Source organism: Globicephala melas, chromosome 20, assembly GCF_963455315.2.
Source record: "Globicephala melas chromosome 20, mGloMel1.2, whole genome shotgun sequence".
NCBI lineage: Eukaryota > Metazoa > Chordata > Mammalia > Artiodactyla > Delphinidae > Globicephala > Globicephala melas.
In genome coordinates, this window is record NC_083333.1 from 19805768 (window position 1) to 19873152 (window position 67385).

A 67385-nucleotide genomic window follows, 5' to 3' on the forward strand; every position below is an offset into this window, starting at 1 on the left:
GCCACTCAATAAGCAAATGTTAATTTTAGTAATAAAAGCTGCTTTTGGTGATTGCTGGGAGCCAGGCAGTCAGATCCAGGGCCACTGGGGGAGGGAGGACGGCAAAGAAATGGCTGTTAGCTTTGATCCCCTCCCAGCAAAGGTCAAACTCCTGGCCAGAGAGGTCATCTGGAGATGTTTGTCCTGGAGCTGCCTGGGAGACACTCATGATAAATGGCTCCCATATCTGAAGAGCTATCAAGGGGCAAAGAGAGATAACCCTGAGGGTAGAAAGGGGCTGTTTGCTAAAGCTGCAGCAAGAGGGACTTTGGGTCAGTATCTGGAGCAAACATCCTGTCCGACAGAGCAGCACGCTGCCTCAGAAGTGACTTCTCTGTTTGCCAGGGTTGCCGGAAAAGGCATATTCCCCGGAGAGAGGTCGGCCTGGGGACACCCCTGCAAGCTCACACCTGGGAGTTTTCAAAGGGCCAGGCAAGACTTCTGCCCCCAGATTTCTTCAGCAGGAGGGTTTTGATCTGAACAGTCCCGATCAATCACACTGGAAGCTGAGTTTGGCTTCTGCACGTCTGGGTGTGTTCCTTTCATGGAGCCAGAGTGGTGGGGGTGGGTTAGCGGTGGAGGAGTGGATTCCTCTAGTTGCATCAGCTATGGTGTGACCTCTGACATTTACCTTTCTTTGTTCCCAGATAAACCAAACACACAAAAACTAATATTCCTGGCTTAATAAAAGAATGGGGGGTGGGGGGGAGGAGAGTGGCCTGGTAGGTGGGGAGAAAACTGGGGCTTGGGTGAAACAGACTGTAGTTGGGGGGGGGAGTGCTCCCTGGGGGCCCTCCCCCTTGGTGGGCTCTCCAGAATTGGCTCTGGTTCCGGAAGGCCCTGCCTGGACACCCTGACAGGGTGGTCAGTGGGCAAACCAGCCCTGCAGCACCTGCTGTGCACCCAGCCCATTCGTGGCCAGTGGTTCTCAAGCACTTCCCACGGGTCAGGTCCTGTGCAGTGGGTTTTACCAGCAGCTATCTCCCTTTTACTTTTGAGAAAACGAAAGCTGCCTGCAACCACAGAGCTAGTGCACCTAGCTAGCTAGGTGCCAGCATCCTTCCTGTCTCTTGGTGGGCCTGCCCCATCCTAGGGAGGCTGTGGTCAGCACAGGGGTGGGCACACGGTGGCAGCTCACAAATGCTCTGGGCTGGTAGGGGCTGAGGGCCAAGGGGGAGAGAAGTGGGCCGGAATCAGGAAGCAGAGGGACTGCCAGGGCTCCCAGGTATGTGACACCTAGCTACCAAAGGGGCTCTCTTGGGACCCAACCAGCTAAAATCCCACCTACTTTTCTAAACCCCTTCCCTCCCGCTGTCCCCCCTCCACCACTACTCCAGCCTTTTCCGGATTACTGAGGACTCCTCTGGTCTCCAGGCACCTGCACAGGTGGTCCCTCTTCCCACCCCCGCAATTTGCATGTCTGCCACCTTCTCCGGCGCACAGGCCTCCATCGGGCCCTTCCCTGAGCATTCCAGGGCAGTGTCCCCCGCTTTGCCATCCCAGCCCGCATCAAGCTATAATCCTTTATTGTGCTGCTCGGCTCTCATCTCCCAGGGGACAGTGAGGGCAGCCCCGGTGAGTGCTCGAGGGCCAGTGGAGGAGGGGTCGCAACCGGGTGGGGGGGCGGGAGCTGCGGGGTGTGCCCGCCCCCCCGCCACAGGCAGCCTGAGGAGGGGCGGGGGGCCGAGCCGGCCAAAGTCCAGGTCCGCGGGGCTGCGCAGCGCGCTACTTAAACCTATGACCCGCCGCAGCCGGCCAAGGACAGGGACACTAGGTCAGTTGGCGGACCGAGTGGGGAGCCGGGGTCCGGGGTCCGGCGGGTGGGGGCCCAGCAGCCGCGTGGCCTACTCGGGACTGGCAGGCGCCGCAACGGGCGGCCCTGGGACTTGTAGTTCTCGGCTCCGCGAGAGGCTGGTGCGAGCCCGGGAGCGCGGCGCTGCGCGGGGACGGGGACTACATTTCCCAGAAGGCCGGGGAAGCGCGGTCACCGGGAAAGCGCCGCGTCCGGCGGCGCTTCCCGGGCGTGATGGGGCCGGTCTTGGCGGTTGGGGGCTGCCGCGAGGCCCGCGCTTGGTCCCTGCAAGGCGGCCCGCGGCCGATGGGGCCAGGCCGGGCGGGGCCCATGCGCAGCTCGGTGGCGGCGCCCGACTGCTGCGGGGGCCTCGGCAACTTGGACTTCAGGAAGGTACCGACCGCGCCGGCAGCCGGGCCAGGAGGGGGGTCGCTAGGGCTGCTGGGTCCGCGGCGGGCGGTGCCACCGCCTACGCCCGCGGGCGGTGCCGCCGTTACCAGGCAACGGGGGCGGGGCGGGGCCGCTGGTGCGTGCGTGTGAGTGCCGAGTGCGCGTGTGCGCACCCGTAACCGCGCGTGGGAGTGCGTACACGTGTGCACCTACGGGATCGCTAGGCTCCGGGGAGGAGGTGCCCCGAGCTGAGGCCGGAGGACAGGCCTCCTCCCGGGTGGACTGGCGGGGAGTTCGCGGCCTGCGGAGCCCCGCACGGGCCGGGCCGGGATGGGCCAGGCGGGACCTGGTTCTGAAGACCAGCCGGGCCCCTGGCCCCGGCCCTTAGAGTCTCCTCTGAGACAAGACATTAACCTTTTCGGCGTCAGCCACTCCCCGTGGAGCTCCCAAGAGGTCCCTGCCCGAGGCCGCCTTTTGTGGTCCATTCATTGGTACAGCCGGTACCGATCGAGAGCAGGTGTCCACTGAAGAAAAACGCACAACCTAATGGTTGCGAGTTGTGTTCTGTTGGGGACCTTACTGAGGACTCTAGCCCAGGAAAGAGCCTCTCAGTAGCTCTGAGGGGGAGCCAGGATATATAGGAGTTTTTGCTGGAAGAAAACCCACATCGAACATCAAAAGACTACTGCTAAACACAAAAAAGCAGACATCTTGTACATGATTTTAGCACTTTTCTATTTGTGGGAAGATGCAAGAGTCTGGGCTCCTTGAAATTATTCCTCAGAACTGCATCTTAACTGCCTGGGGCCTGTCTCCTGTTTTTCTCCATCCTGAATCCCCCCTCAGGGTGCACTGTGGGGTTGGCAGCAGCAGCCGATGGCTTGATGGGGGGCGACTTCCCTTGTTTACCGGAATGGCAGGCGGCATTCTTTGTCGGCTCTCACTGACCATTCACTCCACTGAGGCTGGAAATTGAAAATTCTCTGCCGGAGATAAAACTGGTCAATGTTTTAGAAACTGGCTTGTGGGGAGGTGGGTTGAGATCCTGAGATAGCCGGTCCCTATCTGAGGAGGTGACCTCTGATCTGAGCCCTGAGTGATACGCCCTGGGGGGGTGGGGGCCCAGGTGCTCTGGTGGGGGGCTGGCAGACCAAGGCCTTGAGGAGGAGTATCTGTTCAAGAACAAAGAGAAGCCTAGCCCAAGGGGACCCTCGGCATTGCCTGGCTTGGGGTGGATGTTTCATGGGTGAGACCTACGGGGGAAGGATGGGGCACCATTAACTGGAGGTGGGGAAGCCTTCGGGGCTTCTGGTGGAAATCAAGGGGGCAGTGGGCCCCGCTGCAGGGTTAGGGTCCTGCCCTCAGGTCTAGGCAAGGCCTGTGTTCTAGACCTAGCAGCGGGGGAGGGGGAGATTTCCTGGGTGTTGGGGGGAAGGTCTTTTCTGCCCTTCTTCCCTTCCCTGTGGGGCTGTGCAGTTGGAGCGATCTGGGAACCTTTCAGGGGACAGGTCAGGGTGACCCTCGTTGGCTAACATTCCGTTTTTTCCACTGCAGCCCTATTGGTACAGTTAAGCTTCCTGTTGCCAACAACGCTGAACGTTGTGTATTTGTCCTACTTGGCAGCCCTCCTCCCTCAGTGAAAACCTCTGGTTTTGAGAGATGTCATCCTCGGGATGGTTTCTCTGCAGCTGGGCGTCTGAGCTGCATGATGGCAGCGGGTTGGCCCCGCGCCGTCCCTTGGCGGTAATATGTCACGCTGAGAATCTAAACTCCTCTAGTAGCCACAGTTGAAAGAGTAAAGAATCAGTGAATCACTTTTGACAATATATTTGACCTAATACGTAAAATATGTCATTTCATCACGTGGCACCGCACGTCCTCAGCAGCCACACGTATGCTGACGTGCAAGCATGGGCACGGTGCCCTTGACCACTAGCTCCTGGGCCTGCTCCAGCTGGTGCGGAATTTGGGCTTTGTTTTGAGCTTAGAAAGTCCCCCCTTGGGCTGAGGCGCGTCCCCGCTGCAGCCTCGTTGACCGAGGCTCTCCCTGCCCGGGACTCAGCCAGGCTCCTCAGCTGGGCAGCTGAGGGAAGCCCGCTGGCTGGTGGGCGATGGAGCCGGACTGAAGGGCTCCAGTGGGGCCTCGGGGTGCTGGCTTCTTTGGGAGCACAGGCTGCCAGGGCACAGTCGGGGGGCCCCTTTCATGCCCATATCCAGATGGTTCTCCAGCCCTTGTGGTGTAGGTGTCAAGAGGGGCCCTTCAGTTACCTGCTCTGTGAGATGGGACCTTTGTCAGCTGTAAAGTGCAGCCCACCTGAGGGTGGGTGCTCTTCAGAAGGCAAGGCCGCTGTGTTCAGGCAGCGTCGAGACCATGCTGGGCGACAGGCCCCTTGGGCTGCGCGGTCCCTGTTTGTGACTCATCTGTGACCATTTGGGAGGCAAATCCCAGGGGCAGGTAGGAGCTGCCTTCCGGGGCGAGATGTTTGCCTGCTGCACTGAGTTGTTTTTCAAACTCTTTTGGCGTTATCACATTAGTTAGAATAAACAGCAGGCTGTTTCTCTGGACGACTTACTGTGTGAAGTTCTCAAGGACATAATTTTTGTCTTCAGTGTTTTTGAGTCAGAGTCCAGACCTTGGGCAAGTCACGTAAGCGGGCAGAACCTCGGTTTCTTCTCCTCTGTTGAGGTGATCGTGGGGCTTTACTCATCCGTCTGTCAGTATGGATGTTCTTTTCTTTTTAAAAACAAATATTATGTGTTTTGGCTGCGTTGGGTCTTAGTTGTGGCACGCGGGATCTTCGTTGAGGTATGTGGGATCTTTTGTTGTGGCACACGGGCTTCTCTCTAGTAGTGGCGTGCGGGCTTCTCTCTCTAATAGTGGTGTGTGGGCTCCAGAGCGCGTGGGCTCTGTAGTTTGCGGCACGCGGATTCTCTAGTTGAGACACGCAAACTCAGTAATTGTTGCGCGGGCTTTAGGTGCCCTGCAGCATGTGGGATCTTAGCTCCCTGGCCAGGGATCGAACCTGCATCCCCTGCATTGGAAGGCGGATTCTTTACCACCGGACCACCAGGGAAGTCCCTATTTGTGTTCTTTATTTTATTTTAATTTTTATCGTATTGTATTTATTTATTTATTTTGGCTGCATTGGGTCTTCGTTGCTGCGCGTGGGCTTTCTCTAGTTGCGGCGAGCGGGGGGGGTACTTTTTGTTGCAGTGCGCGGGCTTCTCATGGCAGTGCCTTCTCTTGTTGTGGAGCATGGGCTCTAGGCGCGCGGGCTTCAGTAGTTGTGGTTGGCAGGCTCAGTAGTTGCGGCTCACGGGCTGTAGAGCGCAGGCTTGGTAGTTGTGGCGCAAGGGCTTAGTTGCTCCGTGGCATGTGGGATCTTCCTGGACCAGGGCTCGAACCCGTGTCCCCTGCATTGGCAGGCAGATTCTCAAGCGCTGCGCCACCAGGGAAGCCCCCTACTTGTGGTCTTTAACAGGGACCTTTCTGGTACTGATCTCTAGTTTGATTCTGCTTTGGTTCAAGAACGTACACACTTTTACTGTTTCTTTCTTTTTCTTTTATGAGCACTTGCGAGGGATGAGCCTCCTGCTGTTATGGGGGCTGGTGCTCTGGCCCACCTTGTCCTCACCGATTTTCTGCCTACCCGTTTTGGCTTCATGTGTTAGCCTCAGTGTTTTAGTCTGAAAAATGGGCAAAAACAGGGTTGTGGGCGGACTCAGTCACAGAGTAATAAGTGAGCTTCCTGTATCATCTCACTTAATCCTCCTGATGGTCCCAGGAAGGAGGGGCCACCCCCGTCAAAGTTTACCCAGGTTCCCACAGGGCATCGGACCCTGTCTCAGGACAGGCTCTGTCGCCTCTGCAAAGCCCTGGCCCAGGGCTCGGTCAGCTGGCTTCCTGTCACCACTGCCTTGGACACAGAACTGCGTCCTTAGGTAAATAGCCTTAGGCACCAGCGTTGGGGGGGGGGCCTGTCCGGGGCCCCTGAGGGCGAATGTAGAGAGAGGTCTGCGGCTTACGGCCCCCGCAGAGGAGAGGAGGCCCCAGACCCACTCCCAGGAAGGGCCCACTTTGCCCCATGGACGCGGGACCCCACGGGCCCTCAGAGCCTCGCGGCGCATGGCCCAGGACAGGCTCATCGCAGGAAGAGTGTGAATAATCAGCTTCCTGGAAGGAGACATGGATTCGGAACACCGGGGCAGTCGCTGGCCGCTGTCTGTACCGTAGGAAAGCAGAGCCTTCAGGTGGTCTCCAGTGCTGTCTCGCCCCCCCGTCCCAGCGTGTGGGCCGCACCCCTCGCTGGCTGTTCCTTAAGAAGGGAGCATTCCCCGAGGGCCCCTCCAGAGAGCATGTCTGAGCGCTGGCATCAGGCGCACAGGGAGCACCCTCTGCCCCTTGTATCCTGGCACCTGTTTTCCCCTCTCATCCCCCGGGGTGGAGGTGGGTCATGGAGCTTCCTGTGGTCCGTCCTGGAGGGTGAGGGGGAGCCCCCAGCCCAGCCTGGATTATCCGCTGCCCAGAGACCTTCTGCGCCTGGTGCCCCCGCCATGGGGTCGTGGCCGCTCCTTCTTGTATGCGCCAGGCTCGGGGCTTGCAGCAGAAGTTTCCCAGTAAATGTCTCCTGAATCACCGAGAAGGCCCGGAGACGGAGGGTCCAGCTGGAGGCCCGCCCCGCTGCCCCCACCCCGTCCCCTTCCCCCGGCAGTGAGCGGTACGTGGGTCCCAGCTGCAGTCGATGTGACTTTGATTCCCTGGGCCCCTGCTGTTTGTTTGGATGTCACAATGTGACCCTGGGTGCTGTTGACCCTCGCACGGTGAGCGGCATGGGCTCTAGCCGCTGAGCCCCTCGCGGGAGTGCTGCCCGGGCAGCGGTAGGTAGCCCATCTCCTCTCTGTTCCAGCGCCAGGACTCCGCGGCCTTGGAGCCAGAGGGGGGCTCCGTTGTTAGGGTTACTGGGAGCAGAAGGCCAGGACTTCCGCTGCTTTAATCAGGTTGGGCAGAGGGTGGGTGGGCCCCGGTGGGCCCCTCCCCTTAGTCGAGGTGGCCCACAGGGGTACAGGGTGACGGGACGGGGGTCTGGGACCCTCCTGCTCTGCTCTTGCCTGACCCGGGAGGGCACCCTTTCCAGCGGGTTTTGGGGGTGACAGCAACCAGGACGGGACCTGCAGGCCTCTGGAGCGGGAAGCCAGGAGGGGGCCCTCTGCTGCCACCTGACTTGTCCGTCATTCTTTCCTGCTCGGTGGGCCCTTCTCTGGGCAACGCAAATCCCCCCTCAAGGTGACCGGATACTTCCTGGATGAGAGGTTGACCGAGGGCCCTGGGACCTGGGCGGGGGCTGAGGTTCCAGTTTTGACCAGTTCAGCCCTAACAGGGAGCCCGGGCCGGATGTCTGCTGCTGGCCACCTCAGCCAGTGTCACTGCTTAACCGCTCTGCCTCAGTTTCCCCTCCGCCTCTGCTCTCCTAAAGGCGAAGAAGCAGTCTCTCTCCCGCTCACTTGCCCGGCCTCCTTGGGAGCGTTCGGGACTCATCCTCACTCCAGTGCCTGAACCCGGAATCTGGAATCTGGAATCCGGAAGCGCTGGCCTGGCCTGGCCCCCGGGAGCCTCTGGCTCTCTGAGCTGGCACGACAGCGGCGCTCGTCTTGCTGGGTGGTGGCCCAAGGTGAGGTGTGAGAACTTATATAGGTGCGCACTGGCCTTGTTTCAGGGGCTTAGCTCGCAGACCCCCAGAGTGGAGCCTCCCGGGGTGCTCAGCGTCTGCTGAATGACGAGCAGTGGAATTCTTAAAAATATCTGGAGCTTGGGGCTTCCCTGGTGGCGTAGTGGTTGAGAGCCCGCCTGCGAGGCTGCCGATGCAGGGGACGCGGGTTCGTGCCCTGGTCCGGGAGGATCCCACATGCCGCGGAGCGGCTGGGCCCGTGAGCCATGGCCGCTGAGCCTGCGCGTCCGGAGCCTGTGCTCTGCAACGGGAGAGGCCACAGCAGTGAGAGGCCCGCGTGCCGCAAAAAAAAAAAAAAAGAAAAAGAAAAAAAGGGAGTCTGGCTGACAATGACACCCTTGTCTGCAGAAATGCCATATCAACTCCCGTGGGAGTTGTTGCTGTCATCAGAGTCCGTAACTGGTGAGAAGCATGTTTTGTGGGCGGCCCTAAGCTGGATGTGGTGATTCAGTTGCCAGGCGGGGGCTGGGGGCCGTTGGCAGGAAGCATGGTTTATGTACCCGGCTGGCCCCCAGCTCTGCACCCTGGGCACGGCTGGCCCGCCTGGAGTGGATTCCACACCCCCCCACCCCAGGCCAAGGCTTGTGACTTACCTTCCAGTTGAGGCTTATTGTTATTCTGAATTGCATGTGGAGAGTTGCCATGAATTTCTAAAAAGAAAAAGAAAAATACAAAGAGTAATGCAGGGACTCAGTGAACACTGACCACGCAGAACGTCAGCAGTGTCTCACGGTTTTTAAAGGGAGAACTTGGCATTGGAGGCATCCAGCTGTTTCCTCCTCTTGTCCCTAGAGGCAGGGTCTTAGTTCTGTCCCCGGGGACATCTGGGCCACGTCTGGAGCCATTTTCGGTTGTCACAGCTGGGGAGGACGGCCGGCATGGAGTGGGTGGGGGCCACAAAGAGTGACCGGCCTGAGGGTCGACAGCGCAGAGGTGGGGAGACCCGCCCCGGTCACAGGGGGCAATGAATCTGGGGCTCAAAGCTGGCCCTCAAAGCTGGCCCTGGCACATACGGGAGGGGCACTCAGCGCTGTGTGGTGGGTACAGGGTGCTCTGGGCTTCTGCAGCGTCCTTGTCCATTTGACATGTGTTTGAGAACATGGCAGTTTGACACAGACCTGGTCTGTTTCAGTTCGCTGGTTTAGCTGCTTTGGGGACGGCGCATCTGGTTTACCCGAGCCCCCGGAGTGCACACCTGTTCCACGCATGCCGATAGGAACAGCTGTGCACTGTGTGTGAGCTCTCGGGGCAGGTGCCGGGGTTTGGAGCCCCCATACCCAGGAGCGCCGGTCCAGGGGCTGCTGATAGGAACAGCTGTGCACTGTGTGTGAGCTCTCGGGGCAGGTGCCGGGGTTTGGAGCCCCCATACCCAGGAGCGCCGGTCCAGGGGCTGCCGATAGGAACAGCTGTGCACTGTGTGTGAGCTCTCGGGGCAGGGGCCGTGGTTTGGAGCCCCCATACCCAGGAGCGCCGGTCCAGGGGCTGCCGATAGGAACAGCTGTGCACTGTGTGAGCTCTCGGCCAGGTGCCGGGGTTGGGAGCCCCCATACCCAGGAGCGCCGGTCCAGGGGCTGCCGATAGGAGCAGCTGTGCACTGTGTGTGAGCTCTCGGGGCAGGTGCCGGGGTTGGGAGCCCCATACCCAGGAGCGCCGGTCCAGGGGCTGCCGATAGGAGCAGCTGTGCACTGTGTGTGAGCTCTCGGGGCAGGTGCTGGGGTTGGGAGCCCCATACCCAGGAGCGCCGGTCCAGGGGCTGCCGATAGGAACAGCTGTGCACTGTGTGTGAGCTCTCGGGGCAGGGGCCGGGGTTGGGAGCCCCATACCCAGGAGCGCCGGTCCAGGGGCTGCCGATAGGAGCAGCTGTGCACTGTGTGTGAGCTCTCGGGGCAGGGGCCGGGGTTGGGAGCCCCCATGCCCAGGAGCGCCGGTCCAGGGGCTGCCGATAGGAGCAGCTGTGCACTGTGTGTGAGCTCTCGGGGCAGGGGCCAGGGTTGGGAGCCCCCATGCCCAGGAGCGCCGGTCCAGGGGCTGCCGATAGGAACAGCTGTGCACTGTGTGAGCTCTCGGGGCAGGGGCCAGGGTTGGGAGCCCCCATACCCAGGTCCAGGGCTGGGAAGAGCTCATCTGCATTTTCCTGGGTCTCGGAGGCTGAGCATCTTCACACGGATGTTGGCCCCTCGGGTTGGCTCTGGGGCCTCTGAACACCTCTGTTGGGTCCTGGTCACCCTGGTGATGCAGACACGGGTCCCGGCGGGGTCACTGCCCCGCCAGCATGCTGGACACTCATCCTCAGAGCTGCTGGTTTCCTCTCTGTGCTTCCGCTGCTGGCCCGGCCGCTCTCCAACAGGAACGACACGGCTGGTTGGGTTTCGGCTTTTATCTTCCGTTTTATGAGATTACATTGTAGTAACCTTTGCTGGACTTGGACGTGCCCAAGCCTCCTGACCTGTTCCTGGAGGGTAACTTTGTTTCCAAGTTCTGGGGCTTGTCACTCGCTCCCGTGTCTGTCCAGGTGGGGCGGGGCAGGGCAGGCAGGTCTCCCGCTGACGCCGGCTCTGTCCCTGCAGGCAGACCTCTGCGTTATGACCCGGCTGCTGGGCTACGTGGACCCCTCAGAACCCCACTTTGTGGCTGCAGTCCTCACCATCGCTTTCAATCCGCTTTTCTGGAACGTGGTAAGTGCCGCAGGACAGGCTGTGCAGAGGGATGGGTGGACGGACGGGTGGCTCTTCCCTCTGCTCGTCTGTCTCTGGCCAGCATGGGAGCATCGTCCTGCTTCCCCATCGAGGTCGGCACCCAGGGAGGACATGGACCGGGGAAGCCCCTCACCGCGGGGTCCCACGACATCTTGGCCTCAGCGGACAGCAGGTCCCTGCGGGGCTTTGCTCCCCTCCTGCCACACACACAGGGCAGCTGCCTTCTTAGGAGCCCCCCGCAGCAGGTGTGCTCCATAAACATCATCACTTTTCCTAATCGAGGCTTCCTGCAGGGTCATCTGCAGCCCTCGGGCTGAGGGGTGCTGGGGGCAGGAAGGAGCTGACAGCAAGTGAAACGGGAGGCAGGTCTGCGCCCAGGTCTTCTGTGGGTGCGGGGCTGCACGGAGGCTGGGGGCCTGGGGGGCTGGCCGGGTGGGAGGTAGGGGGGAGTGGGCTCTGAGCAGTCCCTCCTGCCAGCCCTTCTCGGAGACATCCCTCCCCTGTCAGGATGTGGGGGAAGCCCTTGGGGTTTCTGGTCTGCTGTCCAGCATCTCTGGTGGGCTGGAAGGGGCGGTAGACGTGCTCCCCGGGCTGCCCCCGAGGCGTCTGCCGATGCAGAGCGTGGACGTTCTGTGCTCACCTCGAGGGCGGCCTGCTGAACGCGGGCGTCAGCACACGCCGTTCCGAGCTGTCTTCCTCTCAGGTGGCCGCTCGGTCCCTGGGGCAGAACGGACCTGTTTGCATCTGGTTGACGAGTTAGGCCTTTTCTTCATCTGGGGAGAGCAGGGTGGGGGCAGGCTGCTCATCTCAAAGAGGCTGCAGTCAACACGCCGTCCCTCCCGACAGACTGACTGGTCTTTCCGGGATGGACACACGGCCTTTTTCATACGCCCTGCTGGTTTCCTGTGCCGCTGTAACAAATGACCACAGACTGGGGACTTTAGAACAGCAGGAATATATTTTCCCCTGGCTCTGGGGGCCAGAAACCTGAAACCAGTACTGGTCAAGATCCAGGTGTGGGCAGGGCTGTCCGCTCCCCAGCTCCAGGGGAGGGTCCCCTCCAGGAGAGCCGGCTCCAGTCCTCAAGGCCAGCATCTTCCCCCCACCTGCCTCCCTCCTATAAGGAAACGGCGGGGGGGGGGGACAGCAGTCAGGGCCCCGCCGACCCAGGACAACTCCCACCTCAAGACCCTGAACGCAAGCTAAGCCCCCTCTTTGCTGGGCAGGCAACCTCCACCAGTTCTGAGGTCAGGACGTGGACATCATTTAAGCCTGATTTTCAGCTGCCACACCCTTTACCCTTCATTGTCTGGTGCTGCGGGAGGGGAAGGTGCACTGGTGGGACGCGGGGAGGGTGGGGGGAGAGCAGAATCACCGTGGGGCGGGCGAGGCGCGGGCCACCCCAGCTCTGGCCGGGGCCGGTGTCAGGTCAGGGCCACTCAGGCAGGAGGGGCCAAAGCTCCCCAGGAGGCCTGAAGATGTTTCCCCACAAAGCGAGCTCCGGTCCCCCGCCCCCCAGAGCTGCTCCGTCCCCTCAGGCCCCCTCCCGCTGAGGCCTCTCCCCTGGCTGTGGTTCTGAATGCTGTAGCTTCCTGCCTAACACACCTGTCATCTAGTGGGTGAGCTGGTCTCCAGAGGCCTGCGCGCCAGGTGGAGAGTGTTGGAATTGAGCTGAATTGTAGCACACCCGGCTGATGTCAGCATTGTCCGGACGTGTGGGGAAGACCCTCCCGTGGAAATTGGTGCAGAAGCGGGGTGGAGGCGAGGGCTGTGGGGAGCTCAGACCTGCCCCAGGGCCTCCAGGTGGAGCCAGGTTTGGGGAGTGGCTGCCCGGGGCTGGGCCGCAGCTCTTGGGCCATCTCTGGACGCGCTGCCCTGCCTGCCCACCTGGCGCCAGCACCCCTGTTGCTGTGCCTGCAGGGGGCCTCCCGCCCTCTCTCGTGGGGTGTCCCTGACCCCGTCTCTGCCATGACCTCCTCTTCTTCACTCACTCACCCCACAAGTGCTCTTGGGGAGCCCGCTGTTGGGGTGCTGAGTGGCCCGCGGGGGCGGGGGTATGAGCCCACGAGGTGTACGGATGGGTTAATGTTGGGAAGAATAAGTGCTGCAGAGGGACCAGCTGGGGCGTTTCCTTTGTCACCTGTGTCTCTGTCTGGCCCAGAATCTCCTCAGTGCCAGGACCTTGCGTCCGGGTGCTCGGCCGCGCCTGGGCACGTCCAGACCCCGCAGAGAGCTCGCTCTTTGGCCCTGGCCCACACCTCCCCGACATGCTCCCTCCCCCACCTGCAGGAGAAGGCCGCCCTGTGCCAGGGTCTGGACCGGCCTGCCCTCCTTGCTCACGGTTGCCCACGCCCCGCCCCCGTCCCCCTGCTCAGCGTGGCCCCACCAGCCGCTCCTCTCCACCTTCCGCTCGTGCTCTCACCCCGCAAACACAGGGCCAGGGATCGCCTCGCACCCCGCCTTCTAGGACAAAGTGTGAGCGGTATGGCTGACCCACTTTATCCCTGGGTGTCCCGCGTGCCCAGAGCCTTTCGTCCTGCTAGGTCACCTGGTCTGCAGGGAGACGCACCTCCCCAGAAAGGGGGGCGCTCCCCATGCGCCTTGGGGGTCCCTGGCACAGGGGCGTTCTGCCGGCTGAGTCCTGGCGGCCGCGGGCTCTCGAGGGAGCGGGGTGGGGGGGGCAGCAGGACGGTAGGTGGCGCTGTGGGCAAGGCCAGGGCGAGGGGGGTCCCTGCAACCTTGTGGGCGTTTGCTGTGCGGCTTCCATGTCTGCCTCGGTGTCAGCCACTGTGGGGTGGGCTCGGCTGCCCCGGGGACCCCCACAGGGGCCGGGAAGCTGATGCTGCGGATGCTGAAGCAAGGGCAGAGGCTGGGGTCCCAGCCCCTGTGTTCACGCCCCCTCTGGGCCTTGGTTTCTCCATCTGTGAATGGAGGCCCATTGGGCTCTGAAGCACCGCAGCCACTCGGCTTACCCTGCCCCCCTGGGGTGACCCCGCGCAGGCCCCCTGGGAGAGGGTGGCCTGCCTTCCTGGAGTTGGCAGCGAGGTAAGACTGGGCATCAGACCTGTAATCCAAACGTCGGAGCTGGTTACAAGGAAGCTGGTGTCTGGAGCTTGTCCAGCAGGCAGGGCGAGGGGTTGGGCGGCTCCTTGGCTTGGGGGCTGCGAGGGGATGAGCCGGAGGCTGGGCTGCTGGAGGAGCTGGGATGCGGTGCAGGTGGAGAAGGGGACAGGCCGGCCGGTCCCCTGCGGGAGGGCCCTGAGTGCTGGCCTGCAACCGAGTTGTGTGCTGGAGCCGGCGGCGACGGGCGTGCGCGAGGTGTACACGCGTGTGCCCGTGTGAGTGCGGCGGAGTTGGGCCGGGCGTGGACAGGCTGTGTGACACCGTTGCTCCCGTCTGGCTCAGAAGTTCGGCTCCGAGGGCACGGCCACGTACCCACTGGCTCTGTGCCGAGTTTCTAGACGAGGCGCGTCCTGCGTTTGCAGGGATGCTGAGTGGGGCTTCCTGGTAGGGCCCGTGGCCCAGCAAGGGCTTTCCTCTGAGCAGAGCCGGCTGGCCGGCCGGGCCTCACTGAGACTTCGGCTCTGGGAGCACAGGGCTCTGGCCGGCCGGCCGCCGTCCGTTCCGACCAATGTCGCCCAGGACGCCATGGAACAGCAGCTCCCCTGTCCGCCCGAGCTGTGCTCAGAGCTGGATTCCTGCAGAGCTGATGGGTGTCTGGCCTTGGCTCTGCAGTGGGGACAGTCAGCCCCTTGTCACTAGGACCCATGCTGGCTCCTCTGGCCGCGACGTCGGCTCGAGCGCAGGATGTCCTGTGGCGTGTGCGTGGGTGTGCTTTTCGAGGAGTAGGCGTGTGTCCTCTGGTGCAGGCAGCCCTGCCCACCCCTCGGCCCCATCCCTCTGAAGGGAGAGCCGTGCCAGGCAGCAGCGTCGTCTGTGGGCAACGGGCTGCAGCTGCGCTAACTTCAGGTGTCCGAGGATCGTGGCGGTAAAGCGTACGTGGCGGCTGGAATGCGGCTAGCTTGCCTTCTGCTGAGACCGTGCGGAGGCTGAGGGGGTGAGGCGGGAGGCTCTCCCACCCGGAGCCCCGGTGAGACCCCACCTGAGCTGGGCTTCCTCTCCTTCCCGGATCCTGACGCTCCAGGGATGCAGCCTGAGTTTCCTCACGAGTCCTGCTGGGGGCCGTGTGGGTAGAGGATGCGCCTCCTGCTGGGGGCCGTGTGGGTAGAGGACGCGCTTCCTGCGACGCTTCACTTGGACACGACCGGCCTCTGCGCAGCAGCTTGGGTGGGACAAGGTGGCTGCAGCGGCGGGAGGGCTCCTGGTGGGTCATCTCTCGGGCCCCTCCCGCACGAGGGGCAGTTTGATGACCTGGCCTCCCCTTGGGGTTCCCAACAGATCAGCCCTCCTGCTTCGACCTTCCTGTAGGCCCTGCAGCCTCGAGGGCCTGTCCACACCTCCGTAGGGTGTCTGCTATGACCTTCCCTGGAGCTCTGGTGTCTGCCCTCTGCCATCAGCAGGCTTGGTCTCCTCGTGCCCCCATGCCTTTGCACGGCCTGCTCCCTCCTAGAAGGGCTCCGCCACACCAACCTGCCTCCTGTTTCCCTCCCAGGCCTTCACTGGCCTTCCCTGTGCCCTGGCCCCGAGCAGACGTGGCCCAGCTCCCTTCCAGCCTCCCTGACCCGCAGATCTGTGGTCGCTGTTGCTCGCGAATTTACGTTTCACCTCCTACCTTAGACCGAGGGCTCCTGCCTTGGAGTTAAGGGCAGGCCCAGTGTGATCGCAGGTGAGCCCAGAGTGGCCCGGGGTGCCGTGGGCCAGGCAGTCCCTCCACTTGGTGGGTCCTCTCGCTGGCCGCACGGTGCCCACCTGGCTGTGTCGTTGGCTTTGCCCCATTCCCTGGTCTTCCTCTGAGGCCAGCTGACGTTCCGGGGAAGATGTCCAAGGCTTGGGTTTTTGTCTCATTTCACTGCTGACTTGCTCTGCCCTGGGCCTCAGCTGCCTCATCTTAGTTCTGGAGGAACTTTTCTCAAGGGGGACTGCCAGGCTGTGGGGGGAGGGCAGTGGGTGTGAAAGGGTCTGGAAGCACCGGGCATACTTGGCCCAGAGGAGAAGCAGCCATGGGAGCCGCCTGGGTGCAGGTGCGTCCCGGGTGCAGGTGCGTCTGGAAGGGCTCTTGCATCAGCGCAAACTCCCAGAGCTGCTGCCTGAGCTGAAGGCCCGGTGCTCTCACTTGTCCCAGAGTCTTATGCCCAGAAATGCTCCACGGCCTAGGGATACATCTTGGAGAGTGTTTTGTAGCTGGTGACCCTTTCCTCGCCTCCAGGAATCAGGAATTGGCCTGGGAGAGGCTCTGAGATGCAGGGGCAATGGGTGTGCTTGTCACTGGCCGACGCCGGGCCGCGTAGCGCCTGGAAGTGCCGTGGGCTCCCCGTGGTGTCCGGCCGCTGCCCGCTTTGGGGCCTGCCACCTTTCCTCTGATCCCGCCTCCTGGTCCCCTGCCCTGGCACCCTGAGCCTCAGGAGGGCTAGGAAGCGAGGTGGTCAAGTGCCGGCCCAAAGACCCTGGCGATGGATGCCCACAGCACCTCAGGGAAGGCCCCTGGCCTCGCCGTGTTGCCGGATCTGAGATTCTTGTAGTTTCTGCAAAGAGGCGTCAGCCTGGAGTGTGGGCTCCGGGGAGGCAGAGATCACGAGAGTCGGGGGGCCGGAACACAGGGGTCCTGGGCAAAGAGGGACGGAGAACCAGGCCACCTGATGCAGCAGGGAATCAGGAGAGGGCGGGGCGGAGCCTGCACAGCTCCCCCGACGGTACTTCCGGCTCCGGTGCCTATTGTCTGAGGCCCTGGCCAGCCTCAGAGGGCAGCCCCTGTACTTGGGTACCAGCCTCTGCAGGGAGCGAGGGTCGCCCCGCCTGTACACACCTCTGCTACCTTTCGCTCTGTCCAGCCGCCCCTGCTGCGGAGGGTCCCAGGTGGCCCAGGGGCTGGTGGCTCTGCAGCACAGTGAGGGCCACTGCAGCTCAACATCGGACTGACCCCAACTGGCCACCAGACGGCGCACGAGGGATGCGAGGTCCTCCTGCCTTCCAGGGCTGTGCTTGTGGGCAGAGGGGACCGCAGTGAGGATGGTGAGGGCCCCTCAGCCCCCTGGCTGGACAGGGTTATCCTCCTTCAGGGTCATCCTGCGGCTTAGGTAGAAAAATAGCCTGGGAAGCATACACTTTCCACGGGTGTGTATACAGGGGCCTGCTCCTGGCACATAACGGGCACCTGTTCGCCTGGCGCCCCACTTGTCCACCCACAGGGCTCCAGGTGAATAACGGGTGGGAAGGGGGTTCTGTGAATTACAGTAAGAAGAGTCCAGCCCTTGTCCTGCAGGTCATGAGCGAGGTGGCTGGGCGTGGGCGCCGGCGAGGGTCAGTCAGCTGTTGGGCGTGGTGCCTTGCTCTGTATCTCCCCACCAGCCCTGGGGAGGGGAGGGGACTGAGGGATTGCACCGCAGTGACGGGCAGGACAGCCTTGGGACTGGGGGCTCTGGGGGTGGGGCACACTCGGTGATGGCCGTCCTGGGAGTGAGAATTACTGTCACCACCCCCCAACAGATTTGATGTGTAGACCCGGGGTGGGGGCGGGTCAACCCCAGGATTTTCAGAAGCAGCAGCTGAGGACCAGAGAGGTGGCTTGACCTGCCCGGGTCACACAGCTGTAAGGGCAGCTGCGGCTTCCGCTCCTGTGTATCATGCCCGCTTCCGTCCCACCCCCCGGAGGGCCTGCCTGGCGCAGACACAGCCCTGTGTGTCGGCCTGGCCTGGCCCAGATTGGGCAGGACCTAGGGCCCTGACGGCCGAAGAGGCCCTCACGACCCTGCAGCCTGGGGTGCACGAGCGTGCCCCGCGCCAGCTTCCTGGCTGGTGTGCACCCCGCCCCACCTGTGTCAGTGTTATGACGGCACGTGGACTTTCTGTGGGCAGGGCCGCGTGTGGGGCGCCCACGAGGGGCAGCCACCTGGAAGGGGCGGCTGCACGTCCTTGGTCCCGTCCTTGGCCTGCTTGGCCCTAGGAGCCCGGTGCAGCCGTGCCCCCCGCCCGCCCCCGAGTCCTCCCTGCCTGTCTCGCGGCCCGGGGAGGGGCGTGGGCCTCTGAGCACACCAGCCTGTCCTGCTGCTGTTGCCTCCTGGCCGGGACCTGGGCAGGATTTTTCGCTTTTCTGAGCCTTGGTTTTCTCATCTGTAAAAAGGCACAGAACCTCGCTTGGAGCCGGCCGGCAGCTGCCGCCCCTCCTTCCTCTCCGGCCACCTGGTGCCCTTTGTCGGCCTCGCCCTGGCCGTTCCTCGTGGCTGGGCTGCCTGGGCAGTGATGCCGTCTTGCAGTGACAGGGCTACACTTGCCGGCCCAGCCTGGGGCAGGCCCCCATCCTGCTGGCCTCACCATACCTGCCGGGACAGGTGCTCCACGTTAGCCGTGCCCAGGTGCCGCATCAGTGCCCCTGTGCCCGTGGCAGGTGGCCCGGGAGCAGGGTGGGGAGCATGTAAGTTTCGGCCCCATCGACCGTCAGGCTGCTCGCTAAAGGACAGAGGTCAGATCTCACACCTCGGCTGGTGGTGGAGGTGAAGGGAGCCGATCCCCTAATGCTGTCTCCCTGTCCTGACGGCCAAATACCTGCACAAACTGCTTCCCGAGAAACAGACAAGGGGAGAGGAAGGGGTGTGGTTGAAAGCACCGGGATTGCCTGGCTGGCAGGACCGTGGTCCTCCCGGAGGTGGCCACACGGATGCCATGAGCAGGGGCAGGGCCCTTCCCGGGAGCACTGTGGGCTTAACGGGTGCAGAATTCGGGTCCCTCCGAAACAAACCCTGATGGCGTGGGAAGGCGTTCCGGCGTGGGGGCGGTCCTCAGGAAACGGGGAGTCGCAGGGACCTTCACGGGCAAGGAAGGGAAAAGGGCAGGTGCTTCCTGCCTTCCCGCAGCGGAGCGCAGACGGCGACCCCGTGGCCAGGTGACAGGTGGAGGACACTGGCCGGGTCTCCCCGTCTGGGGGCAGTTGGAGCCCTGATCCTGGTTCTCTGGCCCACGTCTGAGTGTGGCCTGCACGGAGGGTCTCAGCACTCGGCCCCGAGGACACGGTGGGGATGGTGGGGACCTCATAGCCTTTCTAACCCCGCCGCCTGCCAGGCGCCTTCAGGCCTGAATTTGTGGAAGTGGTGAGCGGCCGGGGGTGGTGGGGGGCGCTGGAACCCTGCGGGCCGTGGTGCACAGGCGGGCAGCCCTCCAGCAGGCGGGGCTGGGACAGCGTGTTGAGAAGACACTGTTCCCCCACACGGATCTGACACCTTCCCGGGTCAGTGCTGACCCCCACCCCCCCAACAGGGAGCTTGGAAAGTCAGGTGCGAGATCCAGTGGCCTAATTTTAGACCTTGGGTGTGCATGGCAAAACAGCAGGATGATTAAAGAGAGAGAGAGAACGAGGACAGCCCGGCTTCAACACTTAACTCTGAAGCCAGCACGTTCCCTGGGGGAGCATCACCTGCCACCTGACAGGGCTGCCCGTGGCCTCGGGGGGGCGGGTAGGAGCCCCCCCTCCCCGGGCGGAGCTCAACGGAGATGCGGGCCAGACCAGCAGGTGGGCGGAGGCCTCCACGCCGCAGAGCAGGTCATGGGGTGGAAGAGGTGCGTTTGTCCAGCACCGTGGGAGGAACCTGCTTTGGGCAATAAACCTGCTGGTGCGCAGGGAAGCTTTCAGCTCACACAGGTCCCCGGCCTGCTCAGGGGTCAGACGGCTCGTTGGCCCCGGGGCTGGGAGGCAGGTCCTGGGCTGTCCAGTGGTTCTGACCCCTCGCCGGCTGTCACATCCCCTGCCCACGTCTCCCTCCTGACCTGCCACTTACCTGCTGTTCGGGGCTTGTTAGGGTCATGCGTGAAGGGAGAGCGTGTCCCCCTGAGGCGGGAGTTACCGTTCCCCACGGGGGGGCACCTGGGAAGAGCGGCGTGACCCTCCTCCCCTTGGTCGGCCTCGAAGATGCAGGATCGATCGCTCCAGCCCCCCCGCCACCCAACCCCAGGGTCCCTGCCGTCTGCCCCTCCCCCTGGGCGCGGCCACTTGCTTTAGTCTCTCTGCAGTTTAGGACGTTGAAGGTTTAAATGTTGGCCACGCACGTGCACCGTCCATCGTCTGCGGAAGGCGGATGGTGAGAGCGGCCGTCTGAGCCCTGCCCCGGGCCCCGGACGTGCCCTGAGATGCCCACCTGCCCACCTGCCCCCACTGCAGCCCCTGCAGGTCCCTCATCCCTTCGTTCGGGAAAGCAGAGCATGCTGGTCTTAGAGCAGTGGTGGGAACTGGCCTTTGTTAGGGTCTCCTAAGCGCTGGGCCCTGTCCTCACAGCCCCTCTGAGTGGATTTCGGAGGCCATTCACTTTCACACCCAGAGGCCTCTGCACTCTTTCAGCCCCTTGTGGGGATGTCCTGTCATTCGCTCAGCAGGCCCCACCAGTGGACGAGCAGCTGATGTCACCCTTTGCCCCATAAACAGCCCTAAAGTAAACGTCTTCATCCTGCTTATCTGCACACGTCCAGGATCTGCTTCTGGACCCCGGAACCTCCGGTCACCGGACCATGTGGCTGTGACTGGTGGAGCTGGCAGGGAGGCCCAGGGCCCCACATCCCGAAGCCGACTGGCTGGTGGCTTGAGCGCGACCCTTGACCCCTGGGTGCTGCAGGAGTCCCTGAGCCACCCCAGCCGTGCATCCACGAGGCCCCTGGGGCTCCTGCTTCAGCCGGGCTGAGCAGCGGCTCGGGAGGCTGTGCGGGGTCTTCCGGAGGGAGCATGCTGTCATGCTGTTGTGCTGCGGGCAGGGGCCGTCCTGTTCTGTGTTCTGTCTGCCGCGTCCTCGGGGGACACAGAGCCACAAGCCCCCCCTCAGGGCCCCAGAATGTTCCCGCGGTGGGGGGAGCGTGGCGATTAGCACAGAACACGGTATTTTGACCCAGGCTGTACTCGGTGAGGAGAGACTGTCCCCAGGCGCAGGGCTCTGCGAGGGGATTGGGTTTCCATCAGGGCGCAGCCTTTTTGTGTTTCTCAGCTGCCGGGCGGGGTGGGGGGCGGTGAGGACGTCACAGCCTCTGGGAGCTGTGTGGCCGTGAGCAGGACGCGCACCTCCCAGCCCTGAGACCCGGCAGAACAGCATGGCCTCTGCCCGGGGAAGGGGTGGGTTGCCTCGGCTGTGGCTCCAACGAGTGCGCAGTGGGTCTGGGAGGCGGCGGGCGGCCGGAGGACACGGGGACCGCCGCGCTGTCTCGGCAGCTGTCGTGGGAACCCGCTAGATTCCAGAGTAAAAGGCCAGGCTGCCGTCACTGCGGAGGGCTGGGCCCGGTGCTGGGTCCGGGAGGCTCTGGACGGATGTCCCAGATCGGGCGTGTGCGCGGCCTGTGGCACCTGTGCGTCCCGCCCATCTTCAAGGCCTGCATCCACACATTTGGCCGCTGGCCGCGGGTATCCGGGCCGCTGGGGGCCGCGGGCGAGATGACCCCCCAGCCCTCTCCACGCCGCTCTGCTCCTCCGCTGTGGGGCGCCCCTCCGCGCGGCCCCCGGCCTCGTACCTGCTCCCTGCCGGTGCAGCAGCCCTCGAGCCTGGTCTGCGGGCGGCGGGTCCTGATCAGCCGGGGTTCCTGCGAGGAGCAGGTGGTGCCGGTGGGCCCTGGCCGCCGGGGGTTCCTTGTTCGACCCCAGTGATCCCACAGGCATCTGGGGTTTCGGATTTCCTCTCTCTCTGGCTCCTTCGTTCCGCCGGCTCCTCCCCCATTCGCTTTGTCACCTGCAGTGTCCCTCCCTGCGTCTCTGGCGCTTTCTGGTGAACCCTGGCCCACTCCGCCCCCCACCCCCCACCCCCCAGGCCGGCACGTGGCCTGGCCGGCTGGACAGGACTCCGCTGGTCTGGTCTGGACAGCACCCTGGGGCGTTGCAGGCCACGTGTTCCTGCTGGAGGACCCATCTCTCTGTGCTCTGTGTGGGTCTCCTTTTCAGTCCTCAGGCCTCGAGTGAGGGTCACCTGCCAGAGAGGCCTCCCACGGCCCTACCCCAACTTATTCTTCCTCCCAGCACCCTTCTCTGGCGATCACATCCCCAGTACATCTGCCCCGCCCTGGAGGCCCCGAGGGCAGAGGCCACGCTGGCCTGGTCTCCTCGGTACCCATTGGCTGCCGGGGTCGGGGGGGGCAGGCCTGCAGCGCGGGGAGACTGGCCTGGCCTGGCCACGGCTGCTCTGTAAATACCTCCCCCGGGTGCCCCTCGGTGCTGGATTAATTGTCCTGAACCTCTGCCCCAGGAGGCCGTGCCTGGCCCCCAGCACCTGGAGCAGGGGGGTGCTCAGCTCCAGTCCTGGAGAAACCACGGCCCCCCAGCCTCAGCGGGCCGCCGGGCTCAGTCCTGAAGGTCATGTAGACTTGTGCAGAGGCCCAGCCCCTGGCCACCTCGTTTCTGTCCTTTAAAAGGAGAGGAAACCAAATGGAGCCCAGGGGACAGGGCCCAGGTCGGCGTGCAGCAAAGTGAATGATCCCAGCTCAGCGCTGAGTTCAGCGGCTGTGAGGACACCAAGCATGTTTGTCGGCACAGAAGCTCAGCAATTATCAGGAGCTCGCTGGGACTTGGTGGTGGCCTCCAGGTCATAAGCCGTGGGCCACAGGCTGGGTCAGCCCTCCCCTGGAATGGCAGCCCCTCTTCCCCTCTTACTAGCTGAGACCCTGGAGTGACAAGCATGCCTGTTGATTCCCACCCCGCCTGGGGTGAACGGTGGGGTCGCCCCCTCCCTGGGCTGCACTGGCCTCCCAGCATCTTTGTGCTGGTCCCTGGGCGAGAGGCGGTGGCCGGCGGGGTTGTGTGTGGGACGGGCCGCTCCAGGCTGCTACTCGCAGCCCCGCAGGCTCGCGTCCTCGGCAGACTCAGCAGGAGCCTGGCCGCGTGTGCACGGCCCCATCTGCTTCTGCACAGAAAGCCCCGCTGCTCCCGTGAGGCACCCAGGCCATCTGAATGTGCGTCCAGTGGGTTCTGGGCTGCCGGGCTGGGGCAGGATGGCGCCCTGCAGGTTCCTGCCGCACCTTGGCTGCGGGACGCGCTCTCCCCGACGCTGTTGCTCCCCTCTTTCCCCATGAGCAACGGCTTTGCCTGCCCCCGCCCACCACCCACACGGAGGCGGCTGTGGACGTGGGCACTTAGCAGGTCGGGGATTTGGCCAGTGTCCGCGAGCGCAGGACGCCTGGGAGGCTTGGAGAGGAAGAGGCCCCCCCCTGGGGTTCCCAGGCTGCTTGAGGAGGGGGGAGCCCCCAGAAAAGACTCCGGGACTTGGAAGATGGCATGTGGCCCAGGGGATGGAGGGGACAGAGTGGAGACCCCCGAGGACGGGAGGCTCCTGGGCAGAGGGAACTGTTTATTTAATTTGCAAATTTTAAGTATGTGGAACAGTGGCGAGAACGGGCCTGCTGTCACCTGGATCCCAGGACATCCTGCACGGTTGCTGCCCCTGCATCGTTGCATCCCCAAAGCTAAGGACGTTTCCTGCCTCAGCACAACCTCATTATCATGAGAGAGAACATTGTGAGCAAACTTTGGAAGCAAGAGCAGGGTTTGTTCTGTGTTCTGGAACGAGCGGGTGAGTCATGGCATTGGCCGCCCGCCCCCGGCCCCAGGGACAGGGGAGGCCGTCAAGGCCCTGGGGTCCAGGGTCTGGACGAGGTGAGGCCTGGACCCAGGATGCAGGACAAGGTGGGAGGGACAGCCAGAGGAGGGTCTTCAGCATGACCAGCAGCAGGCAAAGGGCGGCGGGCAGCCCCTCCGGATGGCCGGGACGTGCAGGAAGCTGTGGCGTCCAGGCAGATGGACGTGAGGGGACGCGGGGCCTGTGACCGCTGGGTGGCCTGGGACACCGGCACGGAGCAGGGCTGCCTGGGGGTGGCCCGTAGGGCTGGGCTCCATGTCGGTGGTCCCGGCCGGCCCGCCTGACCTGCCCAGGAGAGGTCAGGCTCTGAGGGGTGGGGCCTGGTCGGGGATCCGGCAACGTGCCGCCCGGGGGCAGCTGGGGACACCGGTGGCCCTCAGAACTGGGAGACGCCGGGTGAGGCCAAGGGCCTGGGGCCATGGCGGCTCTGGAAGGGGCACCGGAGCGTCACCTCCGTCACCAGCGCGGCCTCCCCTCCCTCCCACGCATGTTTCTGGCTCCACTGACAGAAACACTGAAGGTTGGGGGGGGTGGGGGGCCGTAAACTGCCCGCGTCGCCGCCCAGGCTTCACGTGGCAGAAGCTCCTGGTGCGGTGGGAAAGGGCTCTTGGGCCCCGAGCCATCGTGCCCAGCCCTGCAGGGCGTCGGGGCTGGCGGGGCTGTTGGAGTCCAGCCTGTCTGGAGATCGGTGCCAGCAGATCGGGGTGGGGGGCAGGGGGAACAGCCCGGAGGCCCAGGGGCTTAGTGGCTAGAGACAGGCTCTGGGTTCAAGGCTGGGCTTTCCCACTTCCCAGCTGTGTGGCTTTGAGTGAGTCACTTAACCTCTCTGTGCCTGTGTTCCCTTGTGTGTAAACTGAAGTGCTTTCCTCGAGGGTGGCGGCGAGGACTGAGAAGGTCCCCGGGCGGGCGCTGCACACAGTAGCTGCTGTGCTCTGATCCCATCCAGCCATCATGAGAGGTGCTGACTTCTCCTGGGAAGGCCGTTCCCGAGGTTCGCCAAAGCAGGAGCTCCATCTGCGAGCTCTCTCCTCCGAGGCGCAAAGCCTGTTGTTACAGGGACCTGACGGCCACCAGGGTCCCCAGAGAGTCGCGTGCCCCGTCAAGCTGAGAGGTCAAGGAAGGCAGGAGCTTGGTTTTGCCGTCTGCCTGCAGCTGTACTCTGAGCCCCAGACGGCCCAAGGGGTGTGTGTGTGATGCCTTCTGTGGCTGCTTCTAGGACAGCACCTTCCAGGGGTCATCCCGTGGGTGGGGAGACGGGAAAGAGGCTCACACACCAGCACGCCCGAGGAGTCGAGTGTGCAGCAGGGTCGTGGGTGTGCACAGAGGAGCCCGAAGCGAACTTTGGGGGAGCTGCGTCGGGAGCAAGCGGCTGCAGGGTCCCCACCGTGTCCTGGAGCAGCACAGCTGCCTCGCCATCCCAGGGTGTCTGGTTAAAGCGCAGATTCTGACTCGGCAGGTCTGGGGCAGGTCCTGAGAGCCTTCCAAACTGCCGGTCTGCGGACCACTCTGGGTTTGAGGAACAGGTTTAGAGGCAGCGAGGAGGCCAGCCTGTGAGGGAAGGCAGCTGGAGAGAGCAGCACCGTGCCCCCAAGCCCTCCTGGTGTCAGGTCCCCCAGACGGGGCAGCATCCTCAAGGGACGGCATCGTGGCCCCGGTGGCCTCAGACCTAGTGACTGCACAGCAGGGAGGGCCCCCAGGCCCGTCTCAGCCCCGCTCACACCTGGATGCCACACAGGTTCAGGAGTGGGTGCTGTCCTGTTGGAAAGGTTCAGACCACACTCGCGACTTTCTTCCACGAAAGACAGTCTCACCAAAGCGCGATGCCCTGCCCTGGCCAGGTCGTGTCCCTGCTGTGGCCCAGCTCGCTCCGGGAGGCTGGTGATGGCCGAGATGGGCCCCTCCCAGCTCCGGACGCCTGACCAGGAGGTGAGCTGGGGTCTGGGCCACAGCGAGGTGAGCACCCTTGGACGGAGCTGGTGATCTCCGTCCCGAGCCGGGGGGCCCGCGGGCCGTGTCACGCCAGTCCATGCAGACGGGGCCTCTTTTTCTGGATTAACTGTGAGGGAGCACAATTAGGCAAAGCACTTTCCTCAGCGCAGTTCCTGCCCTGGAGGATAAGAGGATTAGCTGCACCCTCGGGCTCCGGCACCAGTGTTGTGACATTGGCTGGTGGAGCTTCACTAGCCCTCCGGCACATGCCCATCCGCTCTGGGCAGGGGGCTCACAAGGAGAGCCCCCGGACAAGTCCCGGTCCTGACTTTGTGCATCGCGGCAGGTTACCTTCCCTCTCTGAACTGCAATTTTCACCTGGAATGTGGTTGTAGAAATATTGATCTGCCTTCTCCCCCGCCACGCAGCCCAGGTCTGGGGCTGACCTTTCAAGCCCAGCGAGTGGGTGGCCTCCTGACAGATGCCACCACTGTCTGCTCTCTGGACCTGGGGACCAGGCGCCACACCCCACTGCTGCCGCCCCCTGGGGGTCCCAGGGCCGAGAGGGGGCAGACGTCTCGTCTTCACCCACCCGGCTCAGCGGGTGACGGGGAGGCTACAGGGGGGCTCCGCACTGCTCCCTGCTTCCCAGATGAAAGCGGTCTGGGGCAGAGGGGCTCAGGCCCCCCCTCCTGCAGAGGCCCCCCCCACCCCCAGCCCTCCCGCCCTCCCTGCCCGGGACTCCTCCCCCTTCCTTCTTGTGTCTCGTGACCCCTCCCCCTTCCTTCCTGTGTCTCTTGACTCCTCCCCCTTCCTTCCTGTGTCTTGTGACTCCTCCCCCTTTCCTTCCTGTGTCTCGTGACTCCTCCCGGGTTCCTTCCTGTGTCTCGTGACTCCTCCCCGTTTCCTTCCTGTGTCTCGTGACTCCTCCCCGTTTCCTTCCTGTGTCTCGTGACTCCTCCCCGCTTCCTTCCTGTGTCTCGTGATTCCTCCTCCTTCTTTCCTGTGACTTTGTCCAGGCTCAGGAAGGGATCTCTGTGCCCCAGGCCTTGGCTCCTCGCTCCCGCTGTCGGCTCCACGTCCTGCCCCCACCTGGGCCTCGGGCTGTGCACTGTGGGAGGTGCCCCCCGAGGGTCCCCTGCCATTGCCCGGTCAGTCTTCCCAGCCCACCCTCCTGGGGTCGCACAACACGGGCTGGGTGGGCACAGGTGTCCAGACCACTGAAGGCTCGCTTCCCTCAGCCCAGCAGACGTGAGTGCACACAATCCTGGGAGCAGCTCTGCTGACACCAGCAGAGCTCGTGACGCAGGGCTCCCAGCTGGGGTGCGTGAGCCAGCCATGGTCCATCCACGCACAGCTCCCTGGACGGTCTGGTGGCCACACGCGCTGGAGAAAGCTGGACGGGGCAGAAACCAGGTCAGGGGCCGTGGGGCGGGGGCTCGGGGGCGCGGGGAGCTTTTCAGGGCGACGGGAAGTGTCCTGTGTCTCACAGAATTTTACTTTTACCTCTAAAGCTGACCGAAAATAGTCTCCCCTTCTAAAATAAACTACTCTTAGCTCAGGAAAAAAAAGAGAAACAGCCGTCTGGCCGCAGGTGCGGATGCTGTGCCGACACTGGTGTTGGCACTGGTCTTGGTGGCGTGTCCCGCCCGCCCGCCTGTGATGCCAGAGGGGGCCCAGCTGCCTATCGAACCCGCGTATCTAGACAGCTCCCCAGCTGAGCGCCAGCACGGCCCAGTTTTCTTTCCGAGGCTGAAGTCCGTGTAAATATTGACCAAATAAGGCAGACCAGGTTTTGTACTGTATTTGGTTAGTAGTTGAAGAGCCACTCACTCCACGGCTATTTTCCCAGTGGCTTCCTACAGGTGGGCCTTGTTTCATTTAAAATTTTAAAAAGACCCTGAAGAGCTGTGCGTAAGTCAAACATTGTAAGTGTAGGGGGAAAACCAGCACATTTAGATGAATCCCCGAGCGAGCGGGTCTTTCAATAAAGAATCAACTTTCGGGCTTCCCTGGTGGCGCAGTGGTTGAGAGTTCGCCTGCCGATGCAGGGGACACTGGTTCGTGCCCCGGTCCGGGAAGATCCCGCATGCCGCGGAGCGGCTGGGCCCGGGAGCCATGGCCGCTGAGCCTGCGCGTCCGGAGCCTGTGCTCCGCAACGGGAGAGGCCACAGCAGTGAGAGGCCCGCGTACCACAAAAAAAGAAAAAAGAGTCAACTCTCCCAGCCCCGTTAGTGTATTATGTAAAACTGAAAAGACAGGTATTTGGTCTGCTTAAGGACTGTGTCGCTGGGTCCACGGGTGCCCCCTGCCCCAGCCTGGGGCTCTCGGGCCACGTGGCCGCCGCATGGCCTATTGAGGGGGTGATGGGCTTTCTTGTGGGGGGGCTGGGCAGCTTCCCTTCTTTCTCCAGATGTGCATGGGTGGGGTCCCTCCGGCGTCCTCCTGCACTGCCCCGTCGCAGGCACAGGGAAAGCAGCTCAGACAGGATGGGCTGCCCGGGGGTGGGGTGGGTGGGGAGCGGTCCTCACAGCCGAGCCGTCCCCCCTGATGGATTTGCTGGCTGAGAGCTCCCAGGCCTCTTTCCCGGACTACCTGCATTGGCAGGTTGGACCCCAAGACGAGGTCCCACCCGAGTCACAGCTGTGATCACCTTCCGAGTCAACAAAGGCGCCCAGAGCCGCCCAGAGGCCGGGTGGCGGCAGGGACCCTCGCCAGCCCCGCCACGTCCTGAGTAGTGCCTGGCCCGAGGCCCCGCTGCAGAGCCAGGATCTGGACCAGCCGTCTGTCCCCCGCCTGCCCGGTCCAGGGCTGGCCCGTCCGAGGCTGGCGGGCTCCACGGGGGCAGAGCCTCCGGGTCCCTTTCCTTCCCGCAGAGGCAAACATCAGGGATGGGGGAGGTGGCCACGGGGCAGAGTGTGAGTAATCGACATCACAACAGTGATACTTTGGGGGGCCGGCGCAGCGGGGCAGTTGTGTCCTGCCCTGATGAGGTGACCTTGGTCGCCCTGGGCAGAAGGGGCCTGGGGACCTGCCCGGACGGGATCTGCCCTCGGGGGTGTCAGCAGGGGCGAGGAGACGCAGGGGACCCAGGGCCCAGGAGCAGGAGGGGGTCTTGTGACTCGGTCTCGTGGGTGAAGGGAGGCCGAGGAGGTGGCAGGGGATGCCGCAGGCCGCGCCGGAGGGCTGAGGGGGCCTGGCGGGCATTTGTGCAGGTGGAAGGCAGCTGGTGTGGGCGCTGGGGGCTGCTCCCCGCCCCCCGGGGAGAGCGACAACAGCCCAGCCCTCCAGCCGTCAGCCGGAACCCGACCATTCATCACATCTCCGCGTCTACGAATTGTGCTTTTCGCGGTGTATCTAAGAAATCACTGCGTGTCTCGAGGTCATACAGATTTTCTAGTTTGTTTTCCTCTAAAAATTTTGTAGCTTCAGTTTTTATGTTTAGATTTATAACCCACTTGTGTTAATTTTTGTACGTGGTCTGATCTCTGCGCACGACACCCAGTGCCGTTGTCCCCTGCCCCCTGAATTAATGACCTCTATACTTCATCACAGATCGGTGGACCTTACACACGTGGGTCTATTTCTGGACTCCCTGTCCTGTTCCGATGGTCTGTTTGTCCACTTTGGCACCAGCACCCCAGTCCTGGTCACAGTGGCTTTATGATACGGTTCAAAACCTGTCGACTTAGCCTCCCTTTGTCCTTTTTCAGTTGTTTTGCCTATTCCAAGTCCTTTGCATTTTCGTGAGAATTTTAGATTCAGGTTGTCGATTTGCAGCAAAAAGCCTGTTGGGGTTTTGATTGGGTCTGCGTTGAATCTGTAGACCAAGCAAGGAGAATTGGTATCTTCATGGTACTGAGTTTCCGGACACTCTGTATCTCTCCGTTTATTGAGGTCTTTTCTTAAATTCTCGGCGAAGCTTAACAGGTTTCGGGGTGCCAGTCCGGCGTTATTTGTCAGGTTCATCAGCGTTTATGTAGGTGACCATGTGCCACAGTTTACTTCACATGATGCCTTCTTTCTGGTCTAAGGGAGCATCTGGGGTGATGTCAGCTGTAGGGTTTTCACAGATGCCTTTTGTTAGGACGAGGGCGTTTCCCGCTACTCCTCATGTGCTGAGTTTCTGTCAGGAGTGTAGGTTGGATTCTTGTCAAATGTTCATGTCTATTAAGGCGATCGAAGTGTTTTTTCTTACTTACTTTGTTTATGTGGTGAACTACATTGAATGGTTTTCAAACGTTAAACCAACTTTTTGTTCCTGGTATAAATCTCACTCGGTTATGATGTATTATCCTTTTAGTATGTTGTTGGATTCTGTTTGCTAATTTGCTAACATTTTGTCTAGAATTTTTGCATTTTGTTCAGGAGGGGTATTTTTCTCTAGTTTTCTTGCAGTGTTTTGGTATCAGCTAATGCTGGCCTCATTGAATGAATTGGAGAGAGTTCCTTCCTCTTCAGTTTTTGGGAAGAGTTTGTACATAATTGGTATTATTCCTTCCTTTAATGTGTGGTAGCATTCACCAGTGAAGCCGTCTGGACCTGGAACGTTTTCTCGTGAAGGTTTTTGACTATATGTTAAAATATGTTGATGGGTATAGTGCGTGCTGGTCAGACTCTCTGCTTCTTTTCCTGAGTGAGCTTTGATCCAGTTCATTGGTATAAGTTGTTCACGTATTCCTTTTTTTGCCTTTGTGTCTTTTTCCCTTGATCTCTATTCATATCAGTCTGAATAGAGGTTTTATTCATCTTTTCAGAGAACCATCTCATGGTTTCATTGATTTTTCTCTAGTGTTTTTCTATTTTCTATCATTGATTCCCACTTCAGACTTTCCTCTACTTACATGGGTTTCATTTTCTCTTCTTTCTCTAGTTTCTTGTGGGAGTTGAGACCAGTGATGGGAGACCTTCCTTCTTTCTCTCCTGTGGGTGTTCAGTGCCATAAACCCTGTCAAGCAGCAGCATCCCACAGACGCTGGTATGTTGTGCTTTCATTTTTGTTCAAGTCAAAATCCTTCTAGTTGCCCTTTCCGTTTCTTCTTTTTCCCGTGAGTTGCTTTTTTTTTAGAAATGTGTTACTTAGTCTCTAGATGTTTGGGGATTTTGTTCAGCGATCTTGCTGTTACTAATTTCTAATTAACTCCATTGTGGTCAGAGAACACACGTTGTGTGATGTATAATTCTTTTGAACTTACTGGGATTATTTCCCGGCACGTGGTCTATCTTGGTAAATGTCCTGTGCGCACTTGAAACTAATTTCTACCGGGTTTTTTTTTTAAATTAATTATTTTTTGGCTGCGTTGGGTCTTCATTGCTGCGCGCGGGCTTTCTCTAGTTGCGGCGAGCAGGGGCTACTCTTCGTTGTGGTGCGCGGGCTTCTCACTGCGGTGGCTTCTCTTGCTGCGGAGCACGGGCTCTAGGCGTGTGGGCTTCAGTAGTTGCGGAACGCAGGCTCAGTAGTTGTGGCTCGCGGGCTCTAGAGCGCAGGCTCAGTGGTTGTGGCGCACGGGCTTAGCTGCTCCACGGCATGTGGGATCTTCCCAGACCAGGGCTCGAACCCGTGTCCCCTGCATTGGCAGGCGGATTCTTAACCACTGCGCCACCAGGGAAGTCCCTCTCCTGTTGTTGAGTGAAGTCTTCTATAAACGTCAGTAGACCAAGTTGGTTGATAGTATTCAAATCTATATCCTTACTTGTTCTATCAGTGTGGAGAGAGGGGCATTGAAATAACTATTTCTGTTGTGCAGATTTATCAGTTTTACTTCATGGACCACACGCTCAGGCATCGGGTGCATGGATGTTTCGGGTTGTTATGTCCTCTTGGATAATCATGAAACGATCTTCTTTATCCCAGGAATAATGTTTGCTCTGATTTCTGTGTGAAATCAACGTAACCACTCACTCTCCTTTTGACCAGTGTTAGCAGGATGTCTCTTGTGCCAGCCTGTTACTTTGATCTGGTTTGTATCTTTATAAGCAAAGTGTATTTTGTGGAGCCGGCATGCAGTTGGACCTTGCTTTTTTATCCAATCTGACAATCTCTGCTTTTTCTTTTTCTTTCTTTTTTTTTTCCTGTCTGAACCCCATGGCATGTGGAACTTCCCCGACAGGGATCAGCCCCGAGCCCCCTGAAGTGGAAGTGCAGAGCCTTAACCACTGGACCGCCAGGGAAGTCCTGACAATCTCTGCCTTTAAATTGAGATGTTTGGCCATTAGCATTTAATGTTATTGATGGGGTAGGTTTAAATCAGCGTCCTCCATTCCTTCATGTCTGGTGTCTGGAAAGCCCTTGTATATTTGTCTGTTTTGGGTGGTTTCGGGTGAGAGGCTAAGCTTCATCCATCTTAGCTGGAAGTAGAAAGGACAGCAGTAATGGCTTAATACCATTCAGTACTCAGCCCATGTTCAGTTTTCCCCAATTGTCTCAAAAGTATCTTGCTCCAGTTGGTGTGTTTGAATCCGGATCTGAATAAGGTCTACACGTTGCATTCAGTCGATGTGATTCCCGAGCCCTTTTTGCCCAGACCAGTGTCCCACCCCTTCTTTCCATGTCATTTACTTATGGAAGAAACTGAATCACTTGTCCAGTAGAATTTTCTGAGTTTGGGCGATTATATCTTTGTGATGCTTTTTAACGTGTTCCTCTATATTTCCTGAACCTGATAGTTATAAAGAACTCTTCGTAAACGTGCTGCGTGTTCGGTTGAAGCATGTGAAATCGCCAGTATTTGACTATTTGCCCTGCCAAGTGCCGTGTCCAGACATTCCACGTCACGCTACCTGTCGCAGCCTGTCAGGAAGCGCCACTTTGCATGACACTGAGATTGACCAGTGGATTCAGGAGGTCAGCCTGACCCTCACGGCCAGGTTCTCTGCCCTGTCCCTGATGATAGAGTTTCCTGGGTCCTCATTTAGGAGTTGCAGATGGTGACGCTTCAGCTCCGTCATGCCGTGTCGGGAAGCTTTCAGGTTGTCTGGGGTGGGCAGTAGGATTTGGGGACCGTCTCCCAGGCAGTCGAGTCCAGATGGGAATTCACTGCTGGGGGAAGACTGCGTGCTGCTCAGCGTCGATGGACAAGCTGGTGGAAGGTGTCCAGTGAGCAGGTGATGGCTGAGCGAGCTCATGGACAGTGGTGAAGGGGCAGTTCGGCTGGGGGAAGCTCTTGGACGCCACCCTGTGCGACAGGGCGCAGCTTGGGACTCCCTCTCGCGGAGCCCCCCAGCTCCCACCCTTCCCAGTCCCTCCAGGCCAGGCCGTCGCCCACTTTTAGATGGAACCAGCTGGGCGGGCCCCACCGAGCCCCGCTGCAGGGAAGCCCCTCACCCAGCAGGCTGGGTGGGAGGCCGCTGAGCTGTCGTGCATCCCCGCGTCCACCCGCGCGTGGAGATCAGCGCTCGCAGGGGCCCCCTCTGTTGGCTGCATCGCGTGCGGATATGACACTGAGCACAGACAGAGGTGGGGTGTCATTTGACGGTGGAGCCAGGTGCAGGGAGCGGGAGGTTCTGACTGTGCTGGGTGGTCCAGGGCAGCTCGTGGCGTGCATCGCAGGCAGGAAGAAGAAGGCGAGAAGGCTGGAGCACCTGTGTGTCTGGTGGGAGGGGACCGCCACCCGAGCTGGAGGGGTGGTGGTGCACAGGTGGTTCGTGCTTCTGGGCTGTGGGCCCCTTTGAAAAATGCAAGGAAACGCTGGCTCCTTCTCAGCAAAAGCTACAAATGCAAAAGCACTCGGCCTTTGCTTCCGTTTGGGGATGTTTACTGAGCCCCGGAACACGCCCAGGCCCCCAGGTGGAGAGCCCGGACTAGACGGTGGCCGGCCTCCCTCCTGCCGGGTTCAGGGCCGCGGGGGCTGCAGGGAGAGGTTCTGGCAGACGGGTGCCCGCGTGGTCCCAGTTCTGCCGGCCCTCACCGCCCGGGACGCGGGCACAGCAGGCTGTCCTCACCTGTGAGCGGCACCCCGCCGCCCCCGCTTGTCCCCCCCAGAAGGAGGCAGACAGCGCCGCAGTCTCCTCCAGACACGCGTCAACTCCCGGACTCTCACAGCAGCGCTACGAGGTGCGACGTCGCTGCTTGGCTCCCTCTTCCGGGTCAGGAAACTGAGGCAGAGAGAGGGGCTGCGACTCCCCCGGGTCACACGGCTGGTAGGCAGAGGAGCTCGTGGGCGAACCCGGGACCCGGCACCCAGCCCACCTGCCGTCCTCCGGGCGCTGGTCCCCACTCAGCAGTCAGTCCTTTAAGGAGCGTGGGGACCACTGCCTCACTTCACGGACACGTGGGTCGTCTGAGAGGCTGGGGGCGGTCCAGAGCAGCCCCCCCCCGCCGCGCTGTAGAGGTGCTCGGGGCGCAGGTTCCTCCTGCTGCCCTGGCTTTTGTCCTGTGGACCCATCTGGGCTTTGAGTTATCACTGTTAAATTACATGTACCAATCAAAGCAAGCACTTACTTCCTGGGTTTTTTCCCCATTTTCTTTTCAACATCAGGCCTGTAGTAGGGCCCCCAGTAAGGGCTGGACGTATGGATACATGGGCGCTTGGTGGGTGGGTGGATGGATCGAGAGGAAGGACTTCTCATGCTTCCAGCGCTGGAGGCTCTGCTCTGTGGACCACAGGCCCTGAAAAGACCCCCCCCAAGTCCACCTCTGTCCTTGTGGCCTCACCCCCATGCCCCGTCGTTTCAGTTGCTGTCACCCACGCTCACTGTGTCCCCAGTGAGATGCTCGGACAGTGCGGGACGCTTGGCGGGTCCTGGTTCTAACAGGTGCCACTGGGCTGTCAGCCTCCCTGTGTGAGGGTGTCCCAGGGGACACACTGTTGCCTGGCCCTGGGCGAGCATGCTGTCCCTGTGACTGTCTGTGGTCAGTACCACTGGTGTTTCAGTCAGAGGACACGGCCCACGGGCACACAGTCTGCGACAACTGGCCAGGGTCCAGGCCTGCTGAGCCCACGGAGACCCCCCTGGCTCACACACAGGAGTTCCAGGTCCTGAGTCAATGACGTTACCCGTCAACACTCTGATCCCTGGGCCTCAAACCCAGCAGGCCTCCTCTGAGTGTTGGGACACAGCGCCCTGCGAAGCTGGTGGCTCCTAGCTCAAAGGCCTTGCGTGTCTTGGGAACGTGTTTTTTCTCCTTCCCTGTGGACACTGGCGAGTTGGCTTTGCGGTTAACGGGGCTGCCCATCCGGCGGGCACGCGGCTGTTGTCTCCCTGCCGCCCCCCCCGCATGAGCCTGCAGGAGCCCGACCCCACATGGGACGCCTGCTCCCACCCCGGGCGTGGCTGCGGCCGGGGTTGCCGTGCAGGGTGGAAGCCCCCATAGCCTCAGTGTCCAGATTTTTCACCTCAAATTGGATGCCTGGGTTTTTGTTTTTTAATTAATGTATTTATTTTTGGCTGCATTGGGTCTTCGTTGCTGTTTGCGGGCTTCTCATTGCAGTGGCCTCTTTTGTTGCAGAGCACGGGCTCTAGGCGCGCGGGCTCAGTAGTTGTGGCGCAGGGACTTCGTTGCTCCGCGGCATGTGGGATCTTCCCGGACCAGGGCTCGAACCCGTGTCCCCTGCACTGGCAGGCGGGTTCTTAACCACTGCGCCACCAGGGAAACCCCAGATGCCTGGGTTTTAATGTGGAAATTCTAAATGGTGTAGAACTGTTGGGTCAAATATATTTTTTTATTATTTATTTATTTATTTATTATTGGAGTATAGTTGCTTCACAATATTGTGTTAATTTATACTGTACAGCAAAGTGAATCAGCTACACGTATACATGTATCCCCTTCTTTTGGATTTCCTTCCCATTTAGGTCACCACAGAGCACTGAGTTCCCCACGTTATGCAGCAGGTTCTCACATAGCATCAATAGTGTACATGTGTCAATTCCAGTCTCCCAATTCATCCCGCCCCTCCTCCCCGCCTTGGTGTCCATACGTTTGTTCTCTACGTTTGTGTCTCTGTTTCTGCCCTGCAAATAAGATCGTCTGTACCAGTCTCTTCAGATTCCACGTATATGCGTTAATATACGATGTCTTTCTCTTCCTGACTTACTTACGTCACTCTGTATGACAGTCTCTAGGTCCATCCACGTCTCTACAAATGACCCAATTGCGTTCTTTTCCATGGCCGGGTAATATTCCATTGTATATACGTACCACATCTTCTTTATCCATTCCTCTGTTGATGGACAGGTATTTTTAAATAATGTGGGTTTGACCAAAACACCTCTGGGCTACGCCTTATGCCCTCTGAGCCCCAGGACGTGGGCCCCGGGCTGCTGGGGGGAACAGAGCCACCTCCTTTACAGGCAGACCCAGCACCATCAGTGTGGCCGAGTGGGACCCGGAGGGGACCGAGACGCAGGGGCTGCCCTTGGAATCAGGGCCCCTGGGGGAGGGGCCCTCTCCACCCGGACGAGGCCCTGGTGCTGGCGTGTGGCCATCCATCGCCCGCTGGCTCTTCCCCGCACACTGGGAGGTGGATAAGGAGTCACTGGCCCGTTTGTCGCATTTCCCTGCTGACTCGGTTGACGGAATGTACAGCTGGCGGCTGGCGGTCAGGGACAAATTCCCCCGATTTCCATCCATCCCAGTCCCCTCCTGCCCCGGCAGCCTCCTTCCTGGCCCAGATTCTGTGGGAGAGGTTTGCAAAAAAAAATCAACATTTTGGGGAAGAGGCCTACCCGTTACAGAGGTGAGCTGGTGACCCTGCCCGGGGTGCGTGCAAGGTGGCCCAAGGTGGCAAACGCAGAACCAGCCCAGTTCACTTGGATTTCAGGGAAACAACAAATGGGAGCTACATTTGGGGCAACTTGTACTGAATTATTTGTTCTTTATGTGAGATCCAGGTTCACCTGGGGGCCTGTGTTTCTCCGGCAGCCCTCGGGAGAGGGAACGTGAGTGTGGGGTAGGGCCAGGGGCTGGGCCAGGGCATCTCCATTTTGGGGTCCTGGCAACCTAGAAGCCAGGCCAAGTCAGGAGGGTGACGGCAGAGCGTCTGGTCATCCCGCTTCGCACCAGTCACTCGGCCCCCGGGGTGCTGACCCGCCTCATCTCACGGCCCAGCCCGTGGTGGCCAGTCCCCTGTGCTCAGCTCCACTGCCTGCTTCCGGGCCCCTAATCCGATGAAGTGTGCAGCTGGGCCCCGAGGAAGGCCAGGCGGGACATTAACCTCGGACCCAGCGAGGCTCCTGGCTGCTGCTTTATTGATTGCCTTGAAATAACAACCCGTCTAAGGCTGGCCAGCCTGGAGGCAGACAGCTGCTGGCGAATCGGATTCGCTGTTTCCCCTCCTCCCTCTCCCACCTTTTGTCTCTGGGTTGCTCAGAAAGTGCAGTTATGACCCCGCCGTTTCCCAGGTGAAGGAGCAGGCGTTGGGGGGCCATCTGGGAGGCCAAGGCTGGCAGAGCGGTCCCCAAAGGGCCTTTGGTGGAAAGACGCTCCACCGTCCGCGAAGCAGCGGGGGGCCCAGCCCGGAGTCCGGAGGTCTCGGCGCCCGGTTCGATCGGCTGAAGCTCGGCCCCCTCCGCTGCCCAGGGCTCTGGGCTGGGGTGCAGCCGGTCACGGCCCCCTTGGGTACAGGGGAGAGGCCCCTCCTTCAGGGGCCGGACCCGGCGTGTTGTGAGCAGAAGAGTCTGCCCGGGTGGGTGACGTGTGTGGCCGTTCTCATCTGTCCCTAGAGCTCAGATTCGACAGGGACGGGATGTTCAGGAATCAGCTCTATTGAGCTAGAGTGTGTATACAATACAGTAAACACATTCTAATGTAGTTTGAGTCTTGACAAATGTATGCGCCTGTGCCACCACCACCCTGATCAAGACCCTAACCCTTCCTTCCCCAGACGTGCTCTCCCGCCCCTTCCTAGTCAGACCCCCAGCCCAGCCGCCGCGGCTCTGCCTCGTCACCGTGGTGGGCTCTGCCCTCCAGGCCTTTGCGAGGATGGAGGCTCCTCCTGCGCTGCATGAAGCCGATGACAGCCGTCCTCTGGATGGACCACACTTCGTCCACGTGCCCCGTTCGGTGGGTGGCCGGTTCGGGGTGGGGGGAGAGCGCGGAACATGCCTGCACCGACAAACGCGGGGGACTCTGGGTCTGGCCCCCGGGGCTTGTGCTCCCGCACCGGGCCTGCAGGAGGGGTGAGGACGTGGTACTACGCGGTTTCCCACCCATTTCAGTGTCCTTTTGAAAGCGTTAGCTCGTCAGCTGGGAGGAAAAATCAATGGCCTTTAAAGCTGCATCTTGAAATCCCATACCAGGAACAAGGTTTTGTGACAAAGACAGCATGTTTGAAGGACAACTGGGCCCCTTCAGATAGAAGGGACCCTGGGCCCGGAGTCTCGGGGTCGCTTGGGTGCTCCTCTTTGTGGCTGAGTGACCCCCCCCACCCCAGTCACTTCTGAGGGGCCCCGTCTTCCCGACGTGTAAACGGACCTCATCCCACCCACCCCAGGCTTGTTTCTTTTTTTTTTCTTAACATCTTTATTGGAATATAATTGCTTTACAACGGTGTGTTAGTTTTTTTTTTTTAATATAAATTTATTTATTTATTTATGTTTGGCTGCGTTGGGTCTTTGCTGCTGCGCGCGGACTTTCTCTAGTTGCGGCGGGCAGGGGCTGCTCTTAATTGCGGTGTGCGGGCTTCTCATCGCGTTGGCTTCTCTCGTCGCGGAGCATGGGCTCTAGGCCCGCGGGCTTCGGTAGTTGTGGCTCGCAGGCTCTAGGGCGCACGGGCTCAGTTGCTCCACGGCATGTGGGATCTTCCCGGACCAGGGCTCGAACCTGTGTCCCCTGCATTGGCAGGTGGATTCTCAACCACTGCGCCACCAGGGAAGTCCCAGTGTGTTCGTTTCTGCTTTATAACAAAGTGAATCAGCTATTCAGTTTTTCACCATTGAGAACGATGTTGGCTGTGGGTTGGTGATATACGGCCTTTATTATGTGGAGGTAGGTTCCCTCTATGCCTACTTTCTGGAGGGTGTTGCATTTTGTCGAAAGCTTTTTCTGCATCTGTTGAGGTGATCATACGGTTTTTTCCTTCAGTCTGTTAATATGGTGTATCACATTGATTGATTTGCATATATTGAAGAATCCTTCCATCCCTGGGATAAACCCCACTTGATCCTGGTGTATGATCCTTATAATGTGCTGCTGGATTCTGTCTGTTAGTATTTTGTTGAGGATTTTTACATCCATGTTCATCAGTGCTATCGGCCCAGGCTTGTTTTGAGTGTTAAGCGAGCGCAGGTAAAAGCACTTAAATCGTCAGGTGCTGAATCGATGGTTGTGATTTTTATTGTTGGCGTTGGCATCCCTCGCTTCTTGGGACATCAGCGCCCCTCCTAGCTCACTCTGCCTGGACGTCCCGTGCACCCTTGTGGCTTGAGTCTCGGGCCCATGTGTGAAAGCAGGCTGCTTCCTCCGGCCAAGGACACTTTGCGTCCACTTTCCCGACGGACAGTCACCCTGCAAGGACCTCCCTTCACCCCTCGGTGGGTTCCCTTTGGTCCAGCTGCTTTGGAGGGGACTGTCCCCCAGGGGCCCCAGAAGGAAACGTGTGCAGGTTCCTGTCCTGAAGGCCGACCACCCAGACGCCCCCGCGACTTTGAGCAAGTTGGCCCGGCTGGCTTTCATGCCACAGGGACAGGCAGGCAGCCGTGGAGACGGCAGAGGTGGGAGGGAGCTGAGGGGCCGCCCTCAACTTGGCTCCGCTGTCGGCTGCCGAAGGTCGAGATTTCAGGCGTGACGAGCTTGAAAAAATAAAGGCAGGCTTCTGTGGCTAAAAGTTAAAAGCTGGAAAGTCTGTTTTTGGCGGCGCACTGGGGTGTAGGGCTGAGGGCCCCGGACCCGGTGGGAGCGCCCCGCGGATGGTGGCGCTGGGCCACGTCCGCAGGCTCCCTGCCCTCCGCGGTCCCCTGTGTCATGCAGTGGGCGACCCGAGTGTGTGCCAGACCGTGGGCAGAGGAAGCCAGGGCGGCAGCGGGCCGCGCGGGCTCAGGGCCGCCCCTGCCCCCGTGTTTGTCGTGTTTGCCGGGAGAGGCTGCTTCCGGGAGCACCTTGTGGTCCGTCCGTACAGGACTCGCAGGGTGGATGCCCCACGGGGCTGGGCTGAGAACCCCCGGCTGCCAGCCGCATCCCCCCATCCCCCCGCCTCCTGACCCCTCCACCCCGCTCCCGCCCTGCACCGTGACCCTCCGCGCAGGCCTCACACGCAGGCTGCTTCTCTCTCCGCTGCGTAGGTCGCGAGATGGGAACATAAGACTCGAAAGCTGAGCGGGGCCTTCGGGTCCCCCCACCTGGCCTGCTGCACCCTGGGCGGCGCCATCCTGCTTCTCAACGTGCTGCGCTCCCACTGGTAAGACCCCCGCCCCCCGCCCTGCGCGCCTGCGGGAGGGGCAGCCCGACCGCACGGAACCCCGTCCCCTCCACGAGAGTCCCAGCCGCCCGGGAAGGCTCGTGCGGGGGTCAGGCGGCACCCGGGACGTGGAAGGAAAACGGGAGCCGCGAGCTGTTGGGGGGTGGGGGGCGCAAACGGATGACGACCAGGGAGCGAACGGATGGACTGTTGACTTTCACTGTGCAGGGGCTGCTCTGAGCTGGGCTAACCTCGCTCGCCTGGCTCTGCTGGCTGAGAGGTGCCCGCACAGGGCAGCGAGCAGTGACCTCGGGGGGTGGGGGAGAGGACAGCCCTGCGGGCTCTGTGTCGGCTCCTGAAACCCTCCCGCGGGCTTGGCTGCTGGTGCGTTTGTGCTGCACTCCGGCCTTCCTCCCCCAGTTACTCTCTAGAAACTCAGCCTGGGGGGAGAGGAGACCCAAACGGCCCCACCTGGGCTGCAGGCCAGCCCAGGTGCTACCTTTCGGCTCGATTGAATTTTTTTTTTTTCCTGTTTTCTTCCCTAACGAGCCTTTGCAGATACTCTGGCCCTTCTGAATGAGTGAATGAATGAATGAACGGGTGAGCGAACGCGTGAGTGCCCGAGTGGGCACATTCCATCCCCGCCGGCCGCTTTCTTCCCGGCAGTCACCGAGGAGGCATCTAGAGCTCCCGAAACATCAGTCTGTTTAGGATGCAGGACCTGCCTTTCCCCGAACAGAATGTGCTGTTTCCGGTTCTAGACTTCTGCGTTCTTGGCTTCCTGAGTCCAAGATGTAAAGAGAAAACCCCAATCGGGCTCTCCTCAGCCTGGTACCTGCTGGCCCAGAACCCTGGGCCAGCCCCAGCTGCTGTTTCTGGGGGGTGGAGGCTGACAGTCCCTCCCGCCCTGCAGGTGGGCTGCGCCCAGGTGGGCAGCCAGGCGGGGGCCGGGGCAGCAGAGGGGCGGAGGGTGAGGTGATGGAGAGCCCGGCGGCCCAAGGGCTGAAGGGGGCCCCCTGGGGCCTCGACCCAAGCCCCCCCCTTTGCCAGCGCTCCGTAGAGGCAGGTGGCTTTAGACGAGCCCCTCTCCCTGTCCGTCCTGCTTCTGTACCCTGAGGGCCAAGCCCTGAGGGCCGACGGCCTCTTCCTGTCCCTCCTGTTTCTTCTTGTGTCCTGGGCCCTTAGGAGGCCTGGGAGGAAGTGACCCCAGGTCCAGCGCCCTCCCCACCGTCCAGGCCCCTGTGTCAGTGCCGGCCAGGCCTGGTGTCTGGCTGAGCTGGCCACCCAGGGAATCTGGGGGGAGAGAAAGGACGCCCCCCCCCCGCCCCCCGCAGGCCTGTTTCCTCTTCTCCCCTCTCGGGTCCTCCTCCCGGTTGCCCCCTGCTGACAGGTCTGGGTGGTCTGGCTGGGGCTCTGCGGAGGGGCTCTGTGGGAGTCCCGCCCCCTTCCCTAGCACCCTTCACCTGTCGCTTTATGTGGTTCCTGCAGAGGTGGGGGGGGTGTGTGTGTGTGTGTGTGTGTGTGTGTGTGTGTGTCCGTTTCAGCCATCTTAAGGTGTAGTTTTGTGGTGCTCAGGACCTCACCATGTGAATGGGTGTCCGTCAGTCACGGGCTGAGGCGCAGCGGACAGGAGCCGGGCTGTGCTGGGGGGAGCAAGCCTCCGCCCACACCTGTGTGCTCGTTGCCTGAGGGCAGGTCCCTGCGTGTGGACCAGCGCACTGGCGGGGTGTCAGCACGGGTGGCTCTGTCCCTGTGGCCATCTGGGTGCCAGCCGTTGCTGCATCAGAGTCCAGCTGGAGCTGCTCAAGGACACGGTCGGGACAGGCCTGATGGCTGAGTGGCCGCACGAAGGAGAAGTGAATGGGGCAGACAGACGGGAACAGCTCACTGCAGAGCAGGCCAGGCAGCCGGTGCAGGGGGAGCACATAGAGATCGGGTGGGGCCTCCCCCAGGCTCATGGGCGGGGGACAGGACTCGGCTCCTGTGGCTGCAGGACCGAGGCTCTCATCCTGGAGTCTGTGCCCTCCCCACAGCAGGGCGGGCGCCTTCCTCCAGGCCAGCGGGAGAGTCTCTCTGACCTCCAAAGCCTCTTTGAAAGGGCCCCAGGGTAACATTTTCGGTGAAATGCCCTGACCTCGCACCACCAGGTACTGGCACCCCTGGTGTTCACAGGGCAGCCCACCCTCCAGGGGAGGGGTTGTGGGGTTATGCAGAGCAGGGTGAGCCTGGTTATCAGCCTGGGCTCCTCCCCCTTCCTTTCCCCAACCGGGCGGATTTGTAAGACCACAGACCCTCTCTTGGCTGTGACGGGTTTGGGGAACACTTTGGAAAGGTGATGTGTTGATCAAGTGTACAGAATCAGTACAGCATCGGAGCCCTAAATTCCACATGGTTCTTCACAGGTGGAAAATGTTACCCCTGTGAACATTTTTTTTGATTTTGTGGTTGTATGCTTATTTTAATGTGTGTTAGAAAACACAAGTGAGCCTGTCAGATGCTACTCTCGTGGACAGTTTTGCTTGGTGTGGGTTGAAGAACCGGGAGCTTAGTGCCCCGAGCCCGAGACGGTGTCGCGGCCACGTCCGCGAGCGGCTGGGGTTCCCTGGGCTTATCGGCTGCGGATAGAAATGGGCACCAAGTGGGACACCCCTCCCCATCTCCACCCATGTTCCAGGATTTCTGGGGAGCAGAATGCAGACAGCTTTGTCACATTGGTGACCAAAAGCTCAGTCCAGGTTTTAAAAGCAGAACTAGAGACATGGATGAGGCTCTCCACTCGCACCCCCAGCGCAGAAAACCCCAAAAGAAACCGCGTCTCCTCCGTGGGCTCACAGCTCGGGCCCCGCCCAGCGTGCCTGTCCTGCTTCGTCTCATGGTGTCACCCTCAGTTCACTCCCCTGTCCCTGAGCTCTGTGGGCAGAGCGCAGCCGGTCACATACCTCCCAGTGTCACCATCACAGGGGTGAAAACTGAGCCTGGGGCACCCAGGCCTGTCTGAACCCAGTGCCACTCTTCTGCCTGAGCCCACGGCGCTTCCATCGGGTCGCCATGCGGTGCCCCCACTAGAACTTGGGGCCGCAGGCGGCCTAGCGATGGACGGGGGGGGGGGTGCCCGGCATGCCTCGCTGCCCTAGGTTTGGGGGTCGGGGGTCAGCCTGGGCGGGGGCTGAGCGGAAGTGGGTCATCCACGTGGAGGCCTGAGCGCCTCCCCCACCCCACTCACGCACACTCGCTCTGCCGCGTGGTCCCTAGCACTCTGGTGGCCAAGGAGCCAGGGGCCTGCAGGTGGGCTCTGCTGGGCCAGGGCCCACCTGCTGCCCACGCCCGGCCCCTCCCACTCCACTGCCTGCAGACAGGAGGGGGGAGGGGCGGAGGCTGCTGGTCTCTCGGAGCTGGGGGTGGGGAGGGGGGCACGGCTCGGCCACCTAGCACAACACTGCGTGTGCGCGGCCCTGAGCCAATCCCAGCGGCTCAGCCTGGAGCTGCAGGGTGACCCTGAGCCCGGGCAGCAGGAGGGGTGGGTGGAGAGCAGGGGGTGTGGGCAGCGTGACCGGTGGCCAGGTGTGCCCTGACACATGTGTGCCACTGTTTGACAGGTCACCATGCAGGCCTCTGCCCACGGCGTCCTGTTTGCTGTTCAAACAGACGCTTCTCCCTCTCTCCCTGCCCCCCTTCTTCCTTTGCGGGGAGGGGAGGCGAGGGGAGGGGGCTGCTTTTCCTCTGGCTACTGAACACGTACTGGGACCCCTTCTGCCTGGCGTGGGCTGGGGCCAGGGAGATGCTCGGGGCAGGAGGCGCCGCTGTTCTCCACGGGCTGAATGTAGTTCGGGCGGCCCCCCTGCAGCCCACTTCACTCGCTTTCGGCACCCGCCTTAAACCGAGTTCGACACTCCTGGCCCGGCTACTCTGGGGACCCCAGGGGGTGGGGGCGGGAGGGGCAGGGTGGCCCCTCTGCACAGCAGTGACCTGTCTCTCCCGTCCCCTGCCCCGCAGCTTCACGCAGGCCATGCTGAGCCAGCCCAGGATGCAGAGCCTGGACAACCCCTTGGCCTACCGCATGGGCCTGGCACTCCTGGGAGTGGGCGGCGTGTTTGTCCTTTCCAGTTTCCTGGCTCTGGGCTTCACAGGGACCTTCCTAGGTAAGACCCCCAGGGCGGGGGGCCGGGGCCCGGCTACCACCAGCTCCAGGCCGCCTTTGCTCCCCCAGGCCTTGGTCTGCCCTGCTCCGTTTGGGAGGCCGGGCTCTCAAACCCCATCCAGCTGCTTGGCCGCCAGGAAGGGCGGGATTTCTGTTCGCTGTGTGCGGGCTGCGAGCCGGAGCTGGCAACCCATGGGGGGCGCTGCGCCTTCTGCTTTCCCCACTGCCTGCGGCTCCGGTGCTTTGGGGCTGGGAGCCCAGTGCTGGCCTGGCTGGATGTCCTCCTGACGTCAACTCCCAGCAGCTTGGAAGCTCGGGAAGGGGAGCAGCCCGGGGGCGGGGTGGGGGCTGCAGGGGCCAGGGCAGCCCCGGGACTGGGGGAGGGGGAGGGGGCCACTGCTGCAGAGAGTGCCCTCCGGGCACACGGGGCACAGGGAGGTGACCCGGCTCTGACGGCCTGGTCAGGGGCTCCTGGGTCCTCCTCCCCTCGCCCCAGCCAGCTGTGGAGTCTTGGCCTCCATTCCCTGCAGTGCCTGGGGCGGCCTGGGGCTCTGCGGGCTGCAGCAGGGGTCCCACAGAAGACCCTCGGAAGGCAAATGAGACTTGTCATCCTCTGGGGACCAGCACTTGGGCGAGGACCTGGCAGCAGCTGGAGGGAGCCCGGTGCTAGAGGAGGGTGTGCAGGTGCAGGCGGAACCCGGAGGGGTGGGGTGCAGGGCTGCGGGCGGGAGGGCAGGGTGGCTGGTGTGCAAGGGCCAGTGGGGCCAGAGTGGAAGGCCAGCCGGGGGCCACGTCGCACGTGTCCCGAGAGCCATGCAGGGGACTGAGGTGTCACTCCCGGGGAGAAGGGGGCCACAGGCGTGGTCTCCCAGCAACGAGGAGGCGACCGGTGGGTCCGAGCTGGGCTAGGGGGCAGGGAGGAGGTGGGGACCACGGTGTGGGCCTCATGGAGGGGGAGGGAAGGGTGGTGCTGTCGCCTCAGGTCAGGAGAGCCGGGGTGAGCAGCCCCACAGCAGAGGGCAGCAGGCGGGGGCAGCACAGGGTCTGGAGGAGGGAGGGGGAAGGGCCCAGATACCAGCTGCTGCCGCGGAGAAACGGTGTGGAAACTCAAGGGGCCCACAGACTCTGGGATGTAGGGCACGGCGGCCGCTTCCCTCCGTGAGTCACCCCAAAGCTGGTCTCTGTGCCACCGGGAAGAAAGGTTCCCGCGGCTCCCCGGCCCCGAGCCCTCTGTCCCCAGACAGCGATGACGCCGCTGCCACTCCTTCTGCCCTACTTGTGCCTGGAGCTCAAGGGGCATCGGGGAGAGGGGGCCTTAGTGAGCAGTGCTGCGCCGGACACTGCCTGTGTCTCATGCCTCTAAGGGAGGCTTCTCGGGGCGGCCACACGCTCCCCTGAGAGCGGCTCCAGGCCGGCTGGTGGGGCCCGGGGTGGGGGGCAGCCTGGTGGGGGGCGGAGGGCGGAGATGGAGGCAGAGACGGGGAATAGCAGGCAGGCCTGCCTTGGACAGTGTGGGGGGCAGGGTCTGCAGGAGGGGATGTGAGCTGAGGGAGATGGCCGAGGAGAGGCGTGCAGGGAGCGGGCAGTAGGCACCCCAGGCAGGGGTAACGGCGTGTGCAAAGGCACAGAGGCAGGAGCAGGTGGGCGTGGAGACTCACAGTGCTGCGGCCCCTGGGGACCCCAGGCCCCTTCGCCTGGGATGGGGTGGCCAGGGTGTGACTCCCCCCCCACCCCGTCCTGCCCACCCTGTGCACAGGCGACTACTTCGGGATCCTGAAGGAGACCAGAGTGACCACGTTCCCATTCAGCGTCCTGGACAACCCCATGTACTGGGGCAGCACAGCCAACTACCTGGGCTGGGCCATCATGTAAGTCCCGGGCTCCCTCTGTGCCTCCTGGGCGATGGGTCAGCTCTCGTGCCACCGTGGAGCCCAGGGCACTGGTCAGGGTCCCCTTCCTAGAACTGGGGTCGGTAAACTCCCTATTACAAGAGTGGGAGGTCCCCGGGCTGCAGGCAGGTGAAGGAATGGCCGTGGCTGGGGGCGCCACTGCCTTGTTCATGGACACTGAAATTAGAATTTCCCGTAATTTTCACGAGTCACAAAATATTCTTTTGATTTTTTAAAACAATTAAAATTGTAAAAGCTGTTCTTGGCCCGGGGCCTGCAGGCTGCTGACTCGGTGCTGGAACGTTTGGGCTGGGAGGCTCCCTGCCCACGGCCAGGCTCAGGGATCCGCGCCCTGCGGATGAGGCCCCGAGCCGACCTCCGTCTGCGTCGCCAGCTGTGGATGCCAGCAAGCAGCCCGCCGTCAAAGAGGCTGGCACAGGGCATCACGCCGCTCGCCCCCCAGAGCAGCTCCCGTTCGTCCATTTTCTGGATGAGGACTTCTTCCATAGAAAGTTGTTTTTGTAGAAAGTGTTCTGCTTGAAAACCACTTACCTAGAAGGTTACCAGTGCTCCCAGAGACCAGAAGGGCGACAGGACCCAAAGGAATGAATCAATGGTGGAAGGCCTGGAGCGAGCGAGACGTCCCCTCCCAGCCCCACCTTCGGGGGTGGCCCGGGATCCAATCACTGGGCTTTGAGTGACGAGGAGCTAGAGGGGCATGTGTGGGTCTGTGGGACACCCCCCAACCCCAGTCCCACTTCAGACCAGGCAGCCCCTGCCCACCTGCCTTCAGCCTGGCCCCTTTCACCTGGACTCAGGCAGTGGGATCCAGTGGGGCAGGCTTCACATCCCTGACTTACCCACTCCCCAGAGCATCTCCCACATGAGACTGGCAGGGTGAACCCCATGCAGGTCCCCCTGCAGCCTGCCCTGCTAGCACACCCAATGTTCCCTCCCACTTGGGTCTTTCCAAACCCAACTGGAGATGTCCCCTCCTCCAGGAAGTCCTCCCTGACCACATGCCCCCCAACACACACACACACACTCACACACACTCACGTTCTTTCTCTGTGCTCAGACGGGGCCTCCAAGGGCAGAGCCACACACTGGGTCCTCTCTGTGCCCCAGCAGTGCCTGGCACCCAGAAGTGAGAGGTCGCTGCCTCCTCAGCGCTGTCAGGCCAGGCTCTCAGGAACACGTGAGGGATCCTAGGGGGGCCAGGCTCCCACAGACCCCTCAGGAGGACAGCAGCCATGCGGTGATGAGGAGGGGGCCTCGGCTGTGCTGGGGATGGAGCCCTCTGTCTGAGAGCTCATTAGAGACAAGCCATTACCCGGGGCACCAGACGCTGACCCAGCAGGGCTGCCCCAGGCCTTCCGCAGCCCATCTGTCCCCGACCTGCAGCCCCACGGGTGGGCCTTCCGGGTACCCAAGCAAGCAGGTGTGTGGGAGCCCCAGAAGGCCCAGAGCAGCAAGATTCTGGGGGCACCAGGAACCGGGCCTTCTGTCTCTGGGCCTGTCAGCCCGAGTGAGACGCGCCCTCCCCAGTATGCACAGCCAGGTCCCTGGGACCAACCCCACCTGCCCTAAGCTCGGGGCCAGGCCTGGGCTCTGGCATGTGGGTCACTGTGGACCTCAGTTTCCTCATCTGCAGTGTGGGATGATCATCTCCACATAGGTTGTTAGGTGCGACAGGTCTTGGAAGGTGGGAAACTTCACGTGGACGGAACGGAGAAGGGCCCATGTCGGGGCTGACCAGGCACCGGCTGCCCCGACCCTCGCCTCCGTAGAGCCTAGTTAACTCTGCTTCCCAGGCAGGGGCCGTCAGCCTTAGGGATACACTGGCCACAGAGCCCTGGCCCTGAGGTCCCCTGGGGGGTCCAGCCTGCCCCTCCCCAGCACCTGGGCTGCCTGGCTGTGCGGGGGAAGCCCTGCCCACTCAGGAAACAGCACCAGGGCCAGTGAGCAGAGCCTCAGGAGGGCAGATCTCATTTCAGCCCCAAAGCATCTGTGGCCTTGGCATCTCCACGTGGCAGTGCCGAGGGCCAAGCGGCCCAGTCCGCCTCTCAAGCTTGATTTGAATGGAGCCCATGGAACGGGAGTTGGCGGTTTCGTAGGGGACACTTACCCTTCACTGTTGCTGGAGCCCCCAGATGGACAGTGTGATGTCCCAGCGGGAGGGGAGTGGGCAGGGCAGAGGGTCCCCAAAGGGTATTCGTGTGTCTTCGAGCCCCTGTGCCTCGGGGCCCCTGGCCTGGGGCTCACGTTCCCCTCTGGCTCCTGGGCTCCACCAGCCAGCTCACCCACCTCTCTCCTCCCCGACTGTCTATGCAGGGGCTCAGCCCCCACAGCAGTCACCAGGAGAGAGCCCGTGAAGGGGCCCAAGGGACGCTCCGCCTGGCTTTGGCGGCCCTGGACCCACTTCTAGAAAATAGCCTGAGAACATCACCTCTGGTGGGCAAGGAGAGCGTTTTTTGCCCCGGGACAGCCTCCTGTGCAGAAGACACGCTGACCACTCAAGTGATTTGGGGAGGCCAGCCATTCCGTCCTCCCCACATCACTGTTCTGAGCTCCTGACTGGGGCTGGAGGCCTGTGGACAAGGAGCCAGGCCTGGACGGGCAGTGGCGAGCTAGTCCCCGGGTCAGGGCCTGGACCGTGGAACCCCGGTCCGAGAGAAGGCTGGACCCGGGCCTGCCCCTGACCCGCGTTTCCCCGCAGGCACGCCAGCCCCGCCGGCCTGCTGCTGACCACGGTGGTGGCGCTCACCTACACGGTCGCCATCCTGTACGAGGAGTGAGTAGGCGCCGTCTCGGGCCAGGGCTGCCGTGTACCATCCGCGTCACCTGCACCAGCCCTGCCTCTCCCTCCAAGGCCTTTCCTGGGGCCTGGGCAGCTGGCCACGCCGAGTCACCGTCAGGGTGGCAGACGAGCAGCTGAGAGCGGGCACAGGGTGGCCCGGGTGCCGGGCAGGTGGTGCTGGACCCTCCTGCTCCCACACGGACCCCTCACCCTGTCCACGCCGGGTGGGAGGCCTGGGTGGCAGCGTCAACCTCGACGCCAGCTGAGTGAGCCTCTCTCCCACCCCCGCAGGCCCTTCACCGCTGAGATCTACCGGCAGAAAGCCTCCCAGGCCCACAAGAGGAGCTGACGGACCGCGGCCACTCCGTGGGGGTCCCCACCTCGGGCTTGCCCCGAGCACACGCCCCTCGAGGGGAGGGGGAGAGCGGTGCCTGGCCTGGGCCGTCCAGTGCCTTGGAAACGTGGCTTGGGGGCCTGGAAGGTGCCGTGTGGCCCCAGAGCCCCCGCCACCCACCACATCCTGACCAATAAAGGCGCCTGACCCCAGCCCCTCCTTGATCTCTGTCTGTCCAGGCCAGGGAGGGGCAGGCTGGGGTCTGGGAGGGGGTCCGTGAGCCAGGAGCGGCGCCGCCATCCACGCCGAATGGGGGGGACTGCCCAGGCCTTTGGGCCTCCTGTGCCACCAGCCTCACCCCACTTCTGCCCCTTGGGGGGGGCCAGCGGGACCGGCCCTGCCTCGGCTTCCTGGGTCGGAAGCACTGGGCCCTCCCCCATCCCCCTGCTGAACCTGGTGTCTCTGGGTACTGACATTTCTCTCCTAATCCCTCGTGGACCTCGTGTGGCCACAAGGAGCAGCTGTGGGGCCATCCGGGGCCGGTTGCCGGGCCAGACCACAGAGCCACAGGGACGGGGCAGGACCCGCATTTGGGCCCGGCCTCCCTTGCACAGCCCCCAGCCCTCCAAGGGCACAGAACTCGCCTTTCCTCCCTTCAGGATGGCAGACGGGTGTACTCTGTGTGCGCCTGGCCCTGAGCCTGGCGTTCTCACCTGTGAAGTGGCTGCCACAGCCGTGCCCGCCCTGGGCACCGGAGCTGCTGGGCCCCCACCCCGCCATGGAGCGCCTCAAGGGTGCCCTTTGGTGTCTGGGCTCCAGAGGTCTCCGGGCTCGAGGGGCCACAGGAGGCACAGAGGCTGATCTTACCCAACGCCTCTGCTCACATACCTTCAGGGACAGGAAGCTCACCCCTCCGCGGGCACCGCTGCACACACATCCTCCCTAGCCTTCAAGGACATGCTGACCCCCATGGCCTAAGCCCTCCCTCTGTCAGGGCAAGACCAAGCACCTCCGGGCCTCTGACCCGCGGGTCACGCCGCCGTGAGGGGTGGGCCCGGAGTGGGGAGGGTCAGCTGTGATGGGAGCAGCCCGCAGCTGAGGAGGGAACTGCCGAGGAAGCGAGGTCAGAGGGGAAACCCAGCTCCGTTCAGCCCTGCCCTCTTCGTCAGGTGTGGCTGTGGGCCGGGGTGACACAGGACCCTCTGGGCGAGGAGCTGCTGGGGGTGGGCTCGAGCGGCAGGCTGGCGCTCAGCACAGCATCCATCCACACGCCCCCTGACGTGGCCTGCCCGGCACTCCTCAATACGGCTTTCAAGAACCTTCTAAACCACTCTGTGCCAGCAGACCAGGCTGTGGTGGACACTTCCTGCCTTGGGGTCCAGCTGTCCGACCCCAGCCCACCCCCAACGTTTGGGTTCCCCATTCCACTCTGAGCTGGAAAATCGCTTCATTGCAAGGAAATGATACAGGCAGGCGCTCAAGCATAGGAAGAGAGATCACTGGTAACATCGTAAACCTGGACAACCTAGAACTAATGCAGTGGTGGGAGGGAGGGGGCACACTTTGGGGAAAGAACGACAGGTGTGCTCAGGGCCTAATGAACTTGGCTGACCTGGGAGAACAAGTCTTAGAACCCGGCATCTGTGGGTGGGGATGGGCCCAGGTGCCAGGAATCGAAGGTTGAGAACCCAGGCTGGGCTCAGTACCCACCACTGTCACCAGCTGGAAGGGGCCGGACCTGGGGTCGGGGGAGGGAGGCTCTGACCCTAGGCTGGGTCCTGGCCCACTGACCACCCCAGGGAGAGCTGTGTTCAAACCCTGGACCCTGCAGTTACTAGCTGTGGGCCCTGGGCAAGTCACTTCCCTTGCCTCAGTTTCTCTACCTGTAAAATGGAGAGAGTAATAGTTCCCACCCCTCACGGGTGCCACGAGGAAGGACTTAAGAACAATGCCTGGCATGGAATACGTGGAATAAACACTCTCCTGGCCCCCCTGCAGAGGGTGTGAGATTCTGCTGGAATCCTCGTCATAGAGGGCTGGCCGAGAAGCCCATGAGAGTCTAGAGGCCCTGTGTAAACAGCTAGGGGTGCGGGCTGGCACCCCAGCATTGCCCACAGCTCCGACCTGCGTGGATGCGTGGATGGGTGGGTGGCAACAGCTAACAGCCCTGGCTTTCTCCCAAATCAGAGTGCCTCGCCTGTCACCACGGGGAGCGATGGCTTTTCCATGAGCTCCAGGCCAGAGCGGGCCAGCTCCGGCAGCCTCTTCCCCAGCCTTTCGGCAGCAGCCCACTCCTGGTTACTGATCTACCTGCTGCCCCCGCCCCCCGGCTTGTCCTGCAGCCTCGTGGGTCATTTGCTATTGTTGTTATTACTAGGTCCTGCCCCTACACTGTTCGCAAGTTCTCAGCCAGTCAGAGCCAGACTGCCATCTTCCAGAAGAGGAACCCGAGGTCCAGAGAAGGCCGGAGACTGCTGTGATGCCCACACAGCATTCAGGCTCACTCTGGCTTCGAGACCAGCTCCCCCAACTATAAAAATGGGAATGTTGGCCCACGGGACTCCAGAGGCACAAAATGCTATGGGGAGGGGAGGGGACATTGGCCTCAGACTGACTAAGGGCAAACCTCTGGTCCTTCCAGTCTCCGACAGGAAGATGACGGGACAGCCTCTGGCTGAAAACCCCTGCCAGGATCCAGCGGATCTTTGGTTGGGAGAAAGGAGCTCAGCCTGCAGTAGAACGCGGGGTCGGGACGCTCTGGCTGCGCTGACTCCAGCCCTGAGCGTGGCACTCACGGCTCCCCGTTCCGGCGGCGGGGCCTCTGCTGCACTCTGGCGGCCGGAGCGCGAGGCGCCCACCTCGCGCTGGCACGCCCGCCCGGGAGCAAAACCCGCCTGGGACGCGAAGGGGCCTACGCTGGGCCAGTTCGCAGAGCTGGCGAGAAGATGGGCGGAGCCCGGACGCGGTGCCTAGCACCAGGCAAGCACATGCCATCACGCTGCCCAGTGTCGTTATTCTCTGGCGAAGCTGCGTCCCAAAGAAAGTGAGTGTGTGCGCGTGTGAGTGCTGCGGTGGCAGGGGAGTGGGGGGTTCTTTGCCCTAGGCCAGAGGCACAGCCGGGACTGTGTCCCCGACGCCCTTAGGGCCGCTGAGCCCCGCGCAGCGGAGAAGCGAAGGGTCCGCGCGCCCGTAGCCGCAGGCAGACCCTGTACCGTTTCCTTCCCGAGCCCCGCGGGCGGGAACGGGCAGCGGCCCGCGGAGGTGGAGGGAGCGCGCGGTGGGGCCCGCGAGCGTGCGCACCGTGACGCGCAGAGGCTGGGCGGGCGCGGGGCGGGGCGGCCACGCGGGCTGCATATAAGGGCAGTCGCCGGACGCTGAGAGGCAGAGGTTTCGTCCCGAGCTCGAGCCGCGCCGCTCTGCCCCGTTCCCCCAGCCACAGTCGACTCGTCTCGCGGCCCCGCGCCCGCCCCCGCGGTCCCTCTGCTCAATGAAATTGGCCGCGATGATCAAGAAGATGTGCCAGAGCGACTCGGAACTGAGTATCCCGGCCAAGAACTGCTACCGCATGGTGGTCCTTGGCTCGTCCAAGGTGGGCAAGACGGCCATCGTGTCGCGCTTCCTCACTGGCCGCTTCGAGGACGCCTACACGCCCACCATCGAGGACTTCCACCGCAAGTTTTACTGCATCCGCGGCGAGATCTACCAGCTCGACATCCTCGACACGTCCGGCAACCACCCCTTCCCCGCCATGCGGCGCCTCTCCATCCTCACTGGTGAGCCGGGACGGCCGGGCAGCGGGCAGGGGAGGGAGCGCGCCGCCGCAGTGCCGGGGACCCCTCGTCCCCGGACGCCTGGGCTGGAGGCGCGGCCGCGGAGAGTTCGGCGCGACCCTCGCGGCGGCCGGAGCCCCGGCGTCGGGAGGCCCCGAAGTCAGCCCGCTTAAGTTGTCCCCTGGCGGCTGCCCTCACCCTCTCCTTTTCTGCTCCCCGTAGGAGACGTGTTCATCCTGGTGTTCAGCCTGGACAACCGCGACTCCTTCGAGGAGGTGCAGAGGCTCAAGCGGCAGATCCTCGACACCAAATCTTGCCTCAAGAACAAAACCAAGGAGAACGTGGACGTGCCCCTGGTCATCTGTGGCAACAAAGGGGACCGGGACTTCTACCGCGAGGTGGAGCAGCGCGAGATCGAGCAGCTGGTGGGCGCCGACCCCCAGCGCTGCGCCTACTTCGAGATCTCGGCCAAGAGGAACAGCCGCCTGGACCAGATGTTCCACGCGCTCTTCGCCATGGCCAACCTGCCGCGCGAGATGAGCCCGGACCTGCACCGCCGGGTATCGGCGCAGCACTGCGAGGCGCTGCACAAGAAGGCGCTGCGGGGCAAGAGGCTGCGGCGAGCGGGCGGCGACCAGGACGACGCCTTCGGCATCTTGGCGCCCTGGGCGCGCAGGCCAAGCGTGCACAGCGATCTCATGTACATCCGCGAGAAGGCCAGCGGCGGCGGCCAGACCAAGGACAAGGAACGCTGCGTTATCAGCTAGGAACTCCCGCCCCGCGCGGACGCAGAGCCTCAGAAGACCCTCTTGTCCAAGAGTCAAGTGTCCGGGCCGTGCGTCCCGAGCCGCGTGCGCGCGAGCGCGGACGGGCGTCTTCCTTCCCAGCACTCCAGCCTGTTCACTGGGGAGACTCAAAGAAACCGAGAAGGGACCATTATCTGCTCCGGAAGGAAAGAGAGCTAGCTGAGCCCGGGCTTCCCCCACGTCCGATCCCCCGTAGGCGCCCGCTAGCCCCACCCGCCCAGCAGAGGTTGAATTTGCCTTGTTTCTCACAAAGACCTAAGAATGGGGGTGGGAATGGGAGTTAATCAGCCACCACTGCGCTTTCAGAAATGGGTCCTGCCAGCTGGAGGGCCAGGACAAAACGGGGCATTATCTGTGATTGGGGGTTGCCATGACAGCTGGCCTGAAACTGAGGGCGGGGTCCGGTCTAGGGAGTGCCTTGTTTACATGTGTGTGCAACTGCACAAAGCAAAACAGAGAACTTGCACTGTATGGTAGTTCTGGTGTCACCACCTGACGTGAACAAAACCTTACCTTTGAAGTTAGTCTTGTTACTGGTTTTTTAATGTAAAATAAAATAACTTAAAATGGAAAACCATGCTTCCTCTGCTTTTAGAAATAGGGGGAAGGGGGAAGGGTGAGAAGGGAGAGGCGGGTTTCTACTTCTGTGGAATTAGACTCCCCTTCCCCAGAGCTGGAAAATAATCCTGGCTTTCTGAACACAGCTCCAGCCCTCCTGGGAGAAAAGGCTCCACAAAAGCTCCAGCTGACTGGATGCCTTTCCGCTTGGGGAGCCACTCCTCAGAACGCCAGGACAAAAACAAAGCACTTCAGCGTCCTTCCTAGAGATGCACCTTTCCAGCTGTTTACCTGCCTAGGTTGCCCACTAGCCCAGCCCCAAGGGCCTCCGGGACCGGCCGGCGCCGTCCTATACTCAGCACGGGCCCAGGGCAACAAAGCGTCACCAAACCTGGAACCCGCAGACGGTTCAAGGGGTCCCTCAGGCCCTCTTCTGTGCAGGACCCTCATCCTGAGTCGGCTTCAGGCTCTGCCACGTAGCCACCTGGATCCAGTCACAATGAGCGGCCCCTGCCCCTCCGGCTCCAGGAAGCGCTCGGCACCCACGTGGGGTCCAGCACCCCCTCTCCCAGCAGTTGAGGGCACCCAGTCCCAACTCGGGACCCAGCTCTCTCCGCCACTAGTAACTGTGCACGCCTGGGGCAAGTGACGCCTGCCAAGCCCCAAATTCTCCGCCCGTGAAATAGAGAGCAGACGCCTCTGCTTGGGGTTGCTGTGAGGGCCACGGGCGACGTCTTACATGGTGCCCACCAACAGGCATCCAAGTGAGGTGTCAATGCTGTCCCGGGGAGGGCTTTCAACCGTTCTGGGGGACTGCCCCCCACCAGGGCCCAACCCACCTCTGAGAGGAGGAATGGCAGCCCCGGGGGCCCCCGGGCCAGCTGCACCCTGGGGATGGATGCCACTCCCGGGAGGGTCAGCCCATGTTCACGTTGGTCTAGCTGATGTGGCCGTGTGTGCTGGGGGCTGGCGCGGGGGCACAGAGTGGAGGTGCCCACAGTTCCTTCTGTCTCCTCCGAGCAAAGCAGAGGTTTTCCTCTCCACTATCCAAAGGGGAGGTCCTACTGTGAATTTCTCAGTACAAACCCAAGACATCCTGACAGCAGAGCACAAGTTCTTTTAATCACACGCTTGAAAAGTGCCACAAGTCACAACTCTGGAGCACAGGAGAGGCCCATGAGGAGCCCGTGTCCGCCGCAGCCTTCCGGGAGAGCCCGGCCGCCTGGTGTTTCTGAGCTTCGTGTCCCACAGTATTTGGTCGGAGCCTTAAAACCGGCCCACACACTACTCTGAAACGTCAAGAAAATAACTGATTCAGTTGATAACAGCCCCATGGTAGAGCTGGACTAACAGGTGACACCCACTTAAATTCAGAGCCTGCGCCTCTGGGCAAGGCCGCTGAAACCTGACACCCCCCTGCACGCCTGACATGGACAGAACCCCTGCTCAAAACATCTTCAACCTACATTCCTGCCAACTGGCAGGCAGCTGTTAAGCCCCCGACTCGGTCAGCACAGGTTATGAGCCCGTTTGTCCCGCATCCTTCAGAGGCGAAGGAAAGAGATGCTCTTACCTCAGTCTGGTCACACTAACACAACGTCCGTCTAGGTGAAACAAAGGTGTTTATAAGCATCTATGAACCAGGCCTTGGCCGCACGACTGCCAGGTGAGTTCTCCCCACCCCGAGGGGCTCTGAGCGGAGAGCACATCATGGCCGCCTGTTTGCGCGCAGTGAGGCCAGAGGGGAAGCCGCGCTAAACCAGGAACAGGACTCTGAGAAGCTGGAAGGGGTCTGTTCACCTGGAGACCACGTGGCCTGAGGCGGTCTGGCCATTCTTGGGCATGAAATGGCTAAACGAGCTGCCTGAAGGTGACAAGGGACAGAGGAGCAAGAGCCTCTGCCACCCACCCACACGTGGGAGGCAGAAACCTGGAGGCGGGGCTGCCGGCAGGGCCCTGGGTGGGCAGCCCACGGATGGTGACACCCACCCCTCAAACACAGAAGGAAACAAATATTCCAGAGCAAAAAGCCACCCTCAAGTCTTTAGGAAGCGTGCCGTTCTCCCAAGGCCTTTTTCTATCCTAAACCCTTGCCATGTGAGTGCAGGCCTAACTGTCCAGTGGACTCCACGCACCCTGCTGCTCACTCAACACTGGCTACCTGGATACCCACCACCTGGGCCGGGAGCGGAGGGGACGGGCAGAGGGCAGCCGCCTCCCTTCCCCGGGATCTGCCAGCCCAGCCTGAAGGCCGTGCCGCGGCCCCGCCCCTCCGGCCTCAGGAGCCCTCCTCCATCCGGCAGCACGCACACAGTCATCATGCATCTGGACCGTGGGGACAGTATACAAGGACGCCCAGGGAGGCCAGCACGCACACCGCTCCGCAGTCAGGGCCACGTTCAGCTAAGCAGGCAGTACCAGAGACCCCCTCCACAGGGCTGGAAGACAGGAGGCCCGTGCCCGCCTCGTGCCGGAGGCCAGCTCATCTACTCCTTGGGGATCTCGAACATGCACAGGCTCTTGTACTTCTGCAGGAGCTCGTTCTTGGTCCGGACCTGCTCGCGGAGGCGGTGCAGCTGCTGCTGCTGCCGCTCGGGGCTCAGGTGGATGCCAGGCATGGCGCCGACCACCTTGCGCATCTCCTGGAACTTGGTCCTGAGGGCGTTCAGGTCCTGCTGGACATCAGGGCTGTCCTTGTCCATGCTGCGGAGGCAGAGGGCAGGTGTTAGCACCATCAGCCCAGACAGCTCCATCCTCGCATCCCCACGTCAGAATGCCTGTCGCCTGTGTCCCCAGCTGGGCTGGGCTGTGCGCCCGGGGGACGGGGCGGGTTCTTGCCTGTGCAGCCGTAGTGCAGGCGGCACCCCAGCCCCCAGCAGGTGCCCGCCGGACGCTGAGCCCTCCCGCAGAGCTGCTTCCCCAGCCCGGGCCATGGGCGCTGCACACACTGAGGCAACATTTGCTGAAAGAGTGGACGCCTGGCAAATAAGTTCCTAAGTGTCTGCTGAATGAATGAAAAACTCTTACCAATGTCATGTAACAAACAGCAAGTAACACTTGCTGAAATACCACATTTCTAATTTGAGACATTCCAGGCCAATCAGGAGACTATCAACGAGCAAAAGATAATTTTAGCTGATGTTCAGATGCTTGAACCTGTTTACATCCTAATTTCCACAGAGCTATTCATAAATTTTAAACTAGTTACAAGCTCCTGGAAAATTTTCAGCAGGTACCCGTCCTCTCCCACCACACTCGTGTAAATTCCTCGCCTTCCGGTCACGCTCATTTTAAAGGCAGGATCGTACTCTTCACCTCACAGCTATTACTAGCTGCCCAGAGATCCATGCTCCCTGTCATGACTAAATTAAAAGCAAACAACAAGAACAAAAATCTTCACCTACGATCAAAGAAACGGCCTGTCAGTTGCTCCTATAAATTTTTTAAAAGTTAGTAGATGGATGGATGAGCTTTTGAAAACAAGGCAGTTGAGACTAAAATCTAAAAGCTGATTCACAGGCTGTTTTCAAAGTCACGCACTGAGTAGCGTGAGAGGGGAAAACTGTCAATGATCGTTTATTTTTTTTAATAAACGTTCATCCCTGATGGGAAATTTCAACCCAGATGGTGCCAGTTCATGTTTCTTATTAATCATTTCTCTGCTTACGCAGACAGAATATCCATCTTTCCTGGCGATCCGCCGGTTACAGCTCATTCCTGACAAATGAGATGCACCAGGCCTGCTCACTATTTATCAATAGCTTGAACTTGGAAGCAAGATTTGGAGAATCAATAGTTTATTCTAGGGAATGAATGGCCAACCAAACATCTCCTCTTGCCATCTGAGGCCCTCAATTTGCACACACCATCAGTGGTACACCTTACCCCAGCTTCGAGGGAGCACCTTATATTCTAATTCTTTTATGTCTCAGCTCAGATCTACAACCCTGGACAGACACCACTTGGGCTTCTGAAATCATTCCACTTGGATGGCATATGTGCTAACACATCGTTACGAATTTAAGTCCCAAGGGAGTTTTGAAATTAAAATATAGTTTTAAGAAAACTGATTTACATCACACAAGTCTCAAAGGACAAGGTAAAAACAAACAAAAATATATAAAATAAAAATTAGGTAAATAACAGGGTCCTACTGTATAATACAGAGAACTATATCCAGTATCCTATGATAAACCATAATGGAAAAGAATATTAAAAAAATGTACATATATGTGTAACTGAATCACCTTGCTGTACAGCAGAAATCAACACAACATTGTAAATCAACTAGACTTCAATAAAAAAATGCAAAAAAAAAAAAAGGGAGGGGAGGAAATTAGGAGCTATTTATAAAGCCCACCCGGAGGGAAGCTGAGCTGGGAGGCGGCTGCGCAAGCTTCTCAGGCTGCCTGAGGCGGAGGCAGCGGGACCCTGACTCCAGCCGAGAGAAGAGATGGCCTGGGTACCAGAGAGCAAGCGGGAGCTCCAGGGGGCCTGCCTCTGTGGCCAGTGCTGGTCGGCACCTGACTCAGAAGGAAACAAAGGAGACCAGGCTGGGTGGAGAAGCACAAAATCCACAAACCAGGGCAAGGTGAGGGCGCTCAGGACACCACCGCGTGGCTCGAGTGACGGGCCACTTCCTGCCGGTCCTCTGGGCAGGCCCGGGTGATGCGTGGCGGCGCCCGGTGGGAGACACGGGCTCGGGCACACCACACAGTTCTAGCGGGTAAGCCTAAGAACGATGCTTCACTTGCAGGTGCAAACTGGCGTCAGCTGGGCAGGTGTGTCCACTGGTGACTCAGAAGCAGAAGGAACCACCAGGTCACTGAAGTCACGTCCTCCCAAATCCGAGAGGCACTTCTTTGATCTCTTGGTGGCATCCGACTCGGGAAAGAAATGGGAAACTATTTCTTCCTCCTCAAAACCTCCGACCCCCTCGGCCCCATGTCCCCACACCCCCAATGTCCTCCTCGCCGACCGGCCCTGGGACCAGTCTTCTCCCCACACTAACGTCAGTGGCTGGCATCTTTCTAAAATAGTAGGGCCTTTAAGTTACGACAGTTTCAGGGCTTGAGGGAAAAGAATGTTTAATGACAGACAACCAAGGCTTACAAAAGGGAAGTCCCTCTAATCCCTTGTCCCAGGTAAGCTCTGTTAACATCGCTTTAAGATAGTCAGTAGCACACAAACACACACGTACTTTTCAGTTTGTTTTGACAAATGTGGCCACACTCCACACACGGTTCCGACTCTCGCTTTCTTCATGTAGAACGCACCTTGGGTGTCTGTCCGTGCTAAGATGTACGCGACTGTGCGGCCAGATGACTTGGCTGTCGGTAGGTATGCGCGTATTTGCAACTGATCGCCTGCAATCCAAACGGCGATGACATCCCACACCTACACCCCTGTGTGCCGTGTGCCCCCCCGCCCCCCGCCCCCCGCCAGCACAGCCACTCCACCTGCCACCCCCCTCAGGGCACCCCTGCACCTCTTCCCACTATTCCTGTGGACCCAGTCCTTTCCCCCTTCTAAAACCCTCTGTCCCATCTAGCTTTACAAAACCCAGGCCTGAGCTCAAAAACTTCAGATGGCTCCTCGGCTCCCAGGCAAGTTCACACTCTGTGTTTGTGTGCATGTGTGTGTACGCACAACCTCAGGACCACCCACAAACAGTCTCCGACCTCCTGGGCTCCGTGCTCTCCTCCCAAGAGAGAATTCCTTCAAACAGCCTACCAACAATCCCTATCTGGGCACTTGGCCTTTTCACTCGGATTCATCAAAGAAGAAGACAAGGAAGGGCAGAGCTGCTGCAGGTGAGTCGTGGGGTCACCTCCTGGCCATCAGGACCCAAGGCCAGGCCGCGGCTGGCGGGTTGCTGGGCGGACTGGAACCGGCACATGTGTGGGAAGAGGCCCTGCGGGCTTGGGGTCCTGCTGACCGGCCTCGATGACCCCTGGGCCAGCTCCAGCCTCGCGCCCCAAATGAAGGTGAAGGCCGACCCAGCGTGAGGCCCCCCAACCCTCCTCTGCCACGTCCAACACGCCCGGGGGGACCTGCAAAGGTTTAAGTACCCGTGGTGACGGGTAATTCCACTAAGTGAGACCAGCCTGACAACCACGACTCCCTCCCTACATTGGATTTACGCTCCAGCTCCACCAAACCAACCGCGGACCCCCCACGGGTCAGGGATGTTTCTCGGCAGCCTGTCCTACCCCACCCACCTCCCCTCCCTTTCATACTTCTAGACATGCAGCTGGCATCTCCCCCAACAAGCCTTCTGACCCTTCCAGGCTCCACGAGGCCTCCTCCCCCTCACTGCCCTGACCCTCAGTAGCCTAGCAGCTCAAACAAATGCCGAGACACAGTGTTTAAAATCAGATCCCAGCCTTTCCTCAGGCTCACAGCACCGCCCTTCTCTCTGTGCGCATTGGATTTCCACTCTGCTGCTCAGTCCCGTCCTTTTTACTTGGGGTTTTCTTTCTTTTTTTTTTTTTTTGCGGTACACGGGCCTCTCACTGTTGTGGCCTCTCCCGTTGCGGAGCACAGGCTCCGGACGCGCAGGCTCAGTGGCCACGGCTCACGGGCCCAGCCGCTCCGTGGCATGTGGGATCCTCCTGGACCGGGGCACGAACCCGTGTCCCCTGCATCGGCAGGCAGACTCTCAACCACTGCGCCACCAGGGAAGCCCCTACTTGGGGTTTTCTTCTCATGCTTAGTGGCTTTGGCTGTCCAACCACATATTTAAGATTTAAGAGTAAACACTATTTGGGTTACATGTATAATACACTGCTTCCACCATGCTGAGTGAAGGAAGAAAAAGATGTAAACTTACAATAAGGAAAATGCTGATTATTACAATTTGGATCAGATGGGGAGGGGGAAGCTGAAGGCAACAGAAAATATAACTGTTTTATATCCCTTAGTAAAAAAATGGGGTATAAATAAATACTGAAGAATACTAAAAACCCAAACAGTGAAACACTAAAAGGCTGAGTGGAAACTCTTGAGTATGAGTGATGATCTACTTTCTTACAATGAACTAAGTTCAATGTCTCTGGGGTTGTGTGTCGGGATCGGACACCCGGGAGAGTCTGTTTTCTTTGGCTGCCAGTCTAGAAGCCTGGGGTGGGGGTGGTGAAGGCGGGGGGTGGGTCTCAACACCCAGTCTGTGGACTTGCTCTCAGCCCTCTCCTCAGGACGGCTCCCTTCCCTCAGGTCCTGCAGTGCGCCTGGTGTCCCCCAGTCCAGACACTCTCCAGCTGACTCTTTCCTAAAAACAACCTTGGGAAAGTGTGCGCCTTTACTTGTCTGCTGAGGTGGAAGGGTCGTCACTGTGTGCTTGCATCGGGGAGCGGACTGAGGGGGTCCATGTCCAAACGGCCTTTCAGGTAATCCTCCTGCTCTAAGTCCCCCTTCACCAGGGGTCCCTGGCAGTGCCATCTCCTGGGATTTGGAGGGGGCCACGGCCAAAGGCAGCTGCTCCGGGCTGCTCCTGGCACTGGGAGGTGGACTGGCCCTTGGCCATCGCTTTGTGGCAATCATCTCCTCTCCCGTCCTCTTCGGTTTTATGCTTTAAAACCAGTCTTCACTGTGCTTTCAGAGGGAACAAACACGTGTGGCCAACCCGCCACCTTTCACAGGAGGATGCTCTTGAGACTCCTCACAACAACCTTATGACTTAAGTATCACTAGTCCCCGTTCACAAGAGAAAAAGAGGCTCAGAGCAGCTGCTTCACCAAGGTCAGTACATCATAAAGCTATCATCTGAACCCACCATTTGAAGTTCATTATTATTATTATTCACATATTAGAGATAAAAAAATTAAGGTCTAGAAAGGCTACGTATTTACTAAGATTACAAGGCAAGCAAGCGTCAGCGGGCAGACCCGAATTCAATCTGACTTCAAAGCCCATGTTCTCTCTCGTGTACGTTACTTCTCGATCTCTGAGTCCAGCCCAACCCAACTGCTCTATCAGCGTGCAAGAATATACACCATGTATTTTCATTTTTCCATATTTTCCCTAAAACCAGAATAAGTATATTTGGGTTGATCTGGATAACGCTTTTATAATCAAGCACTGCCCTGGGATTGCAGGGTCTGCATTTGCGTTTGTGTTTGCTATGTCACTGCAGCCTAGAAGTGCTACTTGATGATCACAGGCTCATGAGGACAGACCGGTCTGCCTTACTCGATAAACAGTATGTTCGCACCAAGTGAAGCCAGATGAAGTCAAGATCTACTGTGAGAACAAATGCTTTGCAGCTGTTTAAAAAGCGGTGGAGGGACTTCCCTGATGACGCAGTGGTTAATAATCCGCCTGCCAATGCAGGGAACACGGGTTCAATCCCTGGTCCAGGAAGATCCCACATGCCGCGGAGCAACTAGGCCCATGCGCCACAACTACTGAGCCCGCGTGCCACAACTACTGAAGCCTGCGTGCCTAGAAGCCCGTGCTCTGCAACGAGAAGCCACTGCAATAAGAAGCCTACGCACCACAACGAAGAGTGGCCCCCGCTCACAGCAACTAGAGAAAGCCCGCGTGCAGCAACGAAGACCCAACCCAACCAAAAAATAAAAAAAGCAAAACCCAGCTGGGGGCTTCCCTGGTGGCGCAGTGGTTGAGAGTCCGCCTGTCGATGCAGGGGACGCGGGTTCGTGCCCCGGTCCGGGAAGATCCCACATGCCTCGAAGCGGCTGGGCCCGTGAGCCATGGCCGCTGAGCCTGCGCATCCGGAGCCTGTGCTCCACAACGGGAGAGGCCACAACAGTGAGAGGCCCGCGTACCAGAAAAACAAACAAACAAACAAACAAACAAGCTGGGCCAGTAACAATATTTTCATGTTGTGAGTAGCAATTCCATTTCAGCAAAACATCCAGGACCACAACTGATGTTCACCTGAATGTTACTGTAAAAGTAACTTTGCTGTAATTTACTTTGTTTTGGTTTTTAATGGCTGAATAAAAATTTTAAGCCCAGGGGTTTACACTTTGTTTATCATAAATAACGGTAAAAAAATAATTTGGGCAAATGTGGGGATTGGGAAGATTGTGTGTGTGTGTGTGTGTGTGTGTGTGTGTGTGTGTGTGTTTCTTCTAAGGGTCAGTTTGAAAAGTTAGGTAACCTGAAGACTGGCCAAAAGGAGACAATCACCCCGTGACACCGTGTTAGGGCACCGCAAGCGCTGGCAGACGGCCAGCACCCGTTTCCTGTAATGTTCCCATCATCACCCCTATAATCTCTTTGCATTATGGGTTATTCTCTCTCACGGCGTTTTCCCTTCTAACTGGTTACCAATGTGGGGGTGAAAAGTCTGCCCTTTCACCTGTACACCCCACAGCACTTAGCAGTGTGCCACACACGTAATATGATACACATCTGTTGGATCTGTTGGGAAAGACGCCGAAGTGAGTACTATACCCCTAATGACAGGTGAGAAAAGAGGCTCAGAGAAGCCTGACTGGCTTCAGGCCACCAGGCTGCACACGAGTGGTCTGACCGTAGCGGGGCCTGCCAGCACGGGGCCTGGCAACTACTAGGGCCAGAGTCTGCTGAACTCTTGGGACGACTGGGGGTGGTCTCGGCGAGGCCGCTCCCCTCCGGGTCGGCCTCCTCCTTTGTACCGCGGGGCGCCCCCGGAGCTCGGAAACGTGACTGGCAGCGGGGGTCTTGCGGGCTGACCCCCCTCGAGCCTTACCATTTGATGATGTTGTGAACCAGTGGGAGGAAGGAGCAGTTCTCCTCCGCCTTCACGCCGGCCGGTGACGGAGGCCTCGGCGGCGGTTGCGGCTGCGGCGCGGAGACCGGCGGCGGCGGCTGCGGAGGCGGCAGCGGCTTCGTCTCGGGCAGCGGCGGCTCTGCGGGTGGCTGCAGCGCATCCTCGGCCTGCCGGCCGACAGACACCCCCACAGAAGCCATGGCCCCCGGGACCCACGGAGCCGGTTAACGGGGCCGGTGGCCGAGCGCGCCGGAAGTGTCTCGGACTCTGTACGTCACCACTGTGCGCCGCGGGGGCGGGACCTGGAGGGAGGCTGTGAGATCGCGCGCCAGGGCGCGGGGCGGGGACCAGGGCGTGGGGCGGGGCCAGGGCGCGGGGCGGGGCCAGGGCGGTCGTTACTAGGCAACAGGCGGCTGGAGGGTCCGGGTTGGCCTGGATTTGGCTGTGCCTGAGACAGCTAAAATTTTCAATAGTCAGAAATAGGCGTACTTCAGGAATAACATCTTATTTCTATTCACGTTACAAAGAGGGTCCAAAAGCAACCAGTACAAGAAGACTTGAGATAAATAAGGCCTCGCGAAGAGGGGACAGCACCTGCCGGGCACCTGCAGGTGTCAGACCCTGGGCCCGCGAGCGTGGAGAATCCGAGGGGAAGGGCCCAGGGTTCCCACCTGCGCAGAAGCCTACAGGGGAGAGGCCCTGAGCCCGCCCTAAGGACGCAGAAACAAAGAAATTGCGAGGGCCTAATAACTGAACACTTAATTATTATCATAATTATATTATCACTTATCATCTTCTGGATGACACACGCTGTGCTAACTGTGGGGGTGGGGGTGGGAGGCTGTCTCAACTTCAACACGAGTGGGGATTGCCGAAGGGTATTAGTGCCAGGAATAAACATCGTATCCGAGGGGGAAGTCAACGTCAGGTATTCTCCGTACCTGTGGGCCAACTCCTTAAGCCCTTGGGTGTCAGTGTGCTCACCTCTAAAATCTTCTTGAGTCATGAAGAAGACATGGGTCATGACAGAGCTAAACTACTCTCCAACTTCAGACACGTGGCTGATCTCTGAAGGTGTCCTTGGCATGAGCTCTCACTCCCTGCTGTCTTAGGCCAAAGTGGGGACTTCTCCTGGGTTTGTGGTTACGGTGCCCAAAACGAGTCCTCCCGAGCCATGATGTGGGGCTGTGTGATACGTTTCTGGACAATGGGGACATGCATCCTAAGCTGGGCTAGGAAAGCCCTGCCCTTCCTCAGCGGCTTTGGAGAGGCAAGGGGTCCACAGTCATTGGCAAGAGCACTTAAGAGCAAGGTGGCTGGTCCCAGGGAAAGCCTCAACAGTGATATTTTCAGATGCATCTGGAGGCGTCTGTGGAGGCAGGTCCTAGGGGAGGAAGAGTGTTGAAGGAAGTGGGGAGGTCGGAGGGTGTGCTGAGGGGCGCTTTGGTAGCGGGCCTCAGCACAGCTTTCTTGTAAGAACTGCCCAGGGCACCCCACAGGGCGAGCACGGGGAGGGGGTGGCCTGCTAACCATGGGCCTCTCCCCCAGGGGGAAAGTTCAGGGGTCCTGGTGGAGAACAAGGAGGAAGGTCCTGCTGGGACAGGACTAGATGGGCTTGAAGAGACTGCACCCCATTGGAGTCATCTGGGGAGATAATGACGGTATAATAATAGTAATTACCACAACTACTGTGGATCAAAAGTAGGTACAAGGAACAGAGCGCAGTCATCTCATTTAATCCACAAAAAACCTCTAGAAGGTAGATGTTAGTATCACCATTTTATAGATGGTAGATTCTGGCCCCAGGGTCACACACCTGCCTGATACAAAGCCCATGGTCTTAACCAACACAGAGGACACCTCAGGTCCCTACCAGTTCTGTGACTGTATGATTCAAAATGTTAAAGTGAGGTTTTTATTCAGAATCAGAAAAAGAATCCAAAGTTCATCCACAATCTCCCCATTGAAATCACATGTCATCTTTCCCTCCCAGTGTGTTTACAACTTCATTACAAGCCCGACTTCATCGTTGGCAGAATAATGAGGACATCTCTTAAAAAAAAAAAAACACTTCAGATATAAATAGATATGGCTAAAGAAAATCAATTGAAAATGTAGGAAGCAGGAATGGGTAGAGTGCATTGACAGTTTGCCCTAAAAATAGTTAATATAATTAGTGGTAAAGGGTAAAGTTGACCTCATAACATTGGCAAGAAAAATGTTGGATGTCAGAAAAGTACTGCCTGTGCTGGTTTCAATAAGGCTGAAATTACCACAGATGTGTGTCGTCTCAGAGCTGCTCTGTTAAAAGTTAAAAAAAAAAAAAAAGAAGCCCCACTGACACATAAGGACTGTGTGGTGTTGATGTCCCTGAGTAAAGCTGTCTGCTCGTTGAGTTCACGGCTCTCTCTGCTTCTCATGGGCCCCTGCAGACCAGCTGGTGGCCAGGCCAGGCCCCACTCAGCCTGTTTGAAGCTGTGTGACTCTGAACTCTGCACAACCTCCTTCATGCAGGCATACAACCTCCCAGGAAGACTGAACAGGTTATTACACATAAATCACCTTGAAAAGTCCCCAGGAACAGTAACAATCACTTCTTTTCAGACTTAGGGCTTTCTCCTTCACCAATTGACAAAACCCAGACTTAGGGCACTTAAGAGGAACGAGCTGGATCAATGCCCTCCAACAGAAATAGACGCAAAGCCACTTGGGTTGTTTTCAGTTTTCTAGTAGCCACACAAAAAATATCAAAAGAAACAGGTGGAATTAATTTCAGTAACATATTTTACTTAACTCATGTGTCCAAAATATTACCGTTTCCACATGTAATCAATACTAAAAATGATTAAAGAGGTGCTTTACTGTTTTTTATACTGTCTTTGAAATCTACTCTGTATTTTACACGCATAGCACATCTCAGCTGGAATTGCCACGTTTCAATTGCTCAGGAGCCAGACGTGGCCAGCGCCCGGACCTGGACAGATCACAATCCAAAGGAACTAGAGTATATTGCTACTTATATAAATATTTGCAACATGAAAAATAACACTATGTATCGTCCACAGATATAAGACATACATGTAAAAATGTTTTAAAAGGAACTGAACGGTGCACCTCATACTCACGGAAAAGGGGAAGGTGATATAACCAGCACTGCAGCTTTCTGTGTGGTGTTGTATTTCTTTTATAGATTATAAGGAAAACTGTGAACGATTGCCAAGTGTGGGAGGGATACCTTAGAACCCAGGCTCTGCTCTTTCTGGCTGTGTGACCTCCAATAAGCCATTTATCCTTCCTGTGCCTCAGTTTCCTTATCTGCAAAATGGAATCATAACAGCACCTAACAGGACTCCTATAAGGGTTACAGGAGTTACCATGTGGAGAGGGCTTCAAACAGTGCCTGACACTAGGAAGCAACCATTGAAGCTTTAGCTACTACTGCTACTGTTCTATTAAATTTCTCAAAAGAACAAAACCTCACGAGTACTCCTTCTGAAACAAACTGTTACTACAAGAACACACTTAAGAACCAGGCTGCATCGAAGCCTCGAACTTTCTGATTCTCTAAGTGGCCCTACGCCACAAATAGCTATGAATGTGCTCGTGATACATTTCTGCTACCTGAAGTCCCAAAATAGTCATTTCTCTATCAGACAAACATCGCGGGGACTGTTAGACTGATCGTGTCGTTGAATGATCCGGGCTTTTTCTTCAAAGCTATATTCTTACATCTGATTCATCCTTTCCTTTCATTAACTGG

At 60.1% G+C, this 67385-nt stretch overlaps 3 protein-coding genes across 10 annotated transcripts; 2 read left to right on the plus strand and 1 right to left on the minus strand.

Moving 5' to 3' along the window:
• The first annotated feature begins 1567 nt into the window (after positions 1–1567).
• PEMT (phosphatidylethanolamine N-methyltransferase) lies at positions 1568–48985 on the plus strand. 5 transcript variants are annotated; one of them, XM_060290101.2, is made up of 7 exons: positions 1568–1614; positions 10515–10622; positions 39497–39612; positions 43606–43751; positions 45507–45618; positions 48359–48433; positions 48731–48985. In XM_060290101.2, the coding sequence occupies exons 2-7, from the start codon at positions 10530–10532 to the stop codon at positions 48786–48788; spliced, it is 600 nt and encodes a 199-aa protein (XP_060146084.1). In that variant the 5' UTR covers positions 1568–1614; positions 10515–10529; the 3' UTR covers positions 48789–48985. The 5 variants fall into 5 exon arrangements, with proteins under 5 accessions (XP_060146084.1, XP_060146080.1, XP_060146082.1 ...); XM_060290097.1 differs by lacking the exon at positions 1568–1614 and adding an exon at positions 2034–2224; XM_060290098.2 differs by lacking the exons at positions 1568–1614; positions 10515–10622 and adding exons at positions 23119–23281; positions 37102–37280.
• Positions 48986–50342: 1357 nt separating this feature from the next.
• RASD1 (ras related dexamethasone induced 1) lies at positions 50343–53915 on the plus strand. Of its 3 annotated transcripts, XM_030861165.3 has the most exons (3): positions 50343–51816; positions 52207–52546; positions 52766–53445. In XM_030861165.3, exons 2-3 carry the CDS (start codon positions 52261–52263, stop codon positions 53308–53310), a joined length of 831 nt encoding a protein of 276 aa, XP_030717025.1. In that variant the 5' UTR covers positions 50343–51816; positions 52207–52260; the 3' UTR covers positions 53311–53445. The 3 variants fall into 3 exon arrangements, with proteins under 3 accessions (XP_030717025.1, XP_069900522.1, XP_060146079.1); XM_070044421.1 differs by lacking the exon at positions 50343–51816 and having other exon boundaries at positions 51844–52546; positions 52840–53915; XM_060290096.2 differs by lacking the exon at positions 50343–51816 and having other exon boundaries at positions 51852–52546.
• Positions 53916–55004: 1089 nt separating this feature from the next.
• Positions 55005–63883, minus strand: MED9 (mediator complex subunit 9). 2 transcript variants are annotated; one of them, XM_060290102.1, is made up of 3 exons: positions 63605–63883; positions 59184–59273; positions 56625–58791 (listed from the first exon to the last, which is right to left on the minus strand). In XM_060290102.1, exons 1-3 carry the CDS (start codon positions 63823–63825, stop codon positions 58677–58679), a joined length of 426 nt encoding a protein of 141 aa, XP_060146085.1. In that variant the 5' UTR covers positions 63826–63883; the 3' UTR covers positions 56625–58676. The 2 variants fall into 2 exon arrangements, with proteins under 2 accessions (XP_030717028.1, XP_060146085.1); XM_030861168.2 differs by lacking the exons at positions 56625–58791; positions 59184–59273 and adding an exon at positions 55005–56610.
• Between the last annotated feature and the right edge of the window lie 3502 nt (positions 63884–67385).

What these genes read in the sequence shown, in the direction of transcription:
- MED9 (XM_030861168.2), bottom strand. Translation starts at nt 63,825, where the DNA reads ATGGCTTCTGTGGGGGTGTCTGTCGGCCGGCAGGCCGAGGATGCGCTG. An exon ending in GTTCACAACATCATCAAATG is followed by an intron (nt 56,611 to 63,604) that starts GTAAGGCTCGAG and finishes CTGCCTCCGCAG; the next exon opens with CATGGACAAGGACAGCCCTG.
- RASD1 (XM_070044421.1), top strand. Translation starts at nt 52,261, where the DNA reads ATGAAATTGGCCGCGATGATCAAGAAGATGTGCCAGAGCGACTCGGAA. An exon ending in GCGCCTCTCCATCCTCACTG is followed by an intron (nt 52,547 to 52,839) that starts GTGAGCCGGGAC and finishes CTCAAGCGGCAG; the next exon opens with ATCCTCGACACCAAATCTTG.
- PEMT (XM_060290097.1), top strand. Translation starts at nt 2,066, where the DNA reads ATGGGGCCGGTCTTGGCGGTTGGGGGCTGCCGCGAGGCCCGCGCTTGG. An exon ending in AACGTGCTGCGCTCCCACTG is followed by an intron (nt 39,613 to 43,605) that starts GTAAGACCCCCG and finishes CCTGCCCCGCAG; the next exon opens with CTTCACGCAGGCCATGCTGA. An exon ending in GTCGCCATCCTGTACGAGGA is followed by an intron (nt 48,434 to 48,730) that starts GTGAGTAGGCGC and finishes CCACCCCCGCAG; the next exon opens with GCCCTTCACCGCTGAGATCT.